At 34.2% G+C, this 72,089-nt stretch overlaps 3 protein-coding genes across 7 annotated transcripts; all 3 read right to left on the bottom strand.

The window, feature by feature from the left end:
• Positions 1 to 265: 265 nt before the first annotated feature.
• LOC18995790 (auxin response factor 18) lies at positions 266 to 10,082 on the bottom strand. 4 transcript variants are annotated; one of them, XM_020668670.2, is made up of 6 exons: positions 9,341 to 10,082; positions 8,645 to 9,202; positions 8,411 to 8,468; positions 6,496 to 8,310; positions 2,121 to 3,040; positions 266 to 654 (listed from the first exon to the last, which is right to left on the bottom strand). In XM_020668670.2, the coding sequence occupies exons 4-6, from the start codon at positions 7,687 to 7,689 to the stop codon at positions 585 to 587; spliced, it is 2,184 nt and encodes a 727-aa protein (XP_020524329.1). In that variant the 5' UTR covers positions 7,690 to 8,310; positions 8,411 to 8,468; positions 8,645 to 9,202; positions 9,341 to 10,082; the 3' UTR covers positions 266 to 584. The 4 variants fall into 4 exon arrangements, with proteins under 4 accessions (XP_020524329.1, XP_020524326.1, XP_006846786.1 ...); XM_020668667.2 differs by having other exon boundaries at positions 8,411 to 9,202; XM_006846723.4 differs by having other exon boundaries at positions 6,496 to 9,202.
• Positions 10,083 to 50,338: 40,256 nt separating this feature from the next.
• Positions 50,339 to 52,985, bottom strand: LOC18995792 (H/ACA ribonucleoprotein complex subunit 4). The gene is made up of 2 exons (XM_088872689.1): positions 52,952 to 52,985; positions 50,339 to 51,386 (listed from the first exon to the last, which is right to left on the bottom strand). Exons 1-2 carry the CDS (start codon positions 52,983 to 52,985, stop codon positions 50,755 to 50,757), a joined length of 666 nt encoding a protein of 221 aa, XP_088728815.1. The 3' UTR covers positions 50,339 to 50,754.
• Positions 52,820 to 59,359, bottom strand: LOC18995793 (GATA transcription factor 4). 2 transcript variants are annotated; one of them, XM_020668707.2, is made up of 3 exons: positions 58,855 to 59,359; positions 56,606 to 56,817; positions 52,820 to 54,306 (listed from the first exon to the last, which is right to left on the bottom strand). In XM_020668707.2, exons 2-3 carry the CDS (start codon positions 56,810 to 56,812, stop codon positions 53,464 to 53,466), a joined length of 1,050 nt encoding a protein of 349 aa, XP_020524366.1. In that variant the 5' UTR covers positions 56,813 to 56,817; positions 58,855 to 59,359; the 3' UTR covers positions 52,820 to 53,463. The 2 variants fall into 2 exon arrangements, with proteins under 2 accessions (XP_020524366.1, XP_006846789.2); XM_006846726.4 differs by having other exon boundaries at positions 56,606 to 56,851.
• Between the last annotated feature and the right edge of the window lie 12,730 nt (positions 59,360 to 72,089).

Here is a 72,089-nt window from a genome sequence, read left to right on the forward strand (position 1 = left end):
ACGAATAATAGACTAGGCAACCGACTTCTCTCTCTCAAATAGACAGCCCAATTCTCTCTAAAATACGCAGCCAAATTCTCCCTCTCTAAAATAGGCAACCGAATTCATTCTCGCAACCAAAGACACTGCTGGTGTCTAACCCTTCTCTCTCTCTAAGGTCGAATATTTGCAAATGCATCTCTCAACCAGCATAAGGACCCTCTCTCTCTCTCTCTCTCTCTCTCATTCTCATTTCGTGCAAATTGAATAACAAGCATAGGAGAGCTGAGACAAATGCATCATTTCTTTCAGAATGAAGACAAACTGCAACAAACTATTGTGCTATTCTTACATCAAAGAAAGAAAATCTGGAAGGAAGAAAATAAATATCCTAAACAAAAGGAAGCGTAACATCAAGTCTGAGATCAAAGTTTTTCATTGACCACCATGGATAGAGAGAGAAACTGATCGTTCACTGAAGCGACTGATGCGCACAAAATTTAACCTTTGAATGCAGCAATATTTATCTGCCCATGTTGTCACCGCCGGAATCAGACAAGATTGTCACCCCTCGCACAAAATTTAACCTTTGAATGCAGCAAAATTCATCTGCCCATGTTGTCGCTGCTGGAATCAGACAAGATTGTCAGCCTTCGCGCTGTCCTCATGAACTCACTGCAATAAGGACATAGAAATGTCAGGTATCGGTCGCAGAGAGAGATGCACTTCCTCTAAGAGGCAGATAGCGAGAGTGAGAGCAGTTGATTCACATGTTACCTATAAGCTGAGAAATATGCATATATTGATAAAAGCGGGAACCAAAAAAGAAAAGATGAGGGCTTTCAAATATCCATGCTTCTTCCCTTGCATTGGCTATAGTAAATATACTGAGTCCAGAAATCTTTTACATACCATAAGTATAGCTGTAGAAATATTTTCCCAAAAAAAAAAAAAATTGGTGAGGTTAGCTTCTTTGGTTTTCTTGGGACAAATTTCAAGGGTTCGAACCATTGACCTCCCTCACACAAAAAATGTCTACCACTAAGCTGAAGCATGAAGTACAACAAAAGCAAAGAATATGTGGAATCATGGCCGAATCACAAATTAAGTTAAAGCATATTTTTCTGTAATTTAGTGTATAAAGAGAGGAACTGCACCTCTCTGCCATTACAGTATTCACCAAAATGATAAAAATATATAAACTCAAAATGATAAAAATAAATAAATAAATAAATAAAACCAATATTTTAATCAAAAAGTTAAGAAACAATGAATAACAGATGGACAAAAAGCTATTTTGAACCCAGAATAAAACACCAGCTCCCAAATGAACGGTTTAAAATAATTAAAGCTTGAAAAGAATACCGTTTTTACTTCTTTTTTTTCTATCTTCTTTGGAAATACGACTCCCATCTATCTGAGTTTTCCTCTTGAAATAAATAAAATTTCAACCTTCCACTAAAGCGAGCCGTCAAAGAAGTGGAACTCACACCCAAGTGGTTTTCCCTATTAGTTAAGCATGGATTACCAGGCAAAACAATAGAAAAAAAACATACCCGTTTGTTTCATAAACTGAGTATGTACAGATCTGGCATCCCTGTATAGGTTATAGGCCAGCCCTCATGCACAAAAATACACACACAGCTTATACTGTAAGCACAGAGAGAGAGAGAGAGTGATGTATATATATATATATATATATATTCTAGACTACACCACTATAATGGTGAAATTAGATTCTGTGAGCCAGGGGGCCTATGGAAAAGTTTTGACCCGAGGGCCCCAAACTAAACCATTGGATGGCCAGCGGGCGGGGTATTTTGGCATATTTTCTCAGAGTATTATTTTTTTGAAGCACCTGACACAAGCTCGCATCTCCACAAAATTTCAAGTCAAAGGATTTATCAAAAAATAACCATATTGCATAAGGACTGGCGCGCCTGTACTTTCTGTAGGCTGAGGAGCTCACATATATATTTCACACGCACACACACAACACACAGACATGCACACACACACGCACACAGATACGAGCTCACAAATATATTTCACACCCAAACACACACACACACACACACACACACACATATATATATATATATATATATATAGAGAGAGAGAGAGAGAGTAGAGTAGAGTACCTGTAAGGTTCATCTCCAGTTTGCTTGACAGTGCCACTCTCATCTCTGTACAGCATGTGGTTAAGAGTCTCCGACCTCTCAATCCCAAACCATGTTGCGAGCTTCCTATAAAGCTCTTCATAAGACCCAAAAGCCGAGAGGTCCAAAGACCTTCCAAGCTCCTCAGACTCCATGAATACCTTACAATGGCCATTCCCCTCTTCAACCCACTTTCCACCTTCTCGCTTATTATCCAAACTAAGCTCGTTTTTCTCCAAAAAAAGCTCAGATCTTTCTCGAATCTGTTCTGGTGAGCTATTCACAGTAAGAGCAGGGGAACCCACTTCCTCATGCCCATCAGTTGATTCCACTGCTGATACTTGAGGCTCCATGTGTATAGTTTTTCCAAAAAGCAAAAATGGTGTTGGTTTATGGTTTTCTGATTTCTTGTAGTTCAGTGAGGGACTACCAACTGTGAGCAAACAAGAGACATTATCTTGAGTGCTTGAGCTCCCTATGATGAGCTCGGTCGAGACATGCTCAGGCCTCCTGAGAACATCCAGGAAAAGAGTGGAGTTTGGTCGGTTCAAGTGAAGGTTAGAGAGAGCAACACCGAACTGACTTTGCCTGGCTCCCTGTATGCCTGCAGGAACATGGTAGTCCGGGAGGCCCTGAAATGGGTTCGTAGGCCTGGGCATGGAGGAGGTGAGAGGAGTGGGATTAAGATTTGAGGAGAGAGAAGCGAATGTCGGGTCAATGTTTGAGGAGAGAGGATGGAATGTGGAGTCAATGGGGAAGTCGAGGTGAGGAGAGAGACGCAGTTTCTTCTTGGCAGGAGAGAAGGCAGTTAGCTGAACACTTGGAATGGTTGATACCACCTCAACCAGCCAGGGGTTGACACGTTTCACGTTTTGTAACAGATCCTGCTCATCCCAAGTTACCTGCATTACACACCACAGAATGAGTAAAAGAGGAGGACATGCATGCACTGTGTTCACATTGCATTACACTTTTTGTCTGATCAAAGAAACTGCAGCTCTCTCTCCAACCACCAAGTTGGATTGGAAGTAAACTGTTCAACTGAAAACCAATTGATTATGAATACTTAAGGATCCAACTTCAGCAAGGATTCAAAAAGAACTTTAGATTCCAAAGAAAAATACCATGAGTTGCTCTGAAAAAGGATATAATCGGAAAAATCAAACTCTAATTATTATTTTTTCTTTAGCTGTGAAATCACACATGCATGTTCACAAAGGAAAGTCCACAATCCAATGGAATTTGGAAAACCATAATCCATTGCGGTAATCACCATCTGAGCAAATGATGGATGGTGATGCCGAGGGCGGATTTACCAGGGTATCATGTTTGTACACCCACTCTCCCTCCATCAATTTCCGTCTTTTGATTAGATGATCATGGCCCCAATGAAATGCTTTAGATTATGATAGATATACCAAAAAACAAAAAAGCTATAGATTATATTGTACATATTGACAATGGAAAAAGATTATATTATGTTTAAAAAGGGAAATTAGTTTCCAAAACAGATTCAGCACCGATCCATCTTACAATACAGATATAAAAAGAAAAAGAAAAAGTAAAGGATCAGCTAAAGGTTGAAAGATTTCACAAGTGCATACTATCAAGCTACCAGCATACTACAAGTCCATGAATTCGCCCAAGTCACTTAGTAAAACCATAGAAAGACACGAAAAAATCAATATTGAATGTGACTCGACTCAGATCAGTGCCTGGGTCTAGTTGACTAAGTATGAAAGGGATTTACATGAGGCGAACTTCTGCTTCTCTGGAAAACACAGAGCGGCGTAAGCTATATAACTAACAGACATGAAAATTTAAATTCTTAGAATTAAAGTAAATTACATAAAGGAGCGGTTTGTATAGAGCCGAGGCTCTAAACAATCAAAGTAAAGCGCACCTTCAAATAGTATCGAGAAATGTGGTTTCAATACTGGAAATCTTTGGGATAGCCTTAAAATATATTTTTGTCTTCAATTATAAAATTTAAAGCTTCAAAAATAGTGTAGATTGAGCAGATCTAAGAAAATTTGAAAATCTTGAAAATTGACGGTCCAAAAAGGTATTACAATATGCACTATTTCCAAAACTTGAAATCCATTTTTTTCTCATGTCCATGCATCTTAATGTCGAGGTGATCAATTTAAGGATATTTGGACATCAAAACAGCATCTTCTAGTAAAATCTTTTAGGTGGGCTCTAATTTGATTGTTTAGAGCCTCAGCTCTATATAAACTTTTTCCTTATTTTATATATATATATATATATATATATAAGGAAAAAATTAACAAGAGCTGGGTAACTATAATAAATAGTAATAGAGGTGAAATCACAGCCATCAGATCTTCATGATGTGGTTCAGAATGCATATCACTATATGAATTTTAATATTTTTTCTAGAAATCGGATCATAATAAAATTTTAGAATGGTGTAGTAAAAAATAGGGCACACAATTAAAAATTTATAAAAATATTTCTCAAACTATAAAATGACCGAAATACCCCTGAAAAATGACGGGGGTAATTTGATCATTTTAAATTATTGGAAATAATTTTTTTATATTTTTATATAGTGCGCAATAGTGTTAGGTATATACACCCAACATTTCATCTTAATTTTTTTCATTCAAATTATTTTTTTTATATTTTATTCGTATGCATCTCACTAAGGCACACACAATTACAAAATTTCAGATTATTATGATTTGTAAAAAAAATCTTAAAATTAAAATACTATCAGACATATGTGACCGTAAAATAAACTTTGAACGGTGATAAAGCCATAGGTGAAGTACTGTAGAACTTCACCTATAAGCGTTTTGTAGTGTTTTCCTATATATATATATATATATATATTACAACGATAGAAATCTAATTTGCAAGAGCCTTTTCTATTTTTATTTGCAATTTTCATCTATGTTTCCCCAAGACTGAGCAAAATTGTTAATAACATTAATATATCTCAAGAGACGTTCACTTAGCCAACAATTAAAAAAAGTGATATTTGTAACTATCACAAGGAGAATAGGGTTGCATCAACATAGCCTAGTGTATGGAGTTCTTTTGCTTCAACTCCTGGCATCAGCTGCAAACCCCACATTTTCGTACTTGCAAAGGTCAAAAAAGGGGAAAATAATAGGGCAGGGACTTGACCATTGACAACTTCATGACAATAATGGACTGTGGAAAGGGACAAAGACAAAAAGCCCAAGCACTAAAAATTTTGGAAAAGTTGAGCTGGTCAGAAGCTCCAAAATAAGCACAATCATCTCTTTCTATGTGGAGGCCTAACATGCTGAGCTGAAAGAGAAACCATGAAATGGGATTTGGGCATCCAACACTTGAATGAAACGAAATCCTTGACACGCATTAAGAAAATGAAATGGCAACCTTCCCTGATTAAGCTCAAAATTATGGCCATGTTTGGATATCTTCAGTATAGAAAATTCAGGATAATAGTCTAAAACACAAATATATGATGCCAGATATGTATAGAAGTCAACTGGTGATTTGCCACTATGATCTCGGAAAACAAGAACTACATACAGCACCATCATCAGGTCATCAGGTAAACAAGAAACAGTAGCAAATAATCCAAATAAGAATGCCAGTTGCATTTTGGCCCTGTGTCATTTACAGACAAACACTCCAGTATTTTCTTATGTTCAAGTTACAAAGAGTGGCCTTCATGCATGAAAAGTTTCCTAAGAGAAGAAATGCATGGCCCATGTTTGACTAATTAATACAGAAGTTAACTGCTAGAAAAAGGGGTGCAATCTGCAAAACATGGAACAAGTTATGAAGATAGCTTGTCCTGTAAAATGCCAGTTCACTAAATAGAAGCCAAAAACCTGACAAAATCATTTTCAAAAATTTCCCCGCGATGTCATTTTTAGGAAATATTCAGAAATTTTCTTTTCTTGGGAATCACATGGACGAATAAAATAAAAAAATTGCAAGAAAAGGGAAAACCCCAAAGCTGCACAAAAAAAAGAGATCAACTATTATCAACAGAAAAAAAAGAATACACATGTTTCTTTTCTAAATAAAAATTTCTACAGGCTTGTATCTTTTTGATGTTTTCTGAAATTTTTCTCCTATAAATTAGCATATTACAACTTTTTTTAATCCCATATATTAAAAGTTGAACATTATTTATCTTGCAAAATAATCAAACAGATAATATCAAAGACTTAAAATTCCAAGTAAACTATCTTTTTTCAATAACTAAGAAATTATTCTACAAAAACTCACTATATTTTCTAATACACTGAAAAACATTTAGATGCTTCAGGGGCCAGGGGAAGAAACTATGAAACAGCTAACCAAAGAAGATTAAAGAATTAGAGAATACCTGTAGAAGCCTCCAAGGTGAATTAGGCCAATGTACTGGGTCTGCCACCTGAACAATTGAAATCGTCCCCATAAACCAACTTATCCTCGATGAGTCCTCTGTCTCAAAAGCCATCTTAAACCTCATACCAGGCACCCATTGCATCCTCAGTGCTGACTTCACCGCCCCTGCCTTTACACAAAACTCTGGTGTACCTGCCCTTGGATAATACACAACCTCAAATGGCTGACCACTTGCCGCCAAAGCTGCTGCCTCCACCACTGCTTCCACACTAACCTTATTCCTCCCCCTCAAAAACCCATCTGAATTCGAATTCCCACCCTTTATTCCCCCACTACTTGACCTCATCAACCTCCCTTCCTCCTCTCTCATGAACATGGAAAAACCCTCGGATCCACCAACCCCCAATATCTTAGCCTCCAATCTCGACAACCCATAATGGGAGACGCAACTTCCAGGTATTGGGCTCCAACCTTGAGACTCTCCCCCACTAATTCCTCTCGTTGCCCTCCTTATACCCATACATAACTCCCCATTCGCCGTCCTCAAAAAGACGATAGAATCCCCAGCTACAAGCTTCTTTTCATTAACAAAAGTGCTCCACCCTGTTGTGAGAAGGTGGCGACGAGGGGTACCTCGGTAAATATGTCTAAACTTCCATGTGTTTCCATGTACATCCTTTGCAAGAACAGTCTGAATTGGGGGGTGGGCAGAATAGTCTAAGCGTGGGAATATAGTTTCCGCACAATAGCGAGGAACCGAGAAACCCCCACCATTGTTAGCATCAGATTGGGTCAGTGTCTTTGCAAAAGAGGAAGGTTTCTCCGAGACCTCACACCCACTACAATTACTAAAAACCCCACTGTTGTTTTCATCCATGCCATCAAAATCATCGGACCTTAGGGGCACTAGATGTATTTTTGCATAGACCTCGTCGGTCTCAGGGTCAGCCATGAATTTGATTGAGGTTATTCGACACAGAATAAGGGGTGGGAACCTAAGAGCGGTTTTCGAGAAGTCTACAGGCCCTTGAGCATGCTCTGCATGGCCCTGAGGGAAATAGAATACCTTTGAGTTAACAGGGGGCATTTGGACCATGCCACCTGCACAAGCATGCCATAACTGAGAGTCAAGGCATTTCTCAGCTTCCCTCAAAGGAGCGCTCAAATCTTTCAAAGAGTCCCTGCCCATCATTTTCGCCTAAAAAGAAGAAGAGAACTATAACGGGAAAGAAAATCTTATGAGAAAATCTTATGTAAAAGCTCGTCTTCTAGCTATTTCCCAATATAAGTTTAGTGGATCCAAGCTAAGAACCTCTCAAAAATTTATCCTCCCTATTCTTCTTCTTAACTGGCAAAAGAAATTACTCAAACTATCAAATTTGGAGGCCCGAATTTCCAAATGAAGCACATCGATATATCAAAGTATCACCGCTCCACATTTGATATTCGATTTTTTTCGTAAGAAACACAGGAAGGCTGAAATCGCAAAATTAACTCACAAATTTTCACTTGAAGTTCAATATCTGAAGATATGACACAGTAAATAGCAGAAAGGAAACACCTTTGATAACAATTCTTCAGTTAACCTCCTTTGCTCCAGCTAAAATCAAGTCCTCTTTTTCTTCACGAGATTCCTCAGATCGAGAAACCCTCTATCTTAAGGTTTCACAGCCAGAATGGTCACAAAAGATTATAAAGCAGAGATTTCTTTCTAACCTCTTTCCAGAACACCACTCAAATGGATGGAGAAAACTGTAAATGGCAGCTTCTTATATAGAGAAGACACCTCCATTTTAAGAACCTCAAACCCCACCTGTCTTTAAGCTTCTGAAATATTACACCTCACTTAAACAAAAGATAACTCCAACTTAAATGTCCAAATGCCAAATGAAACAAAGTCAGGGCAGACGTACCTATAAATAGCATGTACTTCTGATTTTCCTTTCCACTTTCCTTCTGTGGAAACAAGCCCTAAAACAATAAGAGATCTCTATCTCAATGAACCCTGAATTTCTCATCAAATAAGAGTATCATTTAATATATAAGCCCCTGCAACTCAATTAAGCTTGAAAAAAGAGAACCCTAAATTTAGCAGTGGTATGGCGTCTCCAAAGCATTTATTGAACATATATGAGAGGGGGGAAAACCTGAAATTAGCAGGAATCTTCCATGTGTAAATGAACATTATCCTTTCTTCTCACTAGCAACATAAAAGAGAGGAAACTTAACATTACAAAAGAATACACCAAAATTGCAGGCCTGTCAAAAATCCTCTTCTCCTCTCTCGGCAATTACAGAGAATCACAGTAAAAAACACCAAATTTCCATGGCATACTCCCCCAGCAACCCTAAGTTTTAAATGCTCTGTTCCTTTTCTCTCTGTAGTTTCAGAGAGTCACAATACATGCCTCAAAAATGCTCAAAAGAAACCATCTTCTTCTTCATGAATCCTTCAATCTCACACATTCAACATCAAAGATTCTCCATGAATCCTTCGATCTCACACATTCAACATCAAAGAAGAAAACTGTTTCTTACACAACAAGGAAACAGGGTAAAAAATTGCAGAGACACCTTAATTTTCAAGAATCTCTATTCTGTTCTTCTACAATTGCACAAATTTCCAGCCACTCTTCATATAATCTAGTAAAAATCCTACCTGAAAACTCTCAAAAAAAAAAAAAATCAAGTCTTTGCCTTCATTCCTGCAATCAAAGAGGTTTTACAGAGAGGACATTAGCTAAAACCCTAAAAGTCCAGATTAGTGCAGTAAAATAAAAAAGCCTCTGAAGAAGAATCAACCTAAATTTAGAACAATTTATCAGTCAAAAACTCTGACCTACCGCTAAATATAGAATAAAACATCATTTGCAATAATGGAATATTCCCTTCACCAAATACGAAAAGTGTACACGCAGTTATCTCTTCCGAAGAAAGGAGAGCAGAGACTGTGTACTCCTCTGCAATGAGCTAAATATAGCAGCAAATATCTCCCTCCACCGAATTTCCCAATGTTACTGACGGCAGTCAAACCTTTCAGCGAAATCACTCACTCTCTCTCTCTCTCTCTCTCTCTCTCTCTCTCTGAGGCAATTTCTGGTTGTCACAGAGAGCAGTACTATCTCTCTCTCAAATTTCTCTCCTTCACTCTGTAAAATCTCCCTCTCTCTCTCACGGCGAAAACCTGCGTTGCAAGGAAAGCACCAAACACACTTAAAATCTCTCTCTTTCTCTCCCTCTCATATCAATTGGAACTTTCAAGCTCTCTCTCTCTCTCTCTCTCTCACTAATACCCAAATCCTGTGTTGCAGAGAACAACAAATACTCTCTTAGAATTTACCTCTTCCTGATATTCTCTCTCTCTCTCTCCCTCCCTCCCTCCACCACACTTAACAGAGAACAGCTGAATCTCTCTCTAACATCCTCTCTCTCTCTCTCTCAAATCCTCTCTCACTTCACAACACATCCTTTAACAGACAGCAGTTAAATCCTCTGCCTAAATTCCTCCCTCCCTCCCTCACTCTCTCTCTCTAGAGTGACCATCAAATGACACTCGGCTCTGAAAGACAAAAGCGGAGAAAGATCAGAAGAAAAAAAGGCCGCCTTTTCCTTATTCTTTTTGTTTTACTTGTGCTCTTTGTTTTGAGTTTTGGATTTATTTATTTGTTTGTTTATTTTAATTTATTTTATTAGTATCGGTTAATTAAACTATTAACTAAAGGAAGAAGTTTCTATAAGGCCTAGGCTCTATGAAAACAAGATAAAGCGTCCCTTCAAATCCTCGGCCACAAGAATTTCAGGGGATGAAATATCTATTACGACTCTAAAATCAATTTCCAACATCAACAATAAAGTTTGAAGGATACGTGAACGCTTATATTCTAAAGGTAAAATGGATTGTTTTGATAATGTGTTTCAATATATACTATATTTAGATTGTTTTAAAATTTTAATTTTTTTTCACAACCATAATGCTCATGTCCAGATTATTTGATGTAAAGGTTTGTTAATCCTCAACTTCCTATTATTGATGAATTATTAAGTGAGGATTTACTTATTTTGATATGATTGCAGCGTTTTCGAATGATTTTTTTAATTAAAAATAAATTAAATTTAAAATATAAAAAAAAATTAAATAAGATAATTTAAAAGTGGGCCCCAAAAGAAGAACCCGGTCGGTAAAGGGACAAGAGGGGCCATGATTTAGCTCTGGTTAAGGGCAAGGGTTGACCCTGGTTACACACAGGTTACCATGGTTAACTATTTTTATGTTTTTAAAGCTATTTTTTTTTCTTTTTCAACTTTTTTCCTCTTGCAAGGAGTTTCACACCTTTTTATCTCATTTTCTATATTTCAAGGATTTATTTTATAGTTTTAATAGAAAGAGCCCCTAAAAATTCTAAATATATTTTACATTAGAAGCTATTTGGGAATTGATTATTGAAATTACTATTTTTTTAGTGACATACTTGCCCTTGAGAAATAAAACAAATAAATGCTTTAATTAGGAGAAAATAATAGTATGGGTAATAAATAAAACAACTTTTAATTTGGAAGTTTTTGTAGGTTTGTTATTATAGATTTTCAAAAATTTACAAAATTACATCGGTAGGTTTTGCCATTTTTTGGCATGAAATTCACAGAGAGAAAATTTCACAAATTTTGGTTGTCATCAATGGTCTGGTGGTACACTTCAAGCTACCATATTTCAAAAACTTGTATTTTTTTTTCAAAGACAGGCCTTGATACCATAAAAATACAAAGAATCTTATTTGCATGATTTTTGTTCTATTATCCCATCTTTGTTAAATATGCTTTATCAGTCCTTCCCTTCAAATATTTTTCAAAAATTGTAATACAAAACTTGCTCGCTAAATTAGGAGTGAAAATGACAAAGATAATATTCAAAATGTGTTGGTGTAATTTTGTTTTTAGACTCAACACCCTAAAAATGGATAAAATAAAACTAATCACAAACTTTATTTGTAGTGTCAAACATGAATTGCATTGGAAGTCAAGCTACAACCATAAAGTCTATTGGCCCTTTAACTATTTAACAAATCTCACTTAGACACTTATATGAGGGAGGGTACACAGTGAGATCATCTATTTGTGGTACAAAAAAGTCATTACCATCACATGTGAAATTGAGCATTGATGTGCCATTGCTTACATGTAAATGGGACAATGTTTTTATCTTATTTTTATCCACATAAATGACATATCTCCAACCACACAATTAGACATTTAATGTTAATGATGATTCTAGACTTTTTACGAAAAAAATAAAAGCTCTCATAATATACCATCCTTATTATTATTATTATATTTATTACATAAAGTTGACATATCTATTTATTTATTTAGTTGATGTTGCTATTGTCTTGGTTAGGTAAGTTGGTATCAAGATGGACATGCTTCAAGCTCTCCATGCCATATCGTTAAGCCAAAGGGGGTAGGTCTATAGCAATTTAAAACAAAAATGTTATTTATTAGGTTGGGGAAATTATTTCCTAGGTTGCAACTTTATGAAGCCCACTTCAAAATTTTGCCTGGAAAATATAAATTCAGCAATGAAAACTTGTAAATCAACCATCTCAACCTCAAAATTATAGATCTCAAATAAAAAATATTCGATATCACGCACATCTTTTTAGACCTTTTATATTAAGGGTTCACTTATTTATCACATCTCTAGCATTTTCAAGCTTCAAATTCTACATTCAGGGACAAAAATATAATTTTCAACCTATGAGGGTTTCAGGTGTCGAAACCATTGTTATCAAGATCGGATCGGGTATTAAATCTGTGAGGAGTTTAATCCAGTTAAAAACAATCCATTGCCGGTTAAATTGTTTGAATAAGTTCTAAAAAAGACAAAAGAAAAAAAAAAAGTTACAAAATATAAAACATATTAAAAATGCTCACTAAACTTTATTTAGCCAGTTGAATCGGTCCAGACCAGCTAGTCCAACATGGCAAAACCAATGACAAATTGGGTTTGATTGGTTTATATGGTTTTTGCTTTGGATCATATCAGCAAAAGTCCTGCACGTAGTCCAACCAATATAATCTGGTCTTAATAGTTACAACTAAATATATATTGGGAAAGTATAGAAATATGCTATTTACTTTTGGTACATAGAGGTCATAATTACTCATGTTCATCAGATTTTCAATGGAGTGGTTATAAGAGTGTCATTGATTAAACTCAAAATTCAAAATAAAAATATTCTCGAACTTCATAATACATCTAATGCTATCCAATTTAACATCTAAGGGCTACGAGTAATTATGACCTTCTTGTATCAAAGATAAACAATATCATAGTACACAATCCCATATACATTCCAATGCAGTCTGGCACGTCTAATATGATAATTATAACCGAAATTGCATTTTTCAACGGGATTTTGAAATAAAACTTCACCAAATATATCAACCGCGGCCCTACTAAAATGTCACCCATAAAGTTATATGTGATTGTTAGGCTCAAACAATTTCTAAATAATATGGAATTTGATGCATGGCCCACTTTGATAACCAGCCTTTTGGCACTAGACCACCGGCCAAATACTACGTGTCGCCTTGTCGTGGCATTGTCTTTTCATAATTTTTAATTAGTGTTGTTAATTATCCTACCATTTTTCACATAAGCTATCAAATAAATTTAAAAAATTAACACACATTTTGTATTTATAGAAAATACATGGAATTAATAGTTTTGAAATATCATTTTATGGACACGATTTTGGGTGAGTTAGCCGACTCATCTATCCCTTGTCTATTGAACGTCCATCTCTAAGATGGATGTCAAAAAATGTAACATGCACAAAAAATTTAAATGGACGGTAAAGAAAAGAATTAAAAAAAAACATTTATATTTTTTAAAAATATATTTTTTTTCAAATTTAGATCATTGTATGGTTAAGATTGTCGCACTCTAAAATTTTGAATTAAAAATTCATATTTGAGATATATTATGTAGTGAGACCGCACAGGCTGACTCACCAAACACTTTGCCTTATTGTATTATGGGTTTCGCCCCTTCTTACCTATGTTCAACGACATTATACATTTATTTTACTTAACAACTATCTTTTTAATATTTGAGAATTAAGACAACTGTAATTTTATTTTTAAAACTTGTTAGTCCTAGGCAATAAAGGCCAAAATAATTCATAGTAATATATTTTTCTACGAATTTGTTCTTAATAAAATGCATGATATTCATGCAAATATGAAATAAAATACAATACTGGTAAATGCTAAAGAACATGCAAACTAACCACTTTTCTAAAACATCTTGCCAATTCGTAATTGTTCATCTGTTAGGCCCCAAAGCCTGTCCAAAACTTGGGGTGGCAACGGGTAGGTTCCGGCTGAACCCGCACCTGGACCTGGATGAGCCACATTTTGGACCCGTATCTAACCTTTTGGGTACAAAATTTGGACCTATATCTCAACCCAAGGTCGGGTCTAAGGTCTGGGTGGGTCCATTGCTACACTATGATTATGAACTTCTTCTTTTTTTTGTCCTTTTTTTTTTTTACCATCATATACCAATACTATTGGCAACATTTACAGTATTGCAACATATTTATGAATACCCACATTCCTTACTGTTTTACGTAATAACCGAAAATTCCTAAGAAACAAACTAATTGGCAACATTTATGAATACCCACATATACCCATATTATTTGGGTCGGGTCCAGGTGGACCTGGATTCGGACCTGAATAGTAATCGGGTGCAAAGTTTGGACCCAGACCTGACGTTTCAGGTTCAAATTTGGACCTACACTTGAACTCGAGGTCGGGTCTACCCATCGCGTCCCAAGTTTGGTTGGGTCTATTGTCAATCTTCTCTGTATTGTTTCAATTTTATCAGATGTATCTGAAAGGTCTCTCTCTCATTTGAAATTCAACATTTTCCAATGAATAAATGAAAAATATGATATTAGTGAAAGAGCTTATACTGTAGCATGAGGTATAGTAGCATGAGCCAATCTAAGAAGTATACCTCACAGATTTGCATTGACCAAGTTCAAACTTAAAAAAAAAATCACTAATTTTGTGAAACAGCCAAACTATCAAATTTCACATCAAATGGTTGTAAAGAATTGTAATCACATTGTATCAAAAGTAAATGGTCTCATTATATACAATCCCTAAATATTATAGGGTTTAGTTTCTATAATGTTGCAACCTTAAACAATCCAATTAAGGTGCAACTCCAAATTTTATCATAACATGTAATTCTGATGTAAAAAATTCTTTAGATTATCTGAAAATCTATTTTCATATCTTATTAAAAAAATTTAAACTCAAAAAATGGTTAAAATCAAATAGATCTATGAACAATGAAAATATTGAAAATGAACGGTCTAGATAATGTGTTGCAATATGCACTATTTTTAAATTCAAAATCTTTTTTTTTTTCATATTCATACATCTCGATATCAAGATGATAAATTAGAGGGTTTTAAAACATTAAAACGACATTTTTCAATGGATTTTTGAGGTGCACCTATAATTCTACATTGCAACCTTATAAAAATATTTTTAAAGATTATATATTCTCCAAAATTAAGGGTCAAAGTATATTTAAAAATATATTTATTACCAAGCCTGCATTTCTACAATATGCGGGCTGGCCCCAACTGTGTCCAAATTATTAACCTTATAAATTTTAATTAATCTCTGATTAAGGGACCAAATCACCCTTATAGTTTTAAGTAAACGGAAACCTCCACTAAATTCCAAAACGACGAAAATACCCACTTTTGTCGGTTCCCTTATCCACCACAGTGGCATCTCGTCCTCGTGGAATCCAGGGGTGAAAACGTCCCAGATAAAAAAATGCATGGGCTTTTTAGTAATTTCTAGCAATTGACAGCTAGAGGACACCCGCTACAGGCCACATTTGCCGTACACGTAGCGAGCATCCAACGGCCACAGTTGCCCCAAAGCGTCCTGAATATGTCGTCTGACGACGTCACAATTTAACGGCGACAAGTGACTTGACGTGTCGAACACGTGGGGCCCGCCGCATGCTTGGATGGCCGTATATGACGGCGACGTGACGGAATCCCCAGACCGAATCTCTGTCGCCTTTCCACCGTGCGGCCTCTAGGGAAGAATGATTATCGTGCCCCTGGGATTCTTAGGAAATAACTATTTTATCCTTGGTGGTTTGGGTCGACCCATGGGTTCACCCAACTACGTCCGGATTTGGATGCAGAAGTGGACTTGACGGGTTGAGTCTGGTCCATGACCTCGAGCTAACATGGGTCGGGTTTGGGTCTAAGTCTAATTTAAGTATTTATGGGTCAACCCAACCTGAACGTGTGTGTATATATATATATTAAGTATGTAATACAAAATATATATTAATCAAAATCATGTATATTTTAACCGGCACTTTGAAATTAAATCAAAACATTTGGATAAAATGTTAAATGGTTGACATATTAAGCTCATTTTAACAAATTTTCCCAAAAAACAAATTATATAAAAGTGGCAATTATCTATCTAGATTTCTCCTATTTCCCTTTAGAGAATCGGGTAAGATTGTTACTTGTTTTATATGAACCCAGTAGTTAGACTCATTGCTTTTTTTTTTTTTTTTAAGGGTGTGGTTTGTATAAGGTTGCAAATTTAGACAATCAATTAAGCCGTGCTTCAAAATTTTATTATAAATATAATTTTGGTGTTAAATTTTTTTAGGATAGCTTAAATATCTATTTTCATCCTAATTATAAAACTTTAAACTCTAAAAATGGTTCAAATCATGTAGATCTATAAATATTTGAAAATCTTGAAAATGGACGGTCTAGATAATGTGTTGTAATATTAACTATTTTTAGGACTTAAAATTTTTTTTGTTTTCCTTTCATATTCATATATATCGACGTTTAGATGATCAATTAGAGGGTTTTCCAACATCAAAACATATTTTTGTAATGGACTTTTGAATTGCACTTTAATTATATATTTTAAGGTTGCAAAATTATATATAAACTTTTTCTTCTTCATAATTGATTTCAAATTGGCTAATTTTTAAAGATAAGAAGCTGATTTTTGTCCTAAATTTATTATAGCTTTTGTTAAACTCACTCAACTATACATTCGCTTAAATTTAGCAAATTGAACCTATTTCTTGGCATTACATGGATGAAAATCACAAGATGGGTAAACATTGACATGTAGGTTGTACCTCTTAGCCTAAATGTTTGGGTTACAAGAGACACTATGACATTATAATATGTCCCAATCCCATGTTACCAACCCAAAATCAAATAAATAGATAGTACAAAATAAAATATAAATTCAAAAGTCCATATGCACCCGCAAGAGCATGTCGCCGTCAAGTAAAATATATTTCGGAGTATTTTTTGGACCACAAATTTTAGGGGATGTAATTTCTTTAAACTAGCATACTCAAAAAATGAAAGAATTTCACTACACTCTTCAGCAAAGGAGGCTATGATCTCGGGGCGGCAAATCCAATCCGGCTCCATCACTCTATGCTAAGAGTATTCTAATTTTATTGCCTAAAGAAAATAATGTCCTAAAATTGAGTAGATATAATCTAGATTTTGGATAGTCAAATATAAGTGTTTAGAAACTCATAATCTATTTTTTTCTTGAATACTCATTGGATGGTTTTATTGTGGATCCCAATATTTGTCACCCCTGAGCGGCTTTTTTGCTTGAGGGAGTAAGTGTACAGTATCATCCCATAGGAATACGCCATATGAGCTTAATACAAAACACTTTTTTGGGCCGGTTTTGAGCAACATTTGACCATGATGTTGAAGCCAACTAAGCTTATGTTTCGACTCTCAAATCCAATCTGGATTCAATTTTTGAGGCAATATTATGTTTCTTTGCATCATCGTTGATTCTCTTCAAAGATGGATAAGATTGGAGTTGAAGCTTCGACCACACAAATACGACCCCTTTGCTAAGAAATACACTAAAAAGTGAACTCTAATGACAAACAAATGTATGGTTTAGATCCACAATTCCATTTTTAAAATCTAAGTCGATTATCAATTAAAAATTAATAGAATTTATTATTGGATGAAGTTTTGGTAAGGCCGGGGTTTCACGAAGTTGGGGAAGGTTGAATCTGAAAATGGGATGGTATGGTGTCTACATTGCACAAGCACCTTTCAATAGTTCATAACTTCATATTGAACTTCGCCTCATCCAACACCGATAATTGATTTTGTTTTTTATTTTTTATTTTTTTTAAAAGGTTATGTTTCTTTGAAACTTGGGTCACATAATTGTTTTAATATAGCACACCAAATAAGAGAAATAAATTAATATTTTGAATTAAAAAGTTGATGAAAACAAGCCTAAATATTTCAAAGGTATTCTAGTAAAAAAATTTATTCAAAATATGTTTTTATTATTTTTATGTTATTCAACATATCAAAATGCATGTGTTCCACAATTTCGATAAATATATTTTTCAATAAGAAACAAAATAAAAAATAAATCAATTAATGGCCACGAATCTTTGTTCAATCTAACCATTAGAAGGGTGCTTGTGCACCATTTCACCAGCCACGTAATGTGAACGGGAGATTTTTTCTTTAAAATTTTGTTTGAGAACTATATCTTGATGTCGGAAGGCCTTGCGATCGCCATATAAATTCATTTCCGCCCTGATTGGGGAATTTGAAGCTTAAAAAACAGTATAGATTTGACAGATATGTAAATACTTTAAATGGATCGTCCAAAAAAATTTCACAAACTTTTTTTTTTTGGGTCCGGCAAGATTTGAGGTTTGGTTCTACAAAATTGCGGGTTTACAAAGTTCTTTTGCTTTATTTATTTATCCATTTGCTTCTGTCTAGCTGTAATGTCACACCCAATCACTAATTATGCAGCCCTAACTACAAAGTTGTATGTATGCTCAGGTCACTCTCAAATAAACATTGGACGAAAAAATTTATATGAGGTGTTGCCTTTATACTATAAAGTAAAACACAACCCAAAACCCCAAATGGAAATATTGTTTCGATATTGAAAAACCTTCCCATTGATCATCTCAACCTCGAAATTAATATAAAAAAAATGAGTTTAATCCTAAAGTTAGTGCATTTTGCAACACGATCTAAACTATCTACTTTAAAGTTTTTTCGAGTATTTATAGATATACTTGATCTACACTATTTTTGGAGTTTTAAGTTTCATAATTAAATGTTGAAATAATTTTTTAATTCATCATGAAGGTCTTTGGTACTAGAATTGCATGGGTTTGGATGTGTGCTTTACTTTGATTGTTTAAGATTGACACATTATATAAACAACACCCACTATCAAAATCCCAATCAGTAAACATTAAGATGTTTTTTCATCTTCTTGGAATCTTAAAATACATGGAGGGAGGCTCCACATATTTCGGACTTTATCCAATTTTAGAAAGTTGTTATATCATATATAAAATGAAATTGTACAATATAATCGTTTATTTTCAGTATAAGAACCATTTGATTTTCAGTATAAGAACCATTACATGTGAAATCAAGCAGTTAGGATTGTGATGTAATGTTGAAATTTTTAATTTACTGTACAAGAAGTTCCTATTTAGTAATTCCCCTGAGCTATTAAATGTGGAATTAGATGGTTAGGGGTGAATTACAATGTCAGAATTTTCCTTTTTGTTTTTGACTTCTGATGGGGATAATGACAAATGTCTACTCGCCCAATTTTACATCTGATAGATCATCATGATTGCTACTTTTTTGTAAAGGCTTATTGTGTGACTTTCTATTTTAAATGCTAATCAAAGTAAAAAATAACCCTAATGGGCACACTTCTCGTATCTTTAATTTACAAAGATATTTAAATAATATCCTAGGATTAGACCTAACAAACATGAATACTCATAAAAACAATAAAAAGCATAATATATTGTTAAAACGATTAATCAGGCAACATATGAAAATAGATTTTATTAAGGGCATGTTTGGTATGCATGAATGTACTTCAATGAAAGTATTTTCATGTAAAAAAACTCTCACATGTGATTAGGTGTGAGAGTTTTTTCAAATTAATTGACGTATTTTTTCATATCAATTAGCGGCTAATTGACATGAAAAAACTCCCAAATCTAATCATATGGGAGAGTTTTTTTTATGGAAAAATACTTTCACATAAATATTTTCACGTGTACTATATGTGCCCTAAAGGAAAAGCTTTACATGTGACACTAATCACATATAAAGTATATGTGACCCTGCTCTTAACTGTCTGATCCGAGTAGAGTTGGCTCTTGACAATTTTTCAAAGAAATTGGGGGCATGCATACATCTAACAAGGATGCACATGATAAAAATAAAAAAATATTTAAAGTCGCCCTTGTTTTTATTAAAAGGACACCAAATACTGAAATTTCTGCAAAAAATCCAAAAAAAAAAAAAAAACGAACAAACACAAAGGAGTTTACAAAATGTCAACCTGCCTTTAGTAGTCAGCACTTGTACTAGAGATCTTTACGTTTTTTTTCTCAAGGGTATATGTGCTCTTATATTAATTTCCCAAGTTCTAGAATCATCTTTTTAATGTATAAAAATTAACTTTTTAGAAACTCAACATTTCTATTGGATTAAAGTATGACACTTTCAAATAATCATATAAAAATTAATTAATTTTCTATAAATCCCCCTAATGAAGAATACTTTTCTTTGAAAGTATTATTATTTATCATTCTTGGGAAGACTAAATATGTGTCCCCCATAATTGGCAACAGTCACATGAGGGCATAATGAGCCTTTTGACTAAGCACACAAATTAAAAAATATAAAAAAAGAAAAAATAAAGTAGGAAAATAAAATCAAAACAAAAAAAAAAGAAATAAATTTTATTGGCCCCGCATGTGAGTGGGGATGATTCCATATGAAGTAAACTCGAAGGATGTCGGGTTCGTTTAAAAAACCCTAATTTAAGAAACATGAATTTCAGTGAAACATTAATCTATTCACTAAAAAATTCCAAAAGGCCAATTTTAACCTATATAAACTATTAAAAAAATTAAACAATGAGAAAAAAATAGAAAAAAAACAGAAAAAAATAAAAAAGTTCTTAATTCCTGTAAAGACCCAATGCTTTAGGCGCAAGGGTAGGGACAGATTTGGGAAACATAAATATTGGGAAGATAAAACAAGGGGATTGTTGTCCTTGGGATCTAAGCAACAAAACCTTATGGTCTGATTTACGATGTGAGAGGTCTACATATATCTGGGGTACCCCTCAATAAAAATCCCATGCATTTTTCAGGAAAGAGTACAATACCCTTTTTTTAGCATAAAAGACAATAACAGTGATCTTGTTACAAATGTCATTGACCCATCCTTGTGACAGTTATTATTATTCGTGGCGCTCCCGACATATGGACCCGATATGGGGTCCAAGAATTGAACCCAAAGGGTTGGGTCCGGGTCCAAATATTGGACACGAACACTATTCAGACTATTCAAGTTTGTATCCACATGGACCCAGATCTGAATAGTATTATTATATAAATAATATTTAATAAATAATATTTAAATAATATTTAAATAAATATAACTCTATAATATAGTTATAATATTTAAATAATACATGTGTATATTTAACATAGCATTTTAATATATTTAAATATATATATTTTTATTTTTGGGTCCGGATCCGAATCCATTTGGATCGAATCAGGTCCGGTCCGGCCAGACCCGACCCATTGCCACCCCTAACAATTATCAACTTATCAATATTTTTCAATGTTAAATTCGCTTCACTTTGGTCAAAGAGGCCGAAGCTTTCGAATTTTAGGCATAAACCAAAGAGAAGTAACGCCTAGTGCTGTCACTTTGGTCAGATTCGGATCGCTTCGGGCTGTTTCAGTCAGATTTGAATTGCTTCGGGTTTGCTTTGGGTCTGCTTCGGTAAGCAAAGAATCTCTATATAAAAGTATTTTTTATTTTTTATTTTATTTTTTATTTTTATATATATTTTATATATAACTATCTAATTTATTTGTACATTTTTTTTTAAAAAAAGTCTAAAGTCTTCATCTGAATCGACCAAAGCACCGAATTGCTTTATTTGTCTCACCAAACCGAAGAAGACTCCGAAGCGAATATGACAACATTGGTATTTTTAGTTTCCTTCTCAACTTTTTTTGTGTGTATAAGAGAGTAATCTTTTGTTGTATGGAAAAAATGGAAATTATCAAAAATACATATGGGAGATAGACTACTTAATAATTTATTTATATAGTTTGATTTAATTTTAAAATATCACTCAAAAGACGTGTGATCATGAGTCAGTTGTAAAAATATACTCTCTGAGAACCAAGTGGTTTATAGCTACAATATGAGCTGAGCTCTAGGAAAGAGAATTAGATGGATACTTTTCGATTGAGGTTTTGCTTTAGAGACTAATGGACTGTTTGGGGCCTAGTATTTGCAAAACCTAGTTATGCATCAAATTGGGTATACAAATTCCAATATTTATAAAACAGGGTTTAAAGATCAATGTCGTTTGGGAAATAATTTTTTTTTTAGCTTTTGAATTACTAGATCTACACAGTTCACCAAATAAACGACCTAGTATCATAAAAAATGATACATCCACCATTTGTTTGTGCAAAATCTTTTTTTAATCACTCAAGTAAGATCTATATGTGCGAAAATATTGGGTTTAGAGAGATACTTAAAACTGAGAGAGAGAGAACTACATCTTACTTGGGAAATACTTGCTTTGGTTAGATTCAATGTTCTTCCTTCTTTTTTTTTTTTTTTTAGGATTGTATATAATGAGACCATTTATCTTAGAGGTGATAATTACTTTCAAACATCCGATGTGAAATCTAATGGCTTGGGTGTGTGACAAATTTTGAGAAAAGTTCTTCTGAAGTTTGAACTTGGTCAATAGAATAAATACAACCATCTAATTTAATCTCCAACTATCAAGATTAATTGTGAACACCTTGTACAAAAGATAAATAATCTCATTGTATATATATATATTTTTTTTTGTTGGCCAGGTTTGCTCAATTGTTTAGCTAAAAATACGCAACCATGCATTATATTTGTATATGGGTGTTTTATTGGGTGGATTTGTATATGGGTGTAGTCTGCATAAGATTGTAATTTTAAACAATCAAAATAAGGCGTATATCTAAATTTTATTATAAAATGTAATTTTGGCATTAAAATTTTTAGGATGACTTGATATTCTATTTTCATATCTAATTATAAAATTTTAAACTGCAAAAATAGTACAAATCAAGTATATCTATTGAACACATGGAAATCTTAAAAATGAATGGTCCAAATAATGTGCTGCAAGATGCACTAATTTTGGGATACAAAATCTTTTTTTTTCCCATAAATCTTGATATCGAGATGATCAAAAGAGGGATTTTCGACATCAAGACAACTTTTTTCGATGAATTTTTGAGGTGCACCTTAATTCTACAATTTAAGGTTGCAACCTTATATAAACTTTTTCTTTTTTTATATATATATTTACCGAGCACCCTGTTGAAAACATTTTTTAAGTAAGGTCTAATATTCTTCAACTTAAATAATAAATCAATAAATTTCATCTCACATGGAAAATATACAATAAATATGACTCATCGACTAACTTTTAGTACAAGATGGTTGCACATGCAAAATTTGGCAGCTTGGGACTTGCCAATGAACTACACTCAAAGTCTGTGCAATTGTCTTCGAACTTTGTGCAAACAAATAGTATGTGTACGAGTGATTCACATTTGATACTTAGAAGCAATGGTTTAAAAAGCGGGTAAGTGATCCGAATCGGGCACATCAAAAATCGATTTGGATCGACGAATCGGTGATTCGGATTGATGAATCGGCGATCCAGATCAAGAATCGGCTGAATCGGTCGGATTAAGGTTTCAAAAAAATAAAAAAAAATTATTAAAATTCATTATAAATGTTATTTTTTAAGAATCCAATAAAAAATGAGGATACTATATTATTAACTTTCATTTTTTTTTATCAATTTGTGAATATTGAGATGCTCTTTCCCTGTATAAACTTATTTTAACTATTAAATTTGCATCACATAAAAGAAAAATCATAGAATTATCATGGATAAAATATATAATTATATATGGACTATTATAAAGAGTAGACTAATCAATGAAAGAATGGCCATTAAAATCTCGTTTTGGCGAAAAACCCTAATCCGCTAAAAAAACCCAAACTATTACAGCCTAACTAACTATAATCCAAAATTATTACAACCTCACTAATTATAATATTATATACTGAAATTATAATTATTAGTTTACATTTTATAATTATTTTATTAGACAAATAATAACAAATTAAAAATATTTTATAATATTATCTAATTTAAAATGTATTTTTGACAACTGTAAGAAAAATAGTACATTACATGATTTATAATGTAAAAATTCATAAATAAAATAAAAGATTTGGTTATCAATGTAAAAATTAATAAAATGCGTACAAATTTTGGAAATAACACTTCAACTTTTCAAAAATTTATTTTTTTAGGTTTCCATAATAAATTTAATAAAAGAGATTGTCAGTAGAAAGATGGAGATTTCAAATAGAATAAACTTTTTATTTTTATTTTTTGTATACCTTTCATATTATTTACAAAAATAATTATACCACTATATACAACAAAAATTAATTGTTATATAAAAAATTAATTTTTTTATTTTTATTTTTTTTATGCCTTTTATATTATTTACAAAAATATTTATATTTATACCAACCACTATATACACAAACCCAAGGGGATTCGACTTTGGGACATCAAGTAAAAAAATAAAAGTCATAACCACCAAGCTATCTAACTACATGTGATTATAAATTACTGATTAATTTACTATATGTACATTTCGTTTTCACTTAATGATGTTTGGAAATTATCCCACATCGAAAGATGAGTATTCAACTTTGGTAAATAAATACCTGTGTAATATAAACTATAATATGTGTGCAAATTTTTTTTTAAGGTAATCTTATACGTACGCTTGGATACACGTGTGCACGCGTGAGTATGCGTGGGGCATGCTCGCACGTGCGCTCAGACACATGTGTGCACACGTGAGTGTGCGTGGGGCACGTTCGCACGTGCGCTCAGACACATGTGTGCACACGTGAGTGTGCGTGGGGCACGCTCGTACGTGCGCTCAGACACATGTGTGCACGTGTGAGTATGGGTGGGGCACGCTCGTACGTTCGCTCGGACACACATGTGCATGTGTGAGTGTGAGTGTGAGTGTGAGTGTGCGTGGGGCACGCTCACACACGCACACTCACACGTGTGTGTCATGCGTTACGTGTGTGAACCGGGTTGAACCGGATGGGAACCGACGGTTCTACTCTAGAACCGGACAGTTCCCGGTTTTGTGCTGGAACCGGCACGAGCTGTGCCGGTTCCCGAATCGAACCGGGGCGAGTCCGGTTCGACTCGCCTTTTTTTAAAGCACTGCTTAGAAGTGATTTTGCTGAATGTTTTATACATAAATAAACATGATCCTTATTCAACAATGTTTCAAAGCCCGGATTTTAGAGGTGGCTCACCCCACAACCATATCGGATCACTAGATCAGTTATCTTGATTAGTTTGGATAGATCCGAATCATTGATTTATAGAATATTAAAAAATAAATAAAAGTAAACAAAATTAAAAATAGAAGTTTATGGGTGGGGATTTAGGAAGACCTAAAAAAACATTAATAAGTTTTAAAAATAAAATAAAATAAATTGAGAGTTATAGGGGTGAATTGAGTTGGGACCGAACTATCCCATAACTGGTCCTATTCTATAGCTGGTTGGGTCCCGACTGATTCTCATCAGGCGATCTAAATAAGAAATCACTGCATTTTAAACCATTGCTTTTTATAATAAAAAAAGTTTTGGTGAATCCATATGTGAGATGCATTTTGGATCTAAAATTTCGCGTGATAATGTCTAATGCCACGATCACAATTTCCAAAAAAAGAAAACGAAAAAAGAAGATGGAAATGAAAAAAAAAATTATATAGAGCCGAGCCTCTAAACAATAAAATTAGAGTCTGCTTCAAAAATTTCACTAGAAGAGGTTGTTTTGATGCCCAAATATCCTCAAATTGGTCTTCTCGTCCTCAAGATGCATGGACATGAGAAAAACACGGATTTTTAGTTTTGAAAATAGTATATCTTGTAACGTATTTTTGGACCATCAAATTCCAAGTTTTCATAGATCCGATCTACACTATTTTTGAGGCTTTAAATTTTATAATTAAATATGAAAATATATTTTAAGGCTATCACAAAGATTTTCAGTATTGAAACCACATTTATGGATACTATTTGAAGGTGTACTTTACTTTGATTGTTTAGAGCCTCGGCCCCGCGGAAAAAATTTATATAAAGCCGAGGCTCTAAACAATCAAATTAGAACTCACCTCAAAAATTTCACTAGAAAAGGTTGTTTTGATGCCCAAATATCCTCAAATTGATCATCTCGACATCAAGATGCATGGACATGAGAAAAAAATAGATTTCAAAATTAGAAAATAGTGTATCTTGTAACGCATTTTTGGACCATCAATTTTCAAGATTTTCATAGATCTGCTCGATTTACACTATTTTTAAAGCTTTAAATTTTATAATTAAAAATAAAAATATATTTTAAAGCTATCACAAAGATTTTCAGTATTGAAACCACATTTCTCAAAATTTTTTGAAGATACAATTTACTTTCATTGTTTAGAGCCTCCGCTCAGCACAAACCGCAACCTGAAATGAATGGTCTAACAACAATAAAAATACAAAGTTTGCCTTCATATGGTGTAGATCAATGGTTAAAAAACCGGATCGGTGACCCGGATCGGGCTTTCAAAAAACCGATCCGGATCGGCAAATCGGCGATTCGGATCGGGAATCGGTCAGAATAAAGCTTCAAAAAAATCCGAAAAAATTATTAAAATTCATTATAAATATTTTTTTTTAGGAATTCAATAAGAAATGAGGGTACTCCATTAAGAATTTTCATGTTTTTGAATGAATATGCGAATATTGATATGTTCTTTCTCTGCATGAACCGCCATTCGACATTTAATTTACATCACACAAAAGGATAAACATAGAATTATCATGGAATAAGTATATCAACATACATGGACTACAATAAAGCATAAAATTAGTAACATACGATCTAAAAATAAAATGATAGACGACGTTGTTGTTCTTCTTGGTCACGCTGGTGCCATTGATTGAATTCATTTGACAATTCATTGATTCGATCTAAAAACGAATCATCGATATTAGCGGGCGTCTGACTATTCCCATCAACATACAATTTTTTCAACAAAAACTTTAATAATAAAAATTTAAAATATGGTTTAATACCTCATGATAATTAAAACCTTGTCACGATTTTCACATCTTTTCGGAAAATCATCATTTTTCAAAAAATTCGATCATGGAAAAAAAAGAAAAAAAATTACAGCAAACTCAAACAATAAAAATTAAAAATTGGGTTTAATACATCATGATAATCAAAACTTTATCACGATTTTCACATCTTTTCGAAAAATCATCATTTTTCAAAAAATTCGATCATGGATAAAAAGAAATAAAAAAAAAAAGTACAGCAAATTTTCAAAAAATTCGATCATGGATTAAAAAAAAAAATTAACAAATTTTCAAAAAGTTCGATCATGGATTAAAAAAAAAAAATCACAAATTTTCTAAAAATTCGATCATGGATTACATAAAATTCGATCATGGATTACATAAAATTCGATCATGGATTACATAGAATTCGATCATGGATTACAAAAAAAAAAAAAAACATAAAAAAACAATAAATTCGATCGTGGATTACAAGAACAGAAAAAAACAATTCGATCATGGATTACAAAAAATTCAATCATGGGTTACAAAAAAAAAAAAAAAACAAAAAATTCGATCATGGATTACAAAAAATTCGATCATGGATTACATAAAATTCGATCATGGATTACATAAAATTCGATCATGGATTACAAAAAAAAAAAAAAACATAAAAAAACAAAAAATTCGATCGTGGATTACAAGAACAGAAAAAAACAATTCGATCATGGATTACAAAAAATTCAATCATGGGTTACAAAAAAAAAAAAAAAAAAAAAAATTCGATCATGGATTACAAGTAAAAAAAACAAACATTTCGATCATGGATTACAAAAAAGTCGATCATGGATTACAGAAAATTCTATCATGGATTACAAAAAATTCGATCATGGATTACATAAAATTCGAACATGGATTACAAAAAAAAAAAACAAAAAATTCGATCATGGATTACAAAAAAAGAAAAAAACAATTACATCATGGATAAAAAAAAATTCATTCATGGATTACAAAAAACTCTATCATGGGTTACATAAAAAACAAAAAACAAAAAATTCGATCATGGATTACAAAAAAAAACAAACATTTCGATCTTGGATTACAAAACATTCGATCCTGGATTACAAAAAATTCTATCATGGGTTACAAAAATAAAAAATAAAAAATAAAATTCGATCATGGATTACAAGAAAAAAAAACAAACATTTCGATCATGGATTACAAAAAATTCGATCATGGATTACAAAAAATTCTATCATGGGCTACCAAAAAAAAAAAAAAAAATTCTGTTCTTCACAGAGTCGTTTTACATAAGCGATTTTAACTCAAAAATTCACCTCTAAGTGAATAAATTACATCCAATTGAGTATATTTTCTGATAAACAACAATATAAGGAATCAAAACCCTAAATTTTTAACACATTATTTCTAATATATCATGAAAACAAAATCAAAAGGCGGAAAAAAAAAAAAAAAAACAGCGGAATTTGGTTCCGCAGACATCTCAGTGTTCATATCAAATTTCTTGCTGTAATTGACCAGATTACGTAAAATTGAAAATTTTAAATCATACTAGACACAATAAAGATTAAAAACCCTAATTATTGAACTCATTATGTTCAAAATATGCCGTGAAATAAATCAAATGGCGGAAAAAAAAAAAACCCAAAGTTCTTACCTGATTTTGTGAACCGAAGCCTTCAATCTCCAAAAAACTCTGTTTTTCTCAACGATTATCACAAATTAGTAACAAAAGGTTTTGATTCACAGCTTTAAGATCAAAATGCCTACAAATTTTGAAAGATTCATGCCCTATTTGGCATGAAATTTCAGAAAAGGCGGAAACCCTAAACACCAAATTTTTCGTGATCCAAAAACAACAAATTTTTCCACCATTTAATCCTTGAAAAAGCTGAATAAAGATGTTTACAGTCTGCAAATCAGATCACATTCCAAAAAAAACAAGAAAAATGATCAAAAAATGACAAATTTCAAAGAATCCGTGAAGAACACTGTGCAACCCGTGTTCTTCACGGACTCGCCGATTCCGCACAATGAATCGGCGAGTCACTGTGCGGAATCGTCCGGTTCTCTATAGAACCGGACGATTTCTGATTTTTTCACCGATCCGGTCCCTTTTTCGCGATTTCCGAGTCGAACCGGGCGAGTCCAGTTCGACTCGGCGTTTTTTAAAACGCTGGTGTAGATATATGCACGAAGAGGACAGTCCTTTTCGAACGCCAAGGCATTGTATAACTTTGCCGTGACAGAGAACTCCTGCAGGATCATACTATGTACTTACTTTCTTTTACAAAAGAGCTACTTTAGATTTTTTTTCTTGGAGAATTGTTTGGTGTGTCAAGCTCGCACCTGTTACTATGTGGGATTGGAGATCTATACTATCCATCAAAATAAGTGCAAATCTACACCATAAATAATAGGGGCAAGCTTTCTATGCTTCCCTTACCGCATAGCATAGAAGTTCTATCTTCCCCCTTATCCAACCGTCAATGCTGAATGAGGGGCTAAAAATGCGCCAATCACAATGTCATGTCTCTACACTATTTTATTTTTAATTTTTTTCTACACCAAATTATGTACATCCAATCCTCTATTAAACTCGCGCTAGTGAAAAATATAAAAAATATTTTCAATAAAATAAAATGATTAAAATACCCATGAAAGTTTTAAAAGGTATGTTGGTCATTATATTTTATCGAAAAATTATTTTTACTATTTTTTTATAGGTGTGCCCCAATGAAAATATGGCATGTACCAAATATTATATTCATACAATTTGTATTAAAAAAACTAAAAATAAAATACTTTGAGACGTTGGATCTAAGATCAAACGGTGAGTGACTCTCTTGATCAAAATTGGATGGCTAGATGATAGGGGAGAATAGAACTTCTATGTTGTAGGGAAAGCATAGAAACGTTTCCCAAATAATAGTCCTCCAAAGCAAAAGTAAAATCAATCGTTTAAAACTTTTTTCAAAAAAATATCATTTTTTAAAATTTATTTATTTTTAGATTAATAATCTACATGTTAAGAGAATATTAGGATTAAATTCTATTTTAAAAATAAATTATTAAGGGGCCGAATTTCTACATGTGAGTCCGTTGACTCATAAAAACGGTGCCCCTTTTTCTTTTATCTGAGATTTTTGAAACCACTCAAGAATAACCAAACTAGTATTTTTAGTCCCTTATCAATTTGATATGATTCCAAGAGTTGGCCAAATCTGGCAGAAGATGATATCTCTATTAGAACTTCAGCTATTATTGTTCTCAAGTGTATATATGGAAATGTATATGATGAGACCATTTACTTTTACATATAATCAGGTCACAATTATTATTGATCGTTATATGTAAAATCGGGTGGTTGAGAATGTGTCATTAACTAGACACAAAGTTCAAAATAAAATTTTTCGAATGTTGAGATACACTTCAATCTATTAAATATTACATCCAATAGTTAATAATGATTGTGACCTTGTACAAAAAATAAATAAGCTCATAATATACAATCCCATACATATTATTATGTGTACAATTTTTCTTTAAAGAATTACTACCCATATTTATGTCTTATGGGGGAATAAAATTGAAGTTTCCTCTGGTTAATAGTTGCAGAATTGGTTAAATGGATAATTTGAGATTAACAACACATTTGGGTCTTCTAGGGGGACAAAATTGAAATTTCCTTGGATAATTTTTGCAAAAGTGGTGGAATATTTTAAATTAACAGTGAAGTAGATAATTTCTTGTTAAATTAGTATTCTATAGAGAATATTTTGTATGCAAAAGAATAAATAGAAGAGATATCACAATGGAAAGAATAAATAGAAGAGATATCAAAATGGCTTTTGTGTGGGTTTGTCATCCCTTTATGACTAACCCTAAAAATAGTGTGACCTCAAGCGCGTTTTTGGAAACTTGTTTTCCATGTTTTTTTAGCAATAATATATAACTAGATGTTCTTCAAGTTTAGCAAATTATTGTTATTTTTCTATATGAGAAAGAATGCTTATATATATACAAGGCTAGGGAGGATCATATTACAGAGCACTCTACTATTTTTTAAGAAATTAGAGAAGATTGATATAAATATTTAATGCTCTCAAATACGATACAAACGTTTAATGCTCTCAAATATGAAACGCAGGTAGAAATGACAAATAAATTGAGAGTGGCTCCCAAATACGAAATGACAAATAGATATGAGAGTTCGAGGGGATTCTGATTAAAGTGAAACCCTGTAAATTTAGAAAGAGATTGATAAACCGTTATATTTTAGGATAATTAAGAATAGCAAAATGGAATATGAAAATTTAATACCTATAATCATAAAATAACGTATATGTTTTTCAAAATTTATTAATAACAATATTAAAGAGAAAAAATATAAATATCTAAGAACGAGTATAAATATCTAGGAACGTTCACACTTGCATAAGAAAACACACCTTTTAAGGTAAACATTCAATAATATAGTTAATAAATTGAATATCTCTTTGACTTTTGAAAGAGAATTCAATAATGCATTGAAAGCTTTCAACGCTTCCCTTTTGCACCAAACTAAATTTTCATGTTTGTATGTATTTTTATAATTTTTATGATTATTTTTTATATTTAATATATATATTATATTTTTATTTTTTATTTATTATACTTTACTGATCGAAAAATGATGAGGACTTTAAACTTTTCCTTAACAGTAGGGAGAGCGCTGCCAAACAAAACGTACTGACCCATAAAAAAACACAAGAAATTTTTTTTTGATTCAAACTCAATTCTTATATGCAAAGAAGTGTTTATCACGTTGAACCCATTCTTCAGGAACACAGCTGCAACAAAGCCTCACTATATGTTTGAATCCTTACTATATGTTTGACTTGTCTTGCTCACCGGTTCCTCCGCCTGCTGGAATTTCTTTCCCAAATAAAAGTAAATGTCTAACAAAAAAAAACCTTAAATAAAAGTAAAAAAAATAATGAAGGTGCATCAAGCAAAAAAGAAGAAATAGAAATAATGAAGGTTAGCCGAAAAAATTACCATCTCGGCGATCTCTATAGCCAGTTCTTGAAAATCCAAAACAAAATTGAAATAATTCATTTCTGCATTAAACCTGATGCGATGTGAAGGGCATTTTTGGGCCAACACCTAAAAGCACAAATAAATTTATTTTTTTGACCAATAATAAAAAAATAATAATACAAAAACCTAACAAAAAAAACTTACTCAGGCTTCTTATCTAGCTAATTCGTGTAGCTCATCTTTATCCTTCCTCAATAACTAAAAACACAAATAAATTAATAAAAAGCGAGACATATTTTTTCTTGATAACAACTGTATAAAAAAATATCAAAACCTAATAAACACTACAACAAAAAAAAACTATTAGTGCCTCTTAAGCCATCTGAGTGTTCATTTCATTTCACACGGTTCACAAGGAATTTAGTCGCAATTTCAGTTTGATTTCACGTATAAGTTATCCTTAAATAGATGGGGATACTTATGTTCATTTCATTTCACAAGGAATTTAGTCGCAATTTCAGTTTGATTTCACGTATAACTCATACTTAAATAGATGGGATACTTAGACGATGAGAATGAAAATGATTTATTTGAGGACATATGGAGCTTAAGTATGAGTTATACGTGTGTTATCACAGTGATAAAATGTGTGTGTGTGTTAGAAATGGGTCATCTGCCTGTACTCTGTATTCCATAATTTGAATTTCGCTTTTTTAAAATGAAAAGTTGGGAAGCTAGAGTTTCATGCCAACTAAGGAAAACATTGCTCTCCTTTTTTTTGTAATTTATTGATCAATTTACTAAGGAAATTTATTGATCGATGTGGTCAGGAAATTTTATCCTTGATAGAAAAGTAGGGAATTATCAGTAACGTGGTTATTTTGAAAACCGAATTCTTCAAATCAACTACAACTCCAAAGAAGTTACCCTTTTTGCATATTAATTGTGATGTTCTTTTTGAAAATGAAAATTATCTCTTGCAAACAACGATAGATAATTCGTAAGAAGAGAAACCTTGGTTTCTTGCCAAACAATTTAATAAAGGAATGTCAATCGCAAGCTTTAACCCGAAAGACAATAAAAGAAATGTTAATACCATAAATGAAACTAATGAAAGTATCCCATTTACAGTGTCTATCGTAAAGATTTACACAGAGAAAGTGAGATTTAAAGCTCAGGAAGTTACATGGATGAATCAGAGAGCGACCGTAGCTCTTATAGCTAGTAAATGAAAAGAAGCATGCAAACTAGATGCCTTGATTAAATCAAACATCAGAAATAAATAAATAAATGCAGAAATTTCATCTAAAAACCACATGCATTCAGAAAGTGGATCATCAATTCAATATCTTCAAAGCCAGGACAAAAGGAAACTCAGGACAAAACAAATATCAATCATCTACTTTAAAGTTTAAACCAGAGCTGATGTTGTGAAACTTCATTAACTCACGCCAAGGTACAACATTGAACCCCTCTCCGTTAATGAAGCGTCAAAGCATCAATTGAAAGCTACAACTGCTAAAGCAGTTACACAACATCCCAAAATCAAAAGGAAATTGTAGAAATGCTATAAAATAAAAAGCAATTCAGATCAAGTAAGTTGAATTAAGCCTAGATCGCAAAGGAAATCTAAAAAATGTTAAGTTTCAGTAGCAGCATGAATGCAGCAGAGTAAATCGGAAAAATGACAAAGCTGTAAACAATCGAATAAAGTAATGATAAATGCAGCATAAAAAGCACTTAAAAACAAAGAGAAAACACATAAATCCCATAAACTAACAAGATGATCATCTGTATTTACCAGAAGAAAAATTCTAAATCAAAGAAGATGCTAGGATTAAAGAATTTCAAACTGTGAAACCCCTAAAGTTAAGTGGCATGGCAAAAAAATCCAACTTGAGTTTCAAGCTTGTGTAACTCATCGACATCTCACACAGAAAACCCTAGGATGAAAATGCACTAGGTGGGTGAGCTCGGTGAGCGCAATGACTTGGAGGGATTAGTTGATGTGCCCTCTGACCACATGATCTCTGGATGAAATTTAAAATGTCTGCATTGTCTTTGACGTTCACCTGTCCCTAGAAGGAAAGGGAACGCCAAGGTGTCTACTTCTTTGCCACTCACCTGTTCCTTGAAGGACAAGGATTGCCAAAGAGCGGTAATTGTAGACACCCCATTTTAAATCTGGCAAATTATGTGGTTTTTCTGAACCTTTAAAGCCATATTATCCTAGTAAACCCCAAAACTATAGTCCACACTGCCTACCCAATTATCCAGAGCCATTCTACCTACCAAAAACCCTACAGATACCCTGTTTTTACTCAGACTCTTGCAAACACCCTGTTTTACCAAAAAAATCACCAAAAATAGTAAAATAACTCTCTTTTACTCAAATTTTCTCTGGGTGCTTCACAACAGCCTAAACAACAAACTTGTCTAAAGAAATTTTAGTTTCGGACATTTTTGTTTGTGTCGACACCACTGGTCAGTGTCGCCCAGGTCATTGTCCCCCGGGCGACACCATTAGTGTCGCTCAACCCATTTTGACCCGAAATCGTCAGGTTTTGGCAGGTCTACCTAGGGATCAGTGTTGAACAGTAATCTGCCATTTTGACTAGTTTTAGGTGGGCGACACTACCAGTGTTACCCAACCTAGATAGGTCTAAATTGGATGATTTTTGTCAGGCAGCACCTTGACAACCCCAGAGTTTGCCCTGAACATGAAATTTATATTTTTGAGCAGTCTTGACCTGGGCAACACTACCAGTGTCTCCCAACCCAGAGTGCCCGAAAATGGCAGTTCTGCACAAGAATGATCCACCTCCATTATGAGCCAATTTTCCCTCATTTTGGTAGGGGGACACTGCCAATCCAGGGTTGGACCCCAGAAAGGCAGTCCAGGGTTGGCAATTGGCTAGTGATGGAATGTTTCCCTTTTTCCAAACAATTTAAGTTTATAAAACCTCATTTTCGTGGATGTTTGAGGCCCCCTTGACCTCTTAACTTTGTGAGCTTATGAAACCTTAATCTGGAAAAACAGTAACCCTAACCCTGAGAAACCTTAACTTAGACCTAGGGAGCCCTAGTTCTAATCCATCCTTTAGGGCACAATAACCCTTTTAAATCAGAGATCTTATGGTGAACTTCTGAATCAGAGAGGCAAAGAGGACGCCAGCTTTGAGACAGGCAAGCCCTCGAAGGCTCGAGGGTCCCGGGCCATTCGGCAGGTTTGGTTTTGTTCTCTTACTCTTTCTTTCATCTTCTTCTTACTGTTTTGGTTTTATTTGGATTAATTTTGGTCAGTTTGCTATTTTGAACTCGTGTTTTACTGTTTTGAATCATGCTGGCTCTGCTACAGATCTGAGAGCGGATCAGCTCATTTCTGAGCAGATTTGACCTTAGATCTGAATTCGATTTGTCTCACTTTCTCTACCACATTATTTTTATCAGTTTAAGGTGTCAAAATCCGAGAAATCTTCGTCGGAAGATCTATTCGATTTTCATCGTAGACAATGGATCAATCTCAATCAATCCCACAAAATATGAGATTTTCTTATGTGGGTGATTTTGGATAGCACCAAATCCTCCAAAATCACCGACATAACGAAATTTCATAGTCTGTGGGATTGATTGAGATTGATCTATATTATATAGCATTGAGATATTCCCATAATATGTGGGATTGAGATTGATATGGATAAGTTTCTTAAAGGAAATATAAATCCAAAACGGATTAGGGTTTTTGGATATTCGCTTTTCTTTGAGATGTATGACTCCTAATCTTATATATTTTGGATGAAAGTGCAGAGAATTGGTGTGCCCTATTTGGGTCACGATATCAGAATGGTGGTTCCTCTAGAGAGAGAGAGGGAGATAGAATCTCATGTGAGTAAGATACAATTTCCTCTTAGAGAAGAGAGCTTCCTAAAAAGAAAAATATTGATAGTGCCTTCTGAAGACTTTATTTGGACAGAAACATTATGATGATACCTCTTTTAAACTCCCATAGATTGAGAGGTGATGATACCTCTTTTAGACTCCCAAAGATTGAAAGGCTAGTTTCTTGTAGATAAGTGGTTCCTTATAGTGTTCTGAAACCACTTATAGTGCTCTGTTACCACTTATTATATGCAGAAGGTCTAAATCCGAAGGGTTAATATTTGACAAATAAAATATGAGACATAAAACATGAAACTCATAAAAAAAGAACACAAATATTTATGTGGTTCACCCCAAAAGGGCTACATCCACGGGCACAACAAATAGAAATCCGCTATACTAATGAAAGTTACATCAAAGATTTTGGAGCAAACATCGACAAAAAAACCTAAGTCGCGCAAACCCTTTTCAACCACTTTGCCTTCCTTCTATTTATTTCTGGTAATATTGAAAACACCAGACGAGAGATGTGAGAACAACGAGAAACTAATTTTCTCTCTAAGTAAAAAAGAAACCATCCAGAATCTCCATGGGACTCACTTCTCTACGAGAAACAAACCTCTTAATTTTCGGGTGTCCAACAGAGACATTATTACAATGTTTCTATCCATAGGAAGCTCTATCATCTCTAAGAGGAAATTGCATATTATGAACGGGAAGCTCTAGCTCTATTTCTCTCTCTAGAGGAACCACCATTCCCAGATGGTGACCCAAATTAGGCACACAAATTTTCTGCACTTTCATCGCATATATATTAGATTAGGAGTCCATACTCATATATATCTCAAACCATAGAGAATATCCAAGAGTCCTAATACTTTTTGGATTTCTATTGCTATTAGAAAACTTATCAATATTGATCCCAATCCCACATAATATGAGAACATCCCAATCCCACATGGATCAATATCAAACGATCCCACAAATATGGGGTTTTTTTATGTAGGTGATTTTGGATAGCACCAAATCTAACACATCTTTAATTCTAAATTTTAAGGTTGCAACCTTATATAAATGTTATCTTACATCAACTAAAAATGCATGTACCCACCATGCCAATTGCCTTGTGAGATAGTTATGTGATCATTTTGGGTGTGGTTTTGGGCCACGATACAATACTGCACATTTTTGGAAGGTTCACGTACGAATCCTATCGAGCGTATGCCAAACCTTTATTTTCTGGGCTGATCATAGAAGAATAAAATATAAGAAGAATAACCATGATTGCTAGAATATATTTTGCATGTCTCATTTGGGCATATGGATTTGAGGGCATGGATTTTTAGTATCTTGGATATTACTGAAATCCTTTGTTTGGTTTGCTCAATGGCTAGGATATTAAAATTCTATAAAAATTTAATAACTTTTCTACAATTTCATTTCCAAACTAAAACCTTTTTTTTTTAATAAATTTCTATGGCCCATTGTTCCACTTTCTGCCCCTCAACCTTAAACATAGTGCACATTTGGTATATATAAAAATTTTAGAGAGAGAGGGAGAAAATACCTAAAAAATTTTTAAGAGAGAAGCTATCTCAAAAATTTTTAGAGAAATAAATTATCTCAAATTAACTTTTAGAGAGAGAAAGTATGTTTAAATTAGAGAGAGAAACTATATCAAATATTCAAGAGAGAAAGTACCTTAATTTTTTTAGAGAGATAAACTATATCAAAATTTAAGTTTTAGAGAAAAACTATATCAAATTTTAGAGAGATAAAGTGTATGAAAAGTTTTAGAGAGAGAAACTATCTCAAATATTTAAATAAAGAGACTATCTCAAATTTAAAGTTTTAGCGAGGAGTGAGCATATTAAAACTTTAGAGAACGTGCTTAACAAGACCACTACTACCATATAGGTAGAGGTGTATACAATGATCCATATTCCCTATTACACCGTGCGAGATATATCTGGTATGTAGTTTGCTCTCTCACGGTTATGTATGACTCGACAGGGTTGGGGCCAACGCAAGAAAAGTAGTCATAGGGGAACACCATTGCATCACACTCCAATTGGTACCTAAATAAATAAGTGTACTCTAATTAGATGCTCATCAGCTTATTAGTGACTTGAGGTTTTATGTTGGGTGTTCTTTTAAAAATATTTTCGAAAACTATTATAGTGTAATATAATATTTTTTCAATTGAATTTCTTGGCTTGTATAAGAAAATTGCATTTATTAGATAAAGTTAATGGGACTACATGAAGGGGTTGAGTAGTCTATTGAGTATAAATTAGCTTATGAGTGATTAACATATATACTCAATCTGGTGTGGCCAATAGAGTAGCTGGAGCATTTTTTAATGAGAGTAGACGTGTTCCACATTAATTTGATGCAGACTTAATGTGGTTCTTGTAGAAATGAAAAGCAATCCACGAAACAAGAAAGAAGAAACAAATACAAAGGAAAGAGACAATCAACCACAATGCAAAGATAAACGTGGTTCGACAACGTACTTGTGTTCACGAGAGATGAGAGCTTCTTTACTGGCAATGAAGAATAGGGTTGCAATAGCTCTCTTCCTCACGCCTCTCTGTTCTCTCTGATTACAAAGAAATCTGCGTTAATCCCCTTAACCCTAAAAGAACCCCCATTGAAATAATATATATCGAGTCCCAGGGAGATGGTAAATTACATAAATTCCCATGTATGGATATATATACACCCATTGTACGGATATATACAATTCCTTTGGGGGCTGCCGCCCCCGAACCCCCGCAGGGGGTCGAGTTTATTGAGTCTCCCTGACCGAACGACTCCTCCGGGCCTCAAACCCTCGGGCCTTGAAGTTTTTAACCGCCCTTCGGAGTCGTCCATTTGACTCCACCTTGGGCAGATCTATTTCCTTAGAATACAAAACATCAATCCTCAACAATCTTCACCTTGTCTTGAATTCTGTCGAGCCATCCTAAAGGTAACCTAAAGATGTCTTCATCCCCGTACCTCTATAAAGGTACGTGATTGCACCCCCACCTGCCATGGGGTGCTGCCGTCACTCTTAACAATGAGTGACATTAAGCAAGTCCAAGCAAAGCTTGAACTTCTCCGTAGTGACCGACTTGTAAATATATCTGCAAGGTTATCATTCGTATGGATTTTCTTCAGGTGAATGATTCCTTCTGACTAAAGCTCCTTGATCTTGTGATATCTCACATCAATGTGTTTTTTCCTTGTATGAAACACTTGATTCTTTGGAAGATTTATGACACTCTAACTATCACAATGCAGCACAGTACCTTTTTGCTCCACCCCCAACTCACGAGTCAAACCAGTCGACCAGATCGCCTCCTTTGCAGCCACTATTGCTGTCATGTACTCTGCCTTTGTCTTAAACAAGGCAATCGTGGTTTGAAGCATTGCCTTCTACGAAATAAATCCACCTGCTAGTGAGAAAACATACCCTGTAGTAGACATCCGTTTGTCTAAATCACCAGCATAGTCGGAATCGATATATCCCACCAGTTATGTAGAGCTTCTCTACCTATTGAACATAATTTTGAGATCTGATATCTATATCAGATATCTGAAAGTCCACTTAATAGCATTCCAATGCTCCCTGCCAGGATTACTCATGTATCGACTAACAATACTAACAGCATGAGATGAATCTGGCCTTCTACAAACCATAGCTTCCGACTGAGCTAGCATAGGGCACCATAGACATCTGCTCTATCTCCTCATCCGTAGTGGGACACTGCCATTCAGATAACTTGAAATGACTCGCTAATGGAGTGCTAACTGACTTGGTCTTTTTCATGTTGAAACGCTCTAACACCTTTTCAACATACCTTTTCTGAGTTACCCAAAGTTTACCTGCACTTCTATCTCTGTGAATCTCCATACCAAGGATCCTATTAGCAGCCCCTATATCTTTCATATCAAACTCAGAACTTAATATAGACTTGAGAGAGGTTATGTCATCTGCATTCTAAGCAACGATGAGCATGTTATCAACATAAAGAATCAAGAGAATAATGGAATTATCATCAAGAATTTTAAAATAAACACAACAATCATATTCACTTCTTGAATAGCCAATCCGCACCATGAAAGAGTTGAAGCGCTTGTACCATTGCCTGGGAGATTGTTTAATACCATAACGCGATCTCTTGAGGAAACAAACTTGATCTTCATTTCTATGCACCTTGAAGCTTTCAGGTTGCTCTATAAAGATTTGTTCCTCCATATCACCATGAAGAAACATTGTCTTCACATCAAGCTATTCTAGCTATAAATCAAACATGGCTACTAAAGCAAGTAATAACCTCATCGAATGCTTGACTACCAGAGAGAATATTTTATTGTAGTCTACTTCCTTCTTCTGAGCATAACCTTGAATCTCTCACATTCCTTTTCTGTAGCTGCATCTTTCTTCCGAAAGATCCACTTGCACCCAATCACTTTTTTTCCCTTGGGCCTCTTGACAAGGTCCTAAGTATTGTTCTTTCTCAGAGACTCCATCTCCTCCATCATGGCTGTCATCCATTCATCATTCTGTGCATCACTTAGAGCATCTTTGAAAGAGTCGATTTCCTCAGTACCAACTATTAGAGTAAAAGCTAATATGTCTTCAAAGCCGTATCTCACAGGGGCTTTGTGAACGCGTTTTTCCTGCCTTTTACCAGATTGTAGGGTTCACCATGTGGTTGTTGCTGTTCTAGTATGCTGCTAAATGATTATACCTATTCTGGTGTTTCAAACTCTTCTAGCTCCACTTGGACTGTCGATCCTTCTCCATCACTTTCATCTGCTTGCACTTTATCATCTTGCATGTTGATTGACTTTACCATGTGATATTCATCAAACACAACAACTCTGTTAAGCATAACCTTATGTGAAGTAGGATCCCAAAGCTTGAATCCCTTCACTCCCTTCTCAAAACCGAGAAATATGCACTGCTTGAACTTAGAGTCTAATTTGGAACATTGACCACTCTGCACATGGACATGGGCTGGACATCTGCAGATCCTCAGCATATAGTAATCTACCGGCTTTCCCGTCCACACCTCCTCTGGAATTTTGCATTCAATAGCTGTAGATGGTGACTTGTTAATGATGAAACAGACCATGTTAACTGCTTCTGCCCAAAAACTTTTGTTCAAATCTGCATTCAATCTCATACTGCGAGCTCTTTCTAAAAAAGTCATCCTCTCAACCACACCATTTTGCTGAGGAGTTTTGTGGTAAAGTGACGTACAATCCCCTCTTCCTTACAAAATTCTTGAAATTTTCTAGACTTGTACTCCCCTCCATTATCCGATCTCAAGCATTTCAGTTTCTTTCCTATCTTCCTTTCTACCTCTACTTTTATTTAAACTTCATGAATGCTTCACTTTTGTGTTTCATGAAGTAGACCCAAACCTTTCTTGAGTAATCGTCAATGAAGGTAATGAAGTATTTTGCCCCACCCTTGGATTTGATTGGTGAAGGCCCTCATACATCAGTTTGTACATAGTCTAGTATATCTTTGCTCGTAAGAACTGCAGTTTTGAATCTAATCCTGCACTGTTTACCGAAAACACAGTACTTACATAAATCGAGTTTATAGACTCTGATACCCTTCAACAATTTCTTTTTATGAAGTTCTATCATACCTCGTTCATTCATATGCCATAAACGCATATGTTACAATTTTGTGTTGTCAGAGCTGAACTCTACATCTGTAGTTATAGAAGCTCCACATGTAACTGTATTCCTTATCAACCTGTATAGGTTCCCAATTATCTGACTTTTCATGACAACCATAGATCCCTTACTAACCCTGAGCGTTCCACCCGTTGCTGTTTATATGCAACCGCCCCCAAGGATATTAAGCCTTTTTTTAATTGTAGGACATGCCTCACATCTGATAAGATTATTCCTATCCCATTAAACATCTTGATTTTGATAGTTTCTATTCCAATGGTCTTGCATATCGCATCATTCCCCATTAGAACAGACCCACCACTATATGATTTGTAGGTTTCGAACCAGTTTCTATTCGGGCACATATGAAAAGAACATCTAGTATCTAAAATCCAAGAATAAGTAAATTGATTCTTACCTGAAGATATAGAGAGAAGATCTCTATCATCTCTGTCAGACCTATCAGCCACGCTAGGTTCATCAGATGCTTTTCTTGTTTCTATCATCTTTATATTCTCCTTTCTTTTCGGGCAGTCTCTCTTCATATGACATTCTTTTTTGCAGTAATAGCAAATAAACTTGCTCTTCCCCATCAATTTTGATCGACTTTTGCTTATAGACCTCATTTGATTTGATCTGCCCCTTTCATAACTCTCTTTCTGTTTTTCAAAGAAACCTTCTCCTTGAGATTTAATACTACTAGTCTTCTTCTTTGTCTCGTTTGACATAAGAGTAGCAGTGATTTCGTCCGCCTCAAGAGTCTCTTTCCCGTACAGTAGAGTCGTAACCAGGTGATCGTATGATTCTAGAAGCGAAGCCAACAAAAGTAGGGTCTTATCTTCATCTTTGATTTCGACCTCAAGGCTTGCTAACTAGCTTATGATCTGGTTGAACTCGCTCAGATGTTCAAGCAGATCTGTACCTTCTTCCATCTAAAGAGAATACAACTACTTTTCCAAGAACAACTTGTTCGTCAGAGATTTCATCATGTAAATACTCTCGAGTTTTGTCCAAACCTCCGGAGTAGTTTTGAGATCCACCACACAACACAAGGCATCATCTGAGAGATTCAGACGAATTGCATTCACCATCGTTTCCTCCATCTCTTGCCACTCTTTATCGTTTATCTTTGCTGGTTTCTTCGATTTCCTTAGCAAAACCTTAGCCAGAACTTGCTGTATCAGAAGATCCTCCATCCTTCATCACCAAAGAATGAAATTGTTCTTTCCATTGAATCTCTCAATGTCATACTTGATGCTTGAGCCCTTTCCTGTCATCATGATAACAAACCCCAAAAAATAGAATAACCTGGTAGGCTCTGATACCAATTTGTAGAAACAAAAAGTAATCCATGAAACAACAAAGAAAAAATAAACACAAAAGAAAGACACAATCAACCATAACGCAAAGATATACGTGGTTCGACAACGTGCCTACGTCCACAGGAGATGAGAGCTTCTTTACTGGCAATGAAGAATAGGTTTACAATAGCTCTATTCCTCACGCCTCTTTGTTATCTCTGATTACAAAGAAATCTACGTTTATACCATTAACCCTAAAAGAACCCTCATCGTAATAATCTATATCGAGTCCCAAAGAGATGGTAAATTACTGAAATACCCATGTACAGATATATATACACCCATTGTACGGATATATACAATTCCTTCGGGGGCTGCTGCCCCCGAACCCCCTCAAGGAAGTCTATCAAGTCTCCATGACTGAACGACTCCTCTGGGCCTCAAGCCCTCGGGCTTTTAACAACCCTTCGGAGCCATCCATTTGACTCCACCTTGGCATATCTATTTCCTCAAAATACAAAACATCAATCCTCAACAGTTATTTCTACAAAAAATGCATTACTCTTTAAGATCTCTTGTGTTCCACAGTCTTGATGAAGTATGAGAGAGCTATGGTCTTGTAATGTGTAACCAGATGATGGTTACGGGATTTCTCATCTTTTAGTGTACCTACTATGGGAAAAGTGGGGGATGTTGGATTTAGGGTCCACATCATGTAGGTGCAAGAACGTCTATGATATTTTCAACAATTTTAGTGGCTAATACAAAAAAGGATTATACAAAATTATTTTATTAGTCCATGGTAAAGAAAAAAGATACAAGAAATCGATGAGATATGAGATTTCTAATTGGAAATATGCTTCATTTAGGGGAGTATTATCTAAAAGTGGTAAAATAACCCCCTTTTGGATAAAATTCCTGCCTAAGATATTTTCTACTTTAAAAGTTAATAAAAATAGGGACATGAGTAAAGATTTGATGGGATGCACATACCTCTTACAACCGGTTCCCTCTCTACAACTAAAAAAAACAAAAAACTCCCATTTCTCTCCCCTAGTTTTTTCTCTTTGGATGCCTTAAAATGAAAACTCATAGGTGATCTAAAAACTCTGGGGCCTTTCCTCGAATGCTCGAGATTTTTATTATGTATACATTATCGGTTCTAGTAATCGATCATAAGATACGTGCATCAAAAAGAAATTTTCGAGTTACAGTAACACATCAAAGCCACAACTAACAATCACTTCTAAAACGTACTTACCAGTCCCCACTCAAAAGAGTGAACACCAAACAACGGCAAGAATGCTAGCCAACGGTAAACCTCAGATTCATGTGGCTATCATCTAAGAGGATGTGAATTAAATCTACTACACAGCAAATTCAGGCCTTTTTCTCAGCAAAATAATCAAACAAGGAAAACAACTCCCTCTCATATATCATATGCATTTAGTTGTAAATTACAAACAAACAGCTTTCAGTTCTGTGTTTATGTGATGGAGAGAGAAGAATGGTCCTCTCCATAAATCACATTAAAAGATTTGTGTTCTCAAATTTTGGCTCCAACGAAGAAACCTTGTATCAGCTTAAGAGAGAAGATGAAATGCTTACTACGGCATGAAGCAGGTGGGGCACTTGTATTTGGATTGTGCTTCAACGCAGACACCACAACTAGGCCGACCCATTGGCTCAAAATAGAACAACAAGAGATACAATTTGCAGAATATAATGAACTTGCGTTGAGCTTTAATGGCGTCAAGTCCTTCGGATGGCAGTGAATAAGAAACTAGTTCAGCAACGATAGACGCTGCTCGTCATCTATGGAGCAATAATGAAAATCTGATTTAACATAAAACATCTCCAAGTTTAGAGAAGAAGACTTAATGATATAATATTCAGAGTCAAACTGATTCCAGGTTCCAACATTCTTTTCTTCTTATGTTAAGATGCAGAGATAGCTTCGAAAACCTTGGGAAACAAAAGGAATTTAGCGCGCTTGTACTGTGCTCCTCCGAGAGCAAAAGTAATGGCTAAGCGGACGGGCAATGCCTCACTTCTGAGAATTTCCTTTTATTTATTTGTTGCCTTGGAATACATTTTAGGGAAAATTGCAGAAAGCGTCCCAAAAATGTGCTTGCACTTTACCCCCACCCAATTTTTTCTAGCAAACTTTCGACAAAAAGTCACGTTTCCTAGCAAATACCTCCTATACAAAAAGTAAAAATTGTTTTTTTACGAAAATACCCATGTCTTATGTAACAAATCATTTTCCAATTTCAATAAAAAGAAACGACGGACTACACTTATACAATACCATACTGCTCACTTCAAAACACTGGACCGCTACTTCAAAACATCACGCTGCATCTTCAAAATGCCGGACCGCAATATCAAAACACTGGACTGCTCCTTCAAAATGCCGGACTGCAACTTCAAAACACGAGACCGTCCATTCCAGCAAAAAATAATAGTTGGACCGCCACCATGAAATGCCGGACCACCACCATAAAATGTCGGACCACCACCATAAAATGCCGGATCGGCCATTCCAGCAAAACTAATCATCAGACCGCCACCATAAAACGTCGGACCGGCCATTCCAGCAAAACTAATCGTCGAACTGCCACCATAAACGTCAGAGCTGGTCCGGCCACTCCAGCAAAACTGCCTATTTAAAATGTTTGACTGTGCTCTCCAACAAAAATAATTTATTATGTGAAGGAAGGGTATTTTTGTCTAAAAAAATGAATTTTTGTATGGGGTTATTTGGTAGGAAACGTTCGAGATAAAATGCATAAAAAGTCCATTTTGGGGGTTGCAATTTTCCCTACATTTTTATATCTGGAAAACATAAAAGGAAAAAGTTTATATAGAGCCTAGGCTCTAAACAATCTAATTCGAGCCTACCTAAAAACTTTCACCAAGAGAGGTTGTTTTGATGCCTGAATATCTTCAAATTGATCATTTCAATATCAAAATGCATGGACATGAGATAAAAATGGATTTCAAGTTTTGAAAATAGTGTATTTTGTAATGCATTTTTGGACCGTCAATTTTCAAGATTTTTAAGTTTTCATAGATCTGTCGATCTACACTATCTTTTAAGCTTTAAACTTTATAAATAAAGATGAAAATATATTTTAAGGCTATCACAAAGATTTCCGGTGTTGAAACCACATTTCTTGACACTATTACAAAGATTTCCAGTGTTGAAGGTAAAAACATCCCACAATTTATGTTTGTGGGAATACCGAAAAATGGGCAATTTGCTAAGTACCAAGATATGTAGAAATCACAAATCACAAAAAAGGAAAAGTTCCACCAAGCACAATTACAACACAAGATTTAACGTAGAAAACCCTTCAATGTGAAGGGAAAAACCACAGGGCAAATTCGAGAGAGAATTCCACTAAAATCAAATGAAGGTTATAATATAGTTTCTTCTCAAAGTTTTTGCCAAAACTTGAGGCTTACAATCAAATGAGAGAACAACAATAACTTGGAGAACATATAAAGTTACCTCACAAGCACCAACAAAATCATCTCTTTCCCACCTCAAAAAAGCCCTAAAAAATAGTCTTCCAATAGCTTGGAGATGCAACCAGAGAGCACACCAACTGTTTCGGTTTCTAGCTGAATGTTAAAGGTGTGAGATAGCAAAAATAGCCTCTAGATGGCCTGAAAATGGTGATGAAAACCTTGCTACAAATAAAAAACCATATCTTTACTTGCAACTGGTGTCTCTTAAAAAACCCTATTTATTTTATCTTTTAAAACACCCACCTTGTTCTCTCCCTCTAAAAGAAAACTCTCTCACTCTAACCTTTTGTTTTTTTTTTTTTATGGCGATTGACCCCGCAAGCTAATCAGCAAAAGAGGTTTTTCCTTCCAACAACTTTAAGGGGTTTGAGCCCTTCGACGAGCCTCACCCAAGTCGAAACCTAACGAATCATTGTTTTATTTTTCTCATCATCTAAGTCCCTCTTGCATTCTTTTAGTTTTTCTCATCAAAAGATGTTCTCTCACGCTATCCCTTGTGTTGTTGTGGTCCACAGAGTATGGCTACACCCTAAAGGTCGACGAAAAGATTGACATATACAGCTTTGGAGTAGTTTTATGGAGCTTCTCACCGGTCGTCGACCCCTCGACCCCGAATTTGGCGAGGGCATCAACATAATCGAGTGGGTTCAAGCAAAGCTAAGGAACAACAGAGGGGTCGAAGAGGCCCTCGACCCCAACGTTCGTGGTCGTGGCCTCTGCAAACCCATTCAAGAAGAGATGTTGGTTCTTCGCATCGCCCTTCTTTGCGCAGCAAAGTGCCCAAAGGACCAACCCTCTATGCGAGATGTGCTCACCATGTTAGGCGAAGCCAAGCCAAGGCGTAAGAGCAGCAGCAAGAAAGGGAGCCATCTTTAGCCCACCCCCTGTCTCTGGACTATTGTAGATAATGACAATAGTCTCTTTTGATCTTCAATTTTGGAGAGGCCTTTCGTCTTTTCGAGTATCCTGGCTGAGTCGATTACCTAGCAAGTCCGGTCCGGATCCAACAGACTCGTACCTGAGTAGGTCGAGTCTGGAATAGATCCATCCGGACTTGGCTCTAAGATGGGTTTCTTTAACCCAGCATCTATTGACTCATCGATTATCCAATAGATAGGGGATTGTATATTAAGAGACCGTTTATTTTTATTACAAAGAGGTGATAACTAATCCTAGTTATCAATTTTTAAATTAGATGACTTGGCCTGAGTCATGAAGTTTGAGAAATTTTCAATTTAAACTGTGCCGAATCAATGACACACACATGCATATCAGATTTGAATATGACGGACAAGTGTGTTTTGTGATCTCTATGTACTAAAAGTAAGTGGTCTCTTTGTTAGGGGTGAGAAATTACCCTATCCGGATCCAAAACTTGAATTTCAAACCCTATTAGGATCCAGGTTTGGACCCAATTTGGATCCAAAAGTCGGATATGGATCAAAAAATTAGATCTGAAATAAAATCTAGATCAGATCTGGGTGCAAGTGGATTCAATCCGGTTTTTTAAATAGTAACTTTTTATTTTATATATATATATATATATATATATATATATATATATATATATATCTATATATATATATATATATATATAATTTTTTAGATAGTATATAATATGGATCAAGATCCAGATCAGACCCTGATCCTGTATACTATTCGGACCCTAATCCAGATATGAATCCAATGTATAATATTCAGATTTGGTTTGAACCAGGACCTAACTCGAATATGATGTATACGATTCAGATCCGGATCTAGCTCCGATCCGACCCCTTCTCAACCCTACTCTTTGTATAGTTTTCCTTTATTTAAAGCACTTGGACTAAGCATAGATCTGCATAAAAATTGGGATCTATTGGTACTCTTGCTTTTATTTTAAAAAATATATCTTAGACTTATTATTGGTTGCTCATTTCTATGAGCATTAATATGGGTCATTTGAAAGGTTTATATAAGGATGTTACCCTTATAATGTAGAGCAACGGATGCTCCTCAAAAATCGATCGGAAAATATAATTTTAATTTTGAAAAACTCTTTGGTTGATCATATCGACATCGAGATGTATGAGTATGAAAAATAAAAAGATTTTAAGTCTAAAAAATAGAGTATTTTACAACATATTATCTACACCGTCCATTTTCAAGATTTTCATAGGTTTATAGATCTACTTGATTTTAACCATTTTTAAAATTTAAAATTTTATAATTAGATATAAAAATAAATTTTGAAATAATCCTAAGAACATTTTATATCAAAAATATATACTATGAGAAAATTTGAAAAGCGCCTTACCTCTACACTACGGAGCCGTCCGTACCCAACTGATAATATGATATTGAAGGAAATATTATGAGCATAGTGGATGAAAAATATTTTTTAGACGTATTATTGGTTGCTCATATCTATGAGCATTAATATGGGTAATTTGCGGTTGCATCGCGTCTCACCGAACGGTGTAGGATATTAAAGGAAATATTATGAGCATAGTGGATGAGGTTATAATTTAGTACTTATAAAATAAACTAATTATATTATAGAATTGTCATTATTATTATTATTATTATTATTATTATTATTATTATTATTATTATTATTATTATTATTATTATTATTATTATCATTATTATTATTATCATTATTATTATCATCATTATTATTATCATTCTTATTGTTATCATTGTTATTATTGTTGATCCATCAGCTTTATCTTTTCCACTAACTTTGTTTTATACAAATATGAATAAGAATAATAATACTTCCACTCCTGAACAAAAGGGAAAAACCCTTATGAAAACTTCACCGGATATCATTCCAGTAAATATTACCCAGTCACCAATAAGAATGGAACCTGCTTTATCACCTAGTAATAGTCCTATTTCCTATTCCCCAAATATCAATTATTATCATTATTATTATTATCATTGTTATTGTTATCATTGTTATTGTTATTGTTATTATTGTTATTGTTATTATTGTTATTGTTATTGTTATTATTATTGTTATTATTATTATTATTATTATTATTATTATTATTATTATTATTATTATTATTATTATTATTATTATTATTATTATTATTATTATTATTATTATTATGTACATCAAATTGCAATAATATTAATTATATTTATAACAAAAATAATATAATCGCTTGATATATGAAGATATTTAATAGGGATCCAATTACTTTTGTAATTATTAAAATATTCAGTACAATAGTATGTTTATATTGTTCATATTGGTAATAGTACCTTAATTTTATTTATAATAGAAATAATATAATTATATGATATATGAAGATATAGGATCGTTTTATTTTCGGTAATTAGTATAATATTCAGTAGAATAGTATGTTTATATTATTCATACTGGTAATAGTACCAATATGAACAATTTTTATTAGATTGTTATTGCAATAATTACAGATACTAATTTTTATTATAATGAAAATATATAAAATCATTAATTGTATAAATATAATATTTACACACTTTTTATAATTGTTATTGAATTTTAGTTATCATAAAATTAGAATAAATATATTTCTAAGTAATAATTATCATTAAAAAGTATAATTACTATATGATTCGTGGATGTCAAATTTTGTGTGAACTATAGTACAACACTTACTATATTTATAATATCAATAAAAAAACAAATATACCAATAAAAAAACACTACGGCAGTACAAACACGGTACATACGTACATTTATAATATCAACAAACAAGATACATATTTACATCATATACATATGTATGTGTATGCGTGGGAATATTTGAATAACGGAAAAATATTTTCCTTAATAGAAACCATAGTCATCAATATATAAACTTGAAATTTTTCTTTCAAATGGTTACCAATTTACAATGGATTCAGACACTTGACGCCTAAAACATTTTCTCATTAGTAGTCACTTGCATGTAAAATACGTGTTTCACCATTCACTGATCTTTTCCTAGCTGCATGAACAAAAAAAAAATGGCATCAAAACCCTTTTTCATGGCAAGATTTTATAGCAAAAACTTCTCACAAGTTCAAACCTGCAATATCATAATTTGTTGGATATATTTAAAGATATGTAGATTTTAAATCTTGCTTATTAGTTCAAATTTGCCTACAATATTCTTATAACATTGATATATAAAAAGCCTTAAAGAAATTTTTTAGAATCCAAACAAAAAATTCTGGAATTTTTTGTTTTATTATTTTTCACTTTTTCCAACATTTTTTTCCATCTAGTCATTCTCACACATAATTAGTAAGTCGGGGACTTTCAATAACTCGGTTTACTTTAAAATAGTAAAAAAAATCGTTTTTATGTTAAAAAATCGGATGAAAAAATCAGATAAAAAATACAAATCAATAAAAATACTTATGTAAAGATATCACTAAAAAAATCGGATAAATTTTTAATTAATACTTTAGGTGTCTTTGCATATCGTACTCGAGGAGCTTGCTTTCATAGATGATTCGAATCCTAAGCTGTGTTTTCACTGCCGAAATCAATGGTGGGCGCTGGAAAAGCGCGCCAGTGAGGGTCTCGAGAGCTCGAGCTACCTTTGCGACATCAGGAACAGAGGAATGGAGCCTAGCTATGCAAACATATTCCTTCCCCGCCCCTTGCTGAGATTTCACAAGGCGGGTAGCTCTATCAATGCAGACTATCAATGAACCAGGGACCTTGGGATTGAGAGTTCCGCTATGGCCAGTTTTCGAGACCCTCAGGATGCGTTTTATCCATGCCACCACCTCAGGAGAAGATGGGTTCGCTGGTTTATCGAGGTTTATGATGCCATAACGAATGTACTCTTCGAATGGCCGCTTCAATGGAGAAAAACCAGAGGGGATTGGGGTGTAATGGCCTGTTCTCGCATTGAGGCGGTCATAGTTTTTTAGGAGAATAGGCCAATGAGAGGTGTCTAGAGAGGGCGTGAAGGTCTGGGGTTTTATGAGGTAATCATTATCGGCCTGTTCTTCCCCTGAAACTACTGGTTCCTGGCTTGGAATCGGGTCAAAAAAAAAATCTGCACAACTTCTGTTACAAGCTTAGAACTAATGGTTCAAACAAAAATCTGCAAAATAATTTTGTTCAAAAAAAAAAACAACTAATCTGCACAACTAATGGTTAAAAAAAAAACGGTTTAAAATTTAGGTTTAAAAAAAAATCTGCACAACTTGTGTTCCAGGCTTAGAACTAATGGTTAAAAAAAAAAACAACTAATCTGCGCAACTAATGGTTCAAAAACAACCATTTAAACTTTCCGTTAAAAACAAAACGTTTTTTTGTCCAGTTTTTTCGTTCCTCATAAAAATGCGTATGTAACGGAATTATGGCAAAATTGTGATTTATTGCCGAACTTTTCAAAAAAAAAAACGGCGATTGTTAGTCGCCTATTTGCTAACTATGCTCTCACTACCTCCATGTCATCACATCGCACAAATGCGTCCTCTATCTCTTTTATATACGTGCTCCCTCCCTTCCACTTGGTGGGTTTTCTTAAGTAGGCAGTTAATGTAAAACTTTGTACAAAACTTCTTATGAATTTTAAATATTCGATATGGGCGAGGATTCATGTAGCTGACTCCAATTGGTTAGAAAAACACTTTGACGATAATGATTTATTATATTTTAATTTCACCATATCAAAAAAAGTTATTAATGAAAAATCTTAAAAGTATTTTCTAACGTATTAAACACAAGTGTCATGACCATAGTGTGACAACATGTACGAAAAAAGTTATAAAAACACATCCCTATCACCTGGATCGTGATTTCGAGCTTGAGTAATTAGGTTTGAGCGTTGTTTCTCTCCTCCTTTCTTGGCAAAAAAAAATCTCTCTCACAATGCTTTGCAAGTTTTGAGATGGAAGTTTAAAAACACTTTCACATGGCTAGATCCACTTTTCTATAAATCAAACGTGGAAAGTGAAGGCCTCTAAGGGAAGTTCTCTTTTGAAAAGAGCTTCCACTAAGCCGAACAACGACTTATCGTAGCAACTAGAGTCCTCTCTTTCTGGCCATCTTTAATGGTGTAGAGGGAGAGAGAAAGAGAGGAGGGAGGGAAAGAGCTCCAGATTTGAGTGTGTTTGATAAACAAAGAAAAGGAGAAATAGGTGAGAAAAGATAATGGCTGAGGCATTTTCATCCCAAATACCATTACGTTTTCAATTCGGGTTTCTACGAGAATAAAGAGAAGGAAAATTAATCAAAATATCTATGAGAGATGCAGTATTTAACTTTTTATACATTTGTCATTGCTCAAACTTGTGATCATGTGTCTTTTGGTAGGTATTTCAAGGCTAAATTAAACTATAGGTAAATGTTAAATAGTCCATCTCTAATAGGTATTTTGATAAATTTCCCTAAAAATAAAAATAAAGTTATAAATCGGCCAATTAAATGGCAGGTTTCTTATGAAGTTAATTTATATTAGAGACATTAAAAAAAAAAGATTGCTAAGAAAAAGACTCTGGCAAATGAATCAATAAAAGAACATCCATTTCAATCTCAAAGGCATATCAAAGGTTCTGTCGACCGATCAGATCCGATCCTCCAAACAAACAAAACCCCATTACCAAATCTCCACCGTCGACGACATAACAGGATCACATCCGGCATGTGCCACCAGGCAGAACGACGCCATTTCCGCCTCATTAACAAATTCCCCAGCCACCAAATAAAAAAGGATAAAAGAAAGAATTTCAATAAAGAGAAAATCAAAGAATTACAAAAGCATGACAGTTCAGTTTCAGCTAACAAACCCCACCTTCCTACTCCTAAAGACCTCTAAATCTAAAGACATCACCCATACTCCTACACACATTCTCCCTCTCTCTCTCTCTCTACACGCTATCACACTTCAAAACTGCTAAAATTTCAATTTCACTTTCACTTTCATTATCACCCTCCTAGACCTATCTTTCTCCATTCTACCACACCTAAAAACCCTATATCGACTTACCCAAATACAAAAAGGAACCCTACATTACACCTTGCTCCTGCCCCATATATTATACCTCAAAAGTGTCAAAATGCCCCATTCACCCCTTCCCACTGTACAGTCAAAAGAAAGAAAAAACACCAAAAAGAATTTCTATTTTCTGCCATTTTTTGAGGAAATCTCAGTAATATTGCCCCCCAGAATGCACCAAGAACCCCTGGCCATGGGCCCCATTTGGCCTCGGACTCGAATCCCCGCATCCCCTCTTTGCAAGCCTGCTCAGGCCTGCCGGGCCCATGCCTCCATCCTCCGGGCCTGTGGGCCTACGGCTCCCAAGTCCATCTGAAGCCCGATTCCCAATCCTCACCCTCATCTCCAACACTTTCTTGTGCGAATTCGAGTGCAACGACGCAACAAACGTTGGACTCGCCGCAGGCCTATACTCTGGAAATAGCCTCCCGGACTTGTATCGAACTCCACATGCATTACACAATGTTTTTGGTCCTAGTGGTCCAGTACGCCATTGAGGGGTCTTCTGGATCTCACAGTGCGTGCACTTCCGCCCCAATTGTGAGGTGGGGCCAGCCGTACTAGGACCGATCGTATTGGGAGTGGGTCCCATGGTTGGAGTTGTGGTTGGCTTCTTTTTGAGGGGTCGTGACTCTGACTCCACAATGTGAGTGACCGAGTCAGGGGACGCAGGGGAGGGGGTGACGGTGGTCACAGAAGAGGACGGCGACAGAAGGGGCAGGCGAGCAGTGAAGGGTGGGGGGCGTGGGCGTTTGGTACGTGCTCGACCTGGGACCGCACTCAGAATAGCAGCCGCGGCAGCTGCGGTAGTGATTGTGCTGGCGGCAGAGGATGATGACGATGATGATGAAGAAGAAGATGAAGTGTCAAGGTTGGAAGCAGAGGAGTCTTGTTGGTGGTGGTGGGGGACAAGGGGGAGTGGGTTAGCAGGGCTGGGAGAGAAGGAATCCTCCACAAAGATTGAGAGCCACTCCAGCTCCGGCATGTCATCACACTAAAAGCATACAAAAGCGAAAAATAATTAGTTACATTATGTAATTAGAACAGCAAAATAACATTACGTGATTCCAAACAAATTAAAAATAAAATTACGTAACTTGAAGCAAAAAAGAAAAATAAATTTTGTGATTAGAAAATGAACTCGAAATTGGAGACAGGTAAATATCCGATCAATAAATAATGTGTGTACATCCTTTAGACTCTGCAAGCTTTTACTTAGTGCCAATGATTTCATCGGTTTGATTGAGTCCCACTTGGTGTCCATCACCGTCCAAGGTATTGGCTGGACGGCGGTAATGCTCGTGACCATACCATTATTAAGATATATTCGTCATAGTACATTTTCCTTACGCAGCAAAATATACACACTAGTTGTTATATTATCATCCGAGCTTTATTCTAATTATTTGAGGTCTATTTCAGAACACCACAATAATCATATAATCCTCATAACTATAAAGAGTCCACACCATAGAGTCAAGGGAGTTGGCAATGCCCAATTAATATAGTTGGATGGCGATGGCAAGAGATGGGCCTTCGAGAAAAACAAAATACATGACTCAAATGGCAGGTCTCAGCCTCTCCCCATCGCTGTCCAACCATTGATTAGATGGTGATGCCACCGTGACCATGAGCTTTACAGTATACCTTTCCGTTGTTGAGTGATATGCTCCTTTCACCACACAATATTGCAAGACCTATGGTGGGCTAAGCTTGGAGGTTGATGATATGACTTACGAACAAACGGCCATAACAATAATTAAAATTGACTATTTGCCCCTTTAAATAATGATGTGAAAACCTATTGGAAAAGTTTATACAAGTGTTAAGCTCTAAACAATCAAATTAGAGCGCACCTCAAAAATTTCACTAGAAGAGGTTGTTTTGATGTTCAAATATCCTCAAATTGATCATCTCGATCTCAATATACATGGACATGAAAAAAAAATGGATTTCAAGTTTTGAAAATAGTGCATCTTGTAATGCATTTTTAGACTGGCAAATTTCAAGATTTTCAAATTTTCATAGATCTTCTCGATCTAACACTATTTTTTAAACTTTCAATTTTATAATTAGATATTAAAATGTATTTGAAGGCTATCACAAAGATTTTCAGTATTGAAACGATATTTGTCGACACTATTTGAAGATGTGCTTTACTTTGTTTTGAAGGTGCGCATGACTTTGATTGTTTAGAGCCTCAGCTCTATACAAATCACACCCAAATCTATTTCACATTTGATTATAAAATTTAAACCTCAAAAAATGGTGTTGCTCATATATAAAAACACTTGATAATCGTGAACATGAACGGCCTAGATAATATATTAAAAATGTATTATTTTTAAGAATTGAAATTCTTATTTTCCATATCCGTACATCTCAAAGGCCGACATAATCAAGGGTTTTTTAGCATCAAAACAATTTTTTTATGCGGATTTTGGAGGTGTACCTTATTTCTACAATATAAAGTTGGCACTTTTCCCAAACTTTTTTTCTTTTAAAAAGAATAGTTTTATAATAAAAATCATTTTCTTAATATGATTTCTAGGTGTATGATGCCGTGTCCACAGTCCCGGTAGAACTGATTTTTGAAACATTTTTTCAAAATTCAAACATTTGTAGTTGAACGCAAAGATGGAGAGCACACCGGGCTTAAAGATTCAAAAGACGCAAGAGCTCTTTCATTTTCTTTCTTTTTCTTTTCTTAATTTTTTTTTAAGTTTTTTACCTTAAAAGCAAGCGAAGGGCATCAATACGTAAAACCAGCTTTCCCACCCAACAAAAATAAACAAGCATCACTGTTGCAGAGCTAAAATAGAGACCCCAGAGAGAGAGAGAGAGAGAGAGGGAGATGGAAATGAAAAATACTCAAATTTAAATTAAAGTTAAAAGAGAGAGAGAGAGAGAGAGAGAGAGAGAGAGAGTAGAATTTTAAAAAAAGAAAAATAAAACATATTTGGAGACATGAAAAATTGGGAGACAGAGAGAGGTTTAGAAAGAGAGAAGCATTAGAATTAAAAACAACCAAATTCGAGAGAGAGATATTTGAATTAAAAATAAAAAATAAAAAAAAATTAAAGAGAAGCAAATGAAAAATGGTAGGGAGAGAAATTAGGGGAGAGAGAGAGATACCAGAACTAAAAAACAAACCAACTTTTAAAGAGAAACAAATGAAAATTGGGAGAGAGAGACATTAGGATTGCACTAAAAAGTAAATTAATCAATTAATTCAATGACAAGCATGAGAAAGTTGAGTTAGAGAGAGAAAGAGATAGAGAAAGTAGGCTTACAGGGAGAGAGAAGTCCCCAGGGCAATTCTCAACAATGCTTTGGCCTGATGCATTAGAAGTAGAGGGCTTAGCATATGTATCAGCAAGCGCCCATTTCTCTAAACCCTCTCCTAAACCAGCAGCCTCAATGTCTTCATTTGAGAAATCAAGCAAATCATCAATGTGATCAAAGAAATCAGTGCCCAGCTCTGAATCAATCCCCTCCATGAATCCTGCTTCAATCATAATGAATCTCTGAATACACACCTGTTTTTAGAGAGAGGAAATTGAATCAAAACAAGAGAGAGAAAGAGGTTTCTTTCCTTGCACTCAAACTGTTTTTAACTTTTAAGAGAGACAACATTGGATCAAAACAAGAGAGAAAGTGGGTTTCTTTCCTTGGATTACTCTGTTTTAAGAGAGAGATAATTGGATTAAGACAAGAGAGAAAGTGGGTTTCTTTCTTTGGATTAAACTCTGTTTAAAGAGAGAGAATTGAATTAAAAGAAGAAACACAAAGTGGGTTTGTTTCCTTGGATTAAACACTGTTTTTTCTCTTTTATTTGTGTAATTTATATGATTTGAGGTTCTAAAGAATTACAAGTTAAGGAAGTTAAAAATGGCTTCTTTTTTTCTTTTTTTCTTTTTTGGATTCCTTGAGAGTTGAGACTATTTCCCCTGTTACTATAAAAATAAGCTCTCGAGCCTAACTACCCCAATTTCTTTCTTTTTTGGGGGGCATGCACTCAACCGAAAAATGAATAAATAAATACCAAAAACTTTTTTTATAAGTCATAGATTACACTTTCCGAGTAATTATTAAAGAACAATTCGGGGATTTTAGGCTGAAATTTGACTTGATGTTATTTCTAAAGTTCAAAAATAATGTGTGTTTAAAATAATGAAGGCTTCAAATTTATGCTAAAAATAATAATAATGAAGGCTTCAATTTTTGCCAAATGTTGGCTTTTGTTGAGACCGAATTAGATTATTCTCTCTGGAATTCAGTGTCTTTGGGGAGAGCGAAATGTTGAATTTAAGCCCATCTCGAGGAGAGACTTTTGGGATATTTCAGTTGAAACTCGAAACCAAGGTTTGAACTTTGAAGATTAATATAAAGAAATTTCGCCATTTTTTCATCAATAAAAAAAAGTTGGGTATCCAGAAAAAGAAAAGATGCAAAAAAAATTACGAAAAACCAATTTTTAAAGAATTAAAATAACAAGTGTTCCATCTAAAATACTAGACATTCTCTTTGTAATATAGACAAAAAAGTACTCTCCTTATACTGTAGGAGTAAACTGCGGCGTTAAAATTGGCATGGAGATGCAATTCCGGTGTCAAAAACCATGGCTTGAAAATCTATTTTTATCATAAAATTTAAAATTTGAAAAAGAGTACAAATCCAATACAGCTGTAAACACTTAAAAATAAACTGTCCAAAAACTTATTAATAAGATACGGTTATTTTTAAGATAAAATTATTTTTAGAACTTAGAATTCTTTCTATCAACCCATCTTGAGGCCGATAATTAATTGGAGGGTTCTCCAAAGTAAAATTAAGGATTTACGGTTGGCGTGCACCTGCTCCAGCTTCTATAAATATTTTTCATTTATATACACAAAATGAAGAAAATGGTAATCTCCCCTCTCTTTAAAACAATACATTTTTATCTTTATTATATATGTACATACAAAAACTTAGCCAAAAATAATAATCACCCCTTCTCACCACTCTATCTCTCAAAAAGAAAAAGAAAAAAAACTTTTTCTTCAAAAAAAAGAAGAAGGAAAAATGACCCAGTATAAGCTTATGAGGAAAAACATGGAAAAAAAATTAAAGAAGGATAATCAGCACAACTGTGCAATCTCCCCACTCCTTCTTGAAAACAAAAAAGAAAAAAAAAAACCCACTTTTTTCTTTTAGAGTAAATTATACCTTTTTTTTTTTTTTTTTTGAGAATTTTCCCTTCTAAGACAAAAGTTTTATCCACTACGGCATAAAAATGGAAATAATAAGTAAACAAAGAAATACAACACTAGAAATGTTATTTTATTAAATGAATAATTTAGAATTTGTCAAATAATTTCCATGAAAATATGCAAACAAAATAAAAAATTGCAGAAACCACATTAATAATATGAGAAGTAAAAGTGAAATACGAATAAATAAAATGAAATAAAACACCATTACAGTGCATTGTAAAATACCTAGAAAATAAGAAAAAAAAAATAAAAGATGAAATTAAAAATAAATTTTGGGTTAATACCTGTAATTTCAGAGGGCAATCGCGTTGCCAGCAAATGCCTGCTCGTCGACTGTTTCTAGAGAGAAAAAGAGAGTACTTAAACCCAAATTCCAAAATTGCCCCTTAAAATTTATCAGAAAAAACCAGAGATTTCTGCTCGTCTTCTTCAGCTCTTTACTTTAATTCACTGTTTTTCTCTCTAAGTTTTCGATGACTGACTCAGAATAATTCTAGAGAGAAGGCAGAGCAACAATCGAAACAGAGAGCTTTTAGAGAGACAAACAGAAGCGTAGAAAGGGAAAGTAAGAGAAAATTAGGGGTCGTTCTCTATTTCCCGTTCGGACTCTCTGAAAATGCAGAGCACTGCTCCTAGAGAGAGAAACAGAGGGTGAAGATACAGAGGCTGAAGCTTTCGACTCTCTTTAAAGCAGACACAGACGAGAGAGAAAGAGGTTAAACCCTAGCTTGAGCGAAAGCGGAGAACCAGGACGAAAATGGCGAAACCCTAGCACGAAGCTCCTTGTCCACAGGACCAGAACAGAGACCACAAACCCTAATTTGTCCTGTAGACCACTGCTTTTACAAAGAAGCAGAGCTCCAATCAATAGACTCTGTAGTATAATCACTATCTTTAGGGTCTCATCTCCATTAATTCTCTGAAACCGTTCAGAAATGGACACATACCCTCTTGAAGAGAGAAGCAGGGGCTTTATGCAAGGCGCAACGGAGTTATATTTAAAGTCCAACCCTGAAAAAGAAGGAAGAGAGAGAGGGGGAAGAGACAATTAGAGAGAGAAAGAGAGTGGATTAGAGAGAGAAAAGGGTAGAAAGAGAATGAGTTTTGAGAGAGAGAAAGAGTATACGGTCATGGTAGGTGAATCACCGCCAGAGTGCTAGCTGGCTTTGATCCTTACTGGCTTGATGTTGAAGTCATACGAGTTCTTTCTGCACTGTGAATGCGGGTCCCATGAGCTCGAGAGCCCCATCACCCCATCATTTTGGTAGCGCCACAATTCAGACACAGAGATAATTTTAGAGAGAGAAAATGTGTTAATTTAAGAGAGAGAGAGACGCGGGGGAATAATGTGTGAATTGTAAAACAAATGGCTGTTCCCAGCCATGGTTTCCAATTATATTACAGGCATTTACTTCTCTTTACCCAAATTTAAGTTGGTCTTTTTCTCTCACTAGCCAGTTTTCTCTCTCTCTACAAATGGCAGTTTTCTCTCTCTAAAAATGACATTTTATATACTCTGTTTCTCTCTCTAGCTAAATATGTTTTTTAATATATAGTTTATACACTCTCTCTCACTACCTTAATGTTTGAGTTATTTCTGTGGGCTTTTTCTCTCCCTCTCTCTCTAATTATTTTTCCCTCTCCATTTTTCTCTATCATTTGTCCCTCTATTATTTGTGTTTCTCTCTCCTCTATAAGTTTCTCTCTCCTCCCTTCTTACTGCACCCTCTCTCTTTGCATCTTTGTTTTCTCTCTCCTCTCTCTCGTTTTATTTTTGTTCTTTATTTTTGTTCTTTCTCTCTCTACTTTTCTTTTCCTTTGTTTATGACTCTCTCTCTCTCTAAGTTGTTTCTTGTTTCACTAAAACCGCCTTCTTCTCGTGAACATGCCATTAATAGAAATTTACGGTCATATGTATCCCAAAATCTCGTAAATATTACAAGACCCGGTTTCTAGCCTTTCTTGATTGAAAAAAAACCCTATTTTTAGAAAATCAAATTAAACTTTTTGTTAGCTAAGTGTTTTTCATTAACTAAAAATAAAAAAGACTCAATCATTGTGTTACAATCCTATTATAGGATAATTGAGCCAAATCATAGGTTAAACACAAATAAAATCCGGGTCTAGCATGCCAAATTGTAGCAGCAGAGAGACTTATCCCCTTCTTGACAAGTGTCGCTGCTGCCATGTTGGCCTCACCGTAGATGTGGGAAATGCTTTACCTATAGTCAAAGAGTTTGTGACAGGAGTTGGCTGCTACTGTGTGAAATGCTCATGGATAATCAATTTAAAAATTAATATATATATATATATATAAATATAAATGACTTCAAGATTTTGCCTATGCTATAAATTGGACATCTCAGATTTAACAATCTAGACAACTCACATCAGGGGTACCAGAATTTTTTTTATTTTGTGTAATTTTTCTAATATTTGTATTGTGCACCTAGGTCTAGTGCATCTCTCTGTAAAATTCTGACTCAAAAAGATTTATAGAATAAAATAAATTTGAAAAAATGCCTATACAAGCCGATAACTAGGTATCTCGAGATTTAATCTGAGCTATCTAACTTATACTAATATTCGGAATACTGGCGGACTTGTGTCTGTATACCTATATGGTATCTGAAATCTTTTTCTCTTATAGAAAGATACAACCATACTCAAGGAAATTTAATTGCAATGTATATATGTATCGTTCTGTGCACGTAGTGCATGAATCTTATAAAGAGGAAAAAAGAAAGTGAAAAGGAAAAGCCCTTCCTCACATGGGAAGAGACCTAATTATTTGTAATGGAAGGCGTAGGAGTCAAATGATCCCAAGCTCATGCAGGAGAATTTTGTCGATTTAGTCCCAACCAAGTATTTTTGTGACCCCAAATCTTCAATCAGCTTCTAACCGATTTAAAAATAAAGAAAAAAAGGAATACCCACATGCATTTTTTATTTTCCATGGAAATAATGTCGTAAGATTGAACAAATGCGATTTAATTTTTGGACTGTTAGCTCAAAGTGTGAAATAGTTCAAAATTTAATTATTTTTCTCTGAAAAATAATCATCTTTTAATCGTATGTAAATCTTGTAATTTCAATCTAGAAAGTCCTAAATAGCTTCTTCACCAAAAGGGGTAAAGATATATTTTATGCTCATGTGACAACATGTTATATGTGCGGAGAGAGAATCCAAATTAAAAATAAGAATTAAATAGTGTGGATCACTGGAATTTTACTTATACAAATAAAGTTTTAACCCTGTATAAACTTTTCCTAAAGTTAAAATTGAGAGACTGAGAGAGGGAGAGAAGTGGTTTTTCTAAAATTGAAATTGAGAAAATGAGAGTGGGAGAGGTGGTTTTTCTGCCTTTTTAAAGAAGTATGAGTAACTAACAATGGGAGCTTATTCGTTCCATAAAATTATATATTAGAGGTAACAAAATCAAATGAATAAATGAGAAAGAGATAGAGAGAGAGACTGCCCAAATAAAAATAGAGAGAGAAAGTATGAAAAAAAGGTGGTTTTCAAGACTTTTGAATGTGCGAGGAACAATTAAGTGTCGAAATATGTACATAAATCAAAATTAAAAAATGGAAAATGAAGAGAGAGAAATAGAGATTGAGAGAGAGAGACCGGCATCAATGATGAGAGTGATACGAGTAATCTGATTACAATAAAAGTGGGCCTAATAGTGAGAGTTAACGGGTATTTTTCATGTATTAATTAAATAAATAAAGCAACATAGAAAAAATAAGGCATTTTAACAGATCAGTCATATTCAAAGTGCGCCATCCACAGGTTCAGATTAGAAGAGTCTATAATATATTGTTACCTCGGCTCTATACAGATTAGAAGGGAAGATAATGGATTGTTATGATTATATTTAATAGTTTACTTTCAAATTATTTTGAAAATAAACTATTTTAACAAACAGGACGGTATATCAATTTTGTGTGGACGTTCAAACTTCAAAGTAGTTCATATGAGAATTGCATATAACGTAGCGTTACCTCAAATAGTTCGGTTCAAATCAGAAGTGAAGACTCATAATAAATATAAATTGATTAGTTCGAAAAAAATAAATTAACTAAAATACTATTGAATGTTTAAAATGTGTTTTGATCAATTTAAAATTTGATTTTTTAAAAAAATTAATTACATGATAAAAAAAATAAGCATTCAAAATCTCAAGTTAATCCAATTTATAGAGAAATTAAAATTAAAATATTACATACCTTTCTTAACCATGGAAGGGTACACTATCCATAGTAAAGTGGGTTTTAAATTTTGAAATAGACTAAAGATGAACTATAATTGCGATGAACTATAATTGCGAATATAAAAGTTTGAATTAGAAAAAAGAAAAAATATTTGCTAATAAAAGTTTGAATTATAAAAAAAAGGATAAAATAAATTTACTAATCTCTAGGTTATTGAAATTTGAAAATTACCACTTATTGTTTGCTTCCTTATTCTTTACACAAAAGACCCACGCGTATTCTATTTAAAAAATTAAATAAAAAAGGAGGGAAAGAAAAGTTAAAGTGACCGCACAACCAAAGGTGGTTTGGGGGAGTGGAATGATGGGCCTTGCCACCCCATTTTCTCTCTCTCTCTCTACCTTTCTTTCACAGACTTGCATTACACTCTTTGCATCTTCCTTCAGAAACACTCTCCTCTCTCTCTTTCTTGTAAGAAGCCATCTTTGTTGTCTAAAATGTAAATCTCTCTCTCCATTTTTTTGTGTAAAATGTAAACTGCTCTCTCTCTCTCTCTCTTGATTTTTCATGTGGGGCCTGATTATTTATGTGGCCAAGGGCATATGTAGAAATGTGGACCTCTTAATAAATATATTTTTGAGATAGATTTTAAGACTTGAATTTTAAAGATATGTAATCTGTAACATGGAGATCATGTATATGAAAAAATAAATATTTTTTTAAAATTAAAAATAATAATTTTAATAAAAAAACATTTGGACAGTTGATTTTCATTGTTTTTAAATGAAACACCTATTTGCATCCATCTTTAACATTAAATTTTTCTCATACTCTCTCTCTTCTGCAAAATGTGAATTTTTCTCATACTCTCTCTCTTGTGCAAAATCCAAATCTCTCACGCTCTTCCAGAATGAGCATTCATTGCACTTGTTGCTTCGGTGGTTAGGAGCCTTTGATTCCCCGTTACTTGTTTTTTAATAAAAATCAGTAACACCTATCTCAAACCACTCTTTCTCTCTCTAAATAAAAACTCATTGTACATCGTGCACCGGTGGTTAGGAGCCTCTGATTTCACTTGTGTAATAAAAATCACTACACATCCCCCCTCTTCTCTCTCTCTCTAAAGCCATGAGTCCATCTTCTCTCTAAAATTTAAAAGTGCAACACCCCAACTAATAAAAGTCACCTCTCTCTCTCTCTAACTTAAAAATGCACATCACAACTAATTAAAATCACTCACACCGCTCTCTCTCTCATTAAATTCTAAAAAATGAAGACCCCCAGTTGTCCACGGCAAAGCAACGTGTTGGTGGCATAGTGTGGATTATTAGTTTTATTATTGTAAGAAGGTCCACACATTTCCTCAATTTACGCACAAAATAAAGACAATCAGGTTTCTCTCATTTCAAAATCCAAACTTAGTAAATTGCCGCGGATTTCGGAGAAAACAAAACTTCTTCATGAACTCCTCCCCAATACTTCTCTCTAAAAAATATCACATAAAGTCTCTCTCTCTCTCTACTTCTCTTTAGAAAATCTCACAAAAAGTCTCTCTCTCTACTTCTCTCTAGAAAATTTCACAAAAAGTCTCTCTCATCTAAGCAGCTACCTAGTCTCTCTCTCAAAATAATACCTTATTTTTCTTACCTCCCTCCTCCGAGTGTGAGTCTTGGAAAAAAAAACATGTTCCATTGTTATAATATGAGCAAGCTTTCTGTGTTTTTTCGACAACATAAAATTTATATACTTCTCCTTATCCAACTGTCCATTTTGAATGGAAGGTTAAGATTGCCCCAATCACAATGTCATGTCTTTACACTATATTATTTTTAATCTTTTTTATAAACTATTTTGACACCAAATTTTGTATGTCCAATCCTCTATTAAACTCGAACTAATGAAAAAATATATAATTTTTTTTTTAATAAAATAAAATGACCAAAATACTTCTGAAAGATTAAAGAGGTATTTTGGTCATTATGTTTTTAATATGTTTTAGAGGTACACCCCAATGAAGAAGATGGCATGTACCAAATTTTATATTCATATAATTTGTATAAAAAAACTAAAAAAAAATACTTTGAAACCTCATATCTAAGATCAAATGGTGAGTGACTCTCTTGATCAAAATTTGACGACGGGATGGTATACGAAGCATAAATATTCTGTGACGTACAAAAAATATAGAAACCTTTCCCTTATAGTATTCCTCTCTCTTCGATCTTAAGAAAGAAAAATGTTCCATGATTATTATACTCTCTCTCTATCTCTATCTCTCACACACACATTGTATGTCGCAAAGTTTTAGGGAGGCCCTTATTTATGATAGTAATTTTCTTTCCTCTCCATGTCTTTGTTAGTCAAGTGGGGACATGTTTGGAATGATGGAAATATCGGTATGTCCTTCTCTCTCTATATCCCTACTTAAGCTCGGGGAGAGAGAGAGAAAGGCGATGGTTGCCTTGTACTCGATTTAGAAGTTAGTTTGGTGAGCCTGCAATTTCAAAACTTTGGATGTAGAATAGGATTTCCTCACTTCCCTCAAAATCCAAGCAAGTTTTCCAAAACCTATAGCATTAACCAAGTAGAGAGAGAAGGTAAGTTTGATACATTGCATTAATCAATTATAGATAGGAAGTGCTTCGGGTAGTGGTTACAGCACCCGATAGGTTAGTTATCATGTTGTGGTTTTCATTCCCACTGACATGATTCTACCAACATCTTTAAGAAATTAATTGTTAAAATATTTGAAAAAATAGGTAAGACATATCTTACCTACTAAATTACCCAAAAAATATAAAATATAGAGAGACTCGAAAAAATTCATTAACCAAATATATATATGGACCATTTATCTTCTGTACAAATAAGTCACAATCATTTTTGTTCCTTAGATTTCAAAATGCGTAGTTGTAAAACTGTTTATTGATTAGACACAACTCCAAAATAAAGTTATCGAACTTTATCACTTACTCAAAGCCATCTAATTTGATATTCAATGAGTGGAAATAGTTGTGACCTCTTTATATAAAAAAAAACACTTTGCAATGGCAATCCATAGAAACCCTAAATGCAATTCCTAAGTACCCTAAAAGCAATAATCTCCCAAACCATATTATAGCTTAAAAGTTTAATTGAGTACATAAATAGTAGAGATAGAGAGAGAAACACTAAGAACAGGGAGAGAGTAGAAAGATTTATTGGAAGGTGAAAAAAAAAAAAAAAAAAAAAAAAAGAAGAAAAAAAAAAAAAAGAAAAAAAAAAAGAGAAATTTGAAAGAGTAAGCGAGATTTTATTGGCGGCTAGGTTTGAATAAGTTGAGCGGAGAGTCCCATGCGTTATGTACGCACATTCTGAGGGCCCACTGCACGTTGCCAACGCCCACCTTTGTCGTCGCTCACACGTACGCCACATAGCGCACGTGGGCCATATCGGAGCCGTACAACTTTTGCCAGCTGGCAACCGACAGAAGGGAGGACGCGGTGCGTCACGTGAGCAGCCGACGCCGAGATGTTCGTCGTGAAAATAGAAATCACGGCTACCAACGGCCGTATTTCGGCGATTGCGGGCGGATTCCGGCAACAACCAGAGAATCTCTGCCACCACCGGGGACGCTCAGAGCTTGGCATTGCTCCGCCGTTGCTTTCTTTTAACTTTTACTTGTAAGTCCTTTATTGTTGGCTTGCCCCACCACATTTGGACTAATTCCACCCAAAAAAAACAAAGTGATAAAAATAAGTTAAACGGAACCCCTATTTTGGAGTGCCAAACAAAATAGGGCAAGGTTTATATAAAGTTTTTTGTACCGTTGAGGCACCTCTAAATTTATTTAGACATGTAGTTTTAATGTCGAAAATTTTATAATGATTTGAAAATCAATTTTCATCTATGGTTATGAAATTTAAAATGTTCAAAATAGTACAGATCAAGGATATCTACAAACACTTTAAAATCTTGCAAGTTGATAGTCTGAATAATTTGTTACAAGATGTATTATTTTTAAGACTTTAAATTCTTTTTTTTTCATATCCATACATATTGAAATCGAGATGATCAAATTAGAAGGTTTTTCAGCATCGCAACACTCTCTTCTAGGGGATTTTTTTGGTGTACCTTACTTCAATCCTCTAAGGTTGACTCATTAACCTGACATGCAACTATTAAGTATGGTGTTTAAGAACCCAAGTTGGTCGCTAACCTGGCAAGTTACTATACTTGGCGATTTGGGATAGGCTTTAGCAATTTTCCTACCGATTGAGAGAATATTAAATGGTATTTTTTATAATTAATTTTAAAATAACAATAATAAAGTAATTTGGGAGGGAAGGGGTGATTCAACCGACCTATATTGCCTACTTCCCTAATAGAGCCGCTCAATTATCTAACATAATTGTGCATCAAATCATTCAAAATATGGGCAATTATAGGTTCTTATAATGAGCTTGATTCACCTAATCTGGATTGTCAACTCCTGAAATGGGTGAGGGATCTTTTCAATGCTCGTTTCTAGTTATTATGGTTTTTTAATGCCAGAGAGCAGTATTTGAATACCCAAATCAAGGGAGCGGATATTTCCTTGGATCAACAATCCAAATTAAGATTAAATTGGCTCGAAGATTTAAAAGAATATTAAAATAAATAAAATAAAATTTAAAGTAGGGGTTCATAAGGTGGAGTTTAAGAAAACTAAAGCAATATCAAGTAAAGTCAAAGAAAAAAATGTATACATATACATACATAAGAAGGGAAAGGGGAGGCGGTGGGGGTGGCGGAGGAACCTCCCAGACCCGTTCGAGTCCTTACCCGTTCGAACCCTAACCCATTCCCGTACGAATCAAAGATTTCGATAGAAAAAAAGGGTTGATGCGCACAGCCTATCCGCTTTTTCTCACTTTATTTCACCATTGGCGATTTAAACCTTGACTGCGGTTAAAACCTCCAGAGATTAAACGACGGCCCGTACAAGTGTCGGTGACCGACACCTCTCTTGCCGACAGTCAACCGCCCACATCCGGTCGCGACCCTGTGGGTCACCGCCTCAACCGGTACGGACGAGCGTCACCGTATTCATCGCCGAGTAGCTGCCCTGGTCTTGAACTGATCACCGACGCCACGTCAGCAAACCGTTACTCCGGGTTTCGCGCATTGTTTGAAACTTTTCACCACGCGTTGACGTAATAACGGTTACACATTGTATTTTGTTTTTTTAATATATTGGCAAAGAAAAAAGAAGTTCACATCCGTGTCAAATATGAAAAATTTGTGGATAATCCGTTTTAGTCCAACACACAGATGAGAGATGATGTTATTATTTTTTATATTTTATTTATTATTATTATTTTCGAAATATATATTTATTTTATAAAAAATAATCTTATGGTATATTTTTTTATTATGTATAAAACCTCAAATGATCATTATTAAATTTGACATGAATATATAGAAAAGTCAAGTTCTACACTCATGTGATAACTTTTTTAAAGATCTGTACCAACTTTAATAGTGATATTTTGCAGTCCCACACACATTGGTGCAGGAGGATCCTGTAGGATCATTACTCTTATTTTATATATTTTATGAGAAATAATCCTATAGGATCCTCTCCCACCTATGTGTGTAGGATCTCAAAAGATCACCATTAAATTTGACACAGATCTATAAAAAAGTCAAGTCTCACACCTATATGATAACTTTTTTAGAGATCCGTACCAACTTTAATGGTAATCATTTGGGGTCCTACACACATAGGTAGGGAAGGATCCTATAGAATCATTACTCATATTTTATTTACCATTTTTCTTCTTTCTCGAAATATATATATTTATATTGTAAATAAAAAAATCGCACTAACTTAGAAGTTTAGGGTAATAAATTTTTTTTTTAATCTAGTTTTAGAGTCGTTACAATCCAAATATAGAACTGTTTCATATGAAACTCCAACAATTTTTCATTTATTTTTATTTATTTATTTCACGTTTGATTGATGAGCAGCACCGACACTGATCTCACGCTCAAGGTATTGTGTTGTTTTTTTTCATACATATCTCGTACTGTGTTTGTCCACTAAATGTGGTTTTGGTTCTTAGTTCCAATCAGTACTTAAAAACTGGAGCTCAAACGGGTGGAAGTGGAACGGTGTTTTAAAACCCAATAATTTTGTATTCGGAATATTGAAGTGGACTTGGACTCAGCCGGGACCGAACCGTTCTATGAAGGTATTGGTCGTGGTCCAGTTCCCCTCCTAGAAGCCCCATCCCATTTTTTTTTTATTTTTTCAAAGCTTATATAATGCTGTCTTATGTCAGCTTGTGATCCCCACCTCATAACCCCTTCTTTTAAATTTTATCTTACTCTTACTTCTTTTGTGGATTGCCGATTCATAACAATCTGGATTGTCCGGCTATCCAATATTGATATGTAGGATGGATGATCCACCCCTCTGATCCTAGTTTTGAAACACTTATCCATTAACCAAGTTCAAACTTTAAAAGAAAATTTTTCAAACTTTGTGACACATCCAAGGTATTAAATTTTATATCGGATGGTTGTAAGTAATTGTGACCGCCTTGTCAAAGGTAAATGGTCTCATTGTATATAATCCCTTAATATAATACATATTTCTTTTGATGTTGTCTATACAATGGTCTGTCTCGATTTTGGGAGGAACTCAAACTTGTGGCTATCAGTTCCAGTTCGACTAAAGCAACACAGAGTGGAACTTGTGAAATTTTGAATTAATGTTATCAAGATTATATCGGTTATAGTACTGATAAGGGGTTTGGCTAAATCAAAACCAATTTGATTATTAGTTGAACTAGTTAGACTGGATTTTAAAAATACTAAAAAATAAAATAATGATTTAAGAAGATGTAGTATACTAAAAAAGTTAATACACTTTGTTTGGTCTGTCAAACCAGCCGAAACCTACTAACCAGAGTGGCTAAAACTGGCATAACACTGGTTTTGACTAGCTCTTTAGCACTTCTGATTTTTACTTTAGATCAAACTAATCACGGCATTGATTGAACTGCCACAGTAGTTTGATCTTGATAAACTATATTTTAAACACTAAGTCGAAATGATGGATGGTAGAATGAAGTGTTTTTATATTTGTATGGATGCTTCATGTCATCTCGGGCACATTTCTTCTACGACAAACGGCTGAGATGAACCTGCCCTCCACTCATTAAGTGTACAAATTCTATTTTGTGTATTATATGTACCCTGGTAGACTTTAAAATTTGTGACATACAAAATATAATATAATATAATCGAATAGAAGATGATGCTTTAAAAGGCCTCATCTATTATTTGATAATGGAGAGTGTATATGAGAAGGTAATATACGTAATATGAACATTTATTTTTTATATAAGGAGGTCACAATCATCATTTAACATTAGATTCGAAATTGAGTGGTTGATGATGTATTATTATTTGGGTACATAGTCTAAAATAATAATTTTTGAATGTTGTAACACATTTTTATCCATTGGATTTTACATCTAATGACTAAAAGTAATTGTGACTTTCTGATACCAAAAATAAATGGCCTCATTGTATACAATCTTTGTGAAAAATGTGTCATTTAGTCATTAATGTTTCATTTGAAATCGATGTTTTAAAATCTGGGTTGGAGGAGTGGATCATCCATCCATAGTTTCTTGGTGAATTGTCTAGTTGCCATTCCAAATAAGTTGGAATAGATGATTAATAAAATATTGAAAAATAAAAATTTGTAAAAATTGAAATAAGGGTTGTGGAAAGAGAGTTTAAAAAGAACTTCAAAATATTAAATAAACTTAAAAAAAATTATAAAAAAATAGAGTTTTTTTGAAAAAAGGTGGGGGGCGGTAACAAGGACCTCCTAGAAGTAGTTCGGTCTGTACTGAATCCCACCTGGATCAATTATTCTCAGTCCAATTCGCCGGTTTACTGCTTGAAATGAATAGCAGTTGCCCCTATTGTGGAATATAGACTCCATGATATTATTCTACACTTTGTCTGCCTTGATAATAATAAGTACTAGTAGTGTTTTGGAAATTTCAAACTTGAAAATTGTGTCATGGCATTCCCACCTTAGTAATGAAATCTTATAATGTGAACTTTTTTGCAATTTGAGCGCATCGGTGCTACTTCATATGGATCCAATTTTCATGTGACGATTTCATATGGATTCGATCTCACATCTCACGATCGAGAGTGCTTGTAACCATTTGAGATCTATACCTATAGATCGTATTTCACATCTCACAGCTAAATATAATTTTGATGATCTTATAAAACATGATAAAGCACTTTAAAAGGATACATTTCCAATTATGAGTAAACCCACCATGAGCTCCTCATTTAATGCTATGAGAGTAGGTTTTGTTATAACAATTATTGGTCTTGAGAATTTCACCAACGTCCTTAGAAATTCACCTTTACACACGAGATATAAGATTTTTTATTTTCATTTAGATTAGTGTTTCATGACTTGCACAAGTTTATTTGGACTCGGATGTGTTACTCGGAATTGCCCTAAGGCAAAGCTGAGTACCTTTTTATGGAAAAAAAATATAGAAAAACGGAAAAAAAGTATAAAAAAAATTTGGAAAACACCACCATATTATTCACAAAATAGTTTTTGGTATGATTTAGAAAGTTTCTAAATTGATTTGGGAACTTTAAAAAAAAAAAAAGTTTTGTTAGAAATATCTAAGATCTAAACCAAAAATTTAAATAATTATATTTTAGAGAGTTTTTCATCTTTCTAGAACTCTAATAATTTATATGAGTAATGATACTATGAGACCCTCCTGCACCATGTGAGTAGGACCTCAAATGATCACCATTAAATTTTGACTCAGATCTCTAGAAAACCCATTCACCCAAGTCCCACACCCATGTCATACATGTTTTTAGAGATCTTTATCAAAATTTAATGGTAATCCTATAGGGTCCTACTCACATGGGTGTGGGACGGTCTCATAGTGTCATTTCTCAATTTATATTACATACATTTCTCGATACTATTTGAAGGTACGCTCTAATTTGATTGTTTAGAGCTCAGGCTCTATACAAACCGCACATTGTTCAGGACTCGGCTTGGCCAAGGGCCAAGTCCCCTATTAGGGTCAAGTTTCTGATAAACTATTAATTTCATTATTGTTTGTGTCATGGTAAGTGAACCTTGACTTGGGTCAGGTCTGGACTTGGTGGGCTAGGTCTAGGTCTAGATCAAACCTTTACCGTTTGGGTCTGGGCTGAACTAACCTGAAATATATCTTTGCGTTCATCATATTAGATTATATCATAA

The sequence above is a fragment of the Amborella trichopoda genome, chromosome 7, assembly GCF_054954075.1.
Source record: "Amborella trichopoda isolate Santa Cruz 75 chromosome 7, AtrichopodaSantaCruz75HAP2 v2.0, whole genome shotgun sequence".
NCBI lineage: Eukaryota > Viridiplantae > Streptophyta > Magnoliopsida > Amborellales > Amborellaceae > Amborella > Amborella trichopoda.

Bases quoted from the DNA above. Each gene is read 5' to 3' on its own strand.
- LOC18995790 (XM_020668670.2), bottom strand. From the start codon at position 7,689: ATGATGGGCAGGGACTCTTTGAAAGATTTGAGCGCTCCTTTGAGGGAA. The intron at 3,041-6,495 runs GTATTCTCTAAT...TGTGTAATGCAG, and splicing joins CACCTTGGAGGCTTCTACAG to GTAACTTGGGATGAGCAGGA. The intron at 655-2,120 runs GTACTCTACTCT...TCCTTATTGCAG, and splicing joins ACTGGAGATGAACCTTACAG to TGAGTTCATGAGGACAGCGC.
- LOC18995792 (XM_088872689.1), bottom strand. From the start codon at position 52,985: ATGGCGTCGTTCTGCCTGGTGGCACATGCCGGAT. The intron at 51,387-52,951 runs GTGATCCTGTTA...ATTAGTTCTAAG, and splicing joins CCTGGTGGCACATGCCGGAT to CTTGTAACAGAAGTTGTGCA.
- LOC18995793 (XM_006846726.4), bottom strand. From the start codon at position 56,830: ATGATTGAAGCAGGATTCATGGAGGGGATTGATTCAGAGCTGGGCACT. The intron at 54,307-56,605 runs GTAAGCCTACTT...GTATGCTTTTAG, and splicing joins CTGGGGACTTCTCTCTCCCT to TGTGATGACATGCCGGAGCT.